Source organism: Triticum aestivum, chromosome 6A (assembly GCF_018294505.1).
Source record: "Triticum aestivum cultivar Chinese Spring chromosome 6A, IWGSC CS RefSeq v2.1, whole genome shotgun sequence".
NCBI lineage: Eukaryota > Viridiplantae > Streptophyta > Magnoliopsida > Poales > Poaceae > Triticum > Triticum aestivum.
Window position 1 is genome coordinate 30,179,201 of NC_057809.1, and position 72,089 is coordinate 30,251,289.

The 72,089-nt window shown below is 43.8% G+C and overlaps 2 protein-coding genes across 3 annotated transcripts; both read right to left on the bottom strand.

The window, feature by feature from the left end:
- Positions 1–44,631: 44,631 nt before the first annotated feature.
- LOC123131813 (death-inducer obliterator 1) lies at positions 44,632–51,187 on the bottom strand. 2 transcript variants are annotated; one of them, XM_044551495.1, is made up of 5 exons: positions 50,886–51,187; positions 48,098–50,255; positions 46,923–47,043; positions 46,083–46,142; positions 44,632–45,997 (listed from the first exon to the last, which is right to left on the bottom strand). In XM_044551495.1, exons 2-5 carry the CDS (start codon positions 50,233–50,235, stop codon positions 44,981–44,983), a joined length of 3,336 nt encoding a protein of 1,111 aa, XP_044407430.1. In that variant the 5' UTR covers positions 50,236–50,255; positions 50,886–51,187; the 3' UTR covers positions 44,632–44,980. The 2 variants fall into 2 exon arrangements, with proteins under 2 accessions (XP_044407430.1, XP_044407431.1); XM_044551496.1 differs by having other exon boundaries at positions 48,098–50,245; positions 50,886–51,186.
- Positions 51,188–64,964: 13,777 nt separating this feature from the next.
- LOC123130129 (uncharacterized) lies at positions 64,965–65,657 on the bottom strand. Its single transcript, XM_044550076.1, has one exon. The coding sequence runs from the start codon at positions 65,578–65,580 to the stop codon at positions 65,077–65,079; it is 504 nt and encodes a 167-aa protein (XP_044406011.1). The 5' UTR covers positions 65,581–65,657; the 3' UTR covers positions 64,965–65,076.
- Between the last annotated feature and the right edge of the window lie 6,432 nt (positions 65,658–72,089).

Below are 72,089 nucleotides of genomic sequence, written 5' to 3' on the forward strand. Positions count from 1 at the left end.
TGAGTTTAGCATCAGAGAATCACAGCTTCGAACACTATACCCCTCTTAATAGTATGATGGTCCTATGACTCAATGAAAGGAAAGAAGAAGAACAAAAAGAATGCTAGGTCTTCACTTCGTCTTCGACTTCTTTCGGCTGCAGTCACTTCCTTCGGGTGCCACCGAACCAGTTGCTTTACGTCAGCAATTTTTAGGGGTCACTCTTCACAGGATAACCTTTGTGGATAATGCTCGCTGTAACGCAGTTCATAACCTTAGAAGTTTATGTCAAACTCATCATGACTTCAGGACCTGTTACTCTGTGTGCACTAGCAAACACATTAGTCCCTTACTATTTATGTTAACAATCTTCAAAACATAAGGAGGCAAATTGTTGCACCAACAATGTTACTGTACATAACACATCCCAAGGCAAAATGAGTATACATCTTAATAAATAATGGCTTGCATGATACCACATATATGTTACTCCTCACTATGAAGGTAGTAACATATGCATGTTACTAGTCAAAGTTACTCCCCACTATGACTAGCCTTATGTGTAGAGCCGGTCTGCATTCGAATGGACGCGATTGATGTGTCTCGAGAACTATTTCTACACTACAATGCAATGATCTGGATCGTCTGGCCACTTGAAGAGCCACTCGGGACAGCTGAGCCTGGTCAGAGTGACCTTTAGGGCGTGAAGGGTCGTGCTGGTCCATGCTGAGTGTATTTTACACTCATTTTCACCATTGTTTAAACTGGCTCTGATACTATTACTAATGACTAATAAAAATCAAGGGCATACAAATCCCTTTATTTATTTTGTTTCACACGGGAATGGGCCATTTAAGGGAAGGAATCAAAGTATATACGAAAATATGAAGTCTAACGATTAAGCCCAAGTAGTTGGAGGCGTAGAGACACATCCAGAGGAAAATACGGCATCTGATACAAGTGCACCCGCTCATACAAGTGCTCATACCACCTGACGTCGCCTTCGTGACATCATCATAACTCAACTTTATAAAAGTCTCGAGGCCCCATTCCCAACATAACATCGCACAAATCATTGAGACAAGCAAGACCAGAAACTCTAAGCCGTCACACCACCATCTATCCCCATAGCCACCGTCATTCCCATCTCCATCTAGGATATTGTTATAGGACATGTAGTTCTCTCCCTAGTGTTGTGGAACTTGCGATGCTGATCTGGTATATCGTGATATGACAACTTTTGCAACTTGTGTTGTTACCATTGATGGTTTTTCTGCCAGCCATCATTACTATGTTGATCACTGCCCATTGCAATTGCGACCAGATCTGCCACCCTCACACCATCTCCATCACGCTTTGTGCTTCTAGTTGCGGTTGTTCCCCCGATTTGAGTTAGAGCGATCATTCTGAATTGCGGACTCGGCACTCGCCTTACCCCAGTCCTGGGGCGTCTACGCATCACGACGAGTGTTCTCCTCTCCGATGGCATATTTATTGGCAATTTTCAAGCAGAGGAGCGGCAGCGTGTGGCCAAAGATGGTGAAAATTAAACGAATAGGGGCTCGGCGATGACAATGTGGCTTTGGAATCGGAACGGGCAGTGGATATGGATTATAACAGGCCGCATAAACAGCAATACTGACCGGCGGGAAAAGCGTGAGTTTTGAATGTAGAACACCAACGGGCCAATTCTAGAAGCCAGATAATGATGACCAACAGTCCATTTTTGCTATCAAAACACACCATCATTGTTTGGGCCGGTCAATGCTAAACCTCTAGCCGAGCCCTTAGGACCATACCACTAATGCCTCCAAACTAGTCGATCGATGATAAGGCTCGTCACAGACAAGTGGTCTTGTCCGAGCCAGTAACCACAAGTGATCGAGACATTTGAAACTCCAAACAAAATTTGAAAAGGCTAATTTTTTTGGATCTGTAAACAATTTTTGGAAACAAGGACAATCCTTTAAACTCTAAACAAAAACTAGAAACCACGAACATTTTAACACATTTTTCTAACATTTCTTTGAAAAAAGGAACATTTTCTGAAATTCTGAACATTTTTATGTAATCACGATTTTTATTAAAATTTGTGAACATTTAGAGCAAAACAAAAATAAATGAACAATTCTTCAAATTCTAAACAATGTTTTAACACTTTTTGAAATTGCGTGATTTTTTTGAAAACAGGAACAATTTCTTGAAAATGTGAACGGTTTTTAAAATTTCGAAGATTTTTTTTAAAGTGAACAATTTTTTAATTTAAAAACAAAATTTAAACAGGGGAACATTTTTCGAAGTTGTGAACAAAAATTTAAAACCACAAACATTTTTTGAAATGCAGACATTTTTAAAAAATTTGAACAAATTTTAAAAACAAGAATATTTTTTGAACCACCATGTGCTGCCCAAACAAGTCAGCTTTGGGAGATTTCGCCGACACTTCTTTGTCTCGCTTACAGAGATAGAGGTACGCATCGCCTTGGGAGCGTGCTAAGCGGGCCAGCCCAGTAGGATTAGTTCGCCAATTTCATTCATTTTATATTTTCTTCATTTTTTATATTTTCGGACCTTCTAAATATATATATTTCAGAAAATAATTTATTTATTGAAAATTTATAAAAATGTTCACTATAAATATGAAATGTTAACGCAATGCAAAAAAATTGTTGGTATATTTTTTTTAAAGTTGGTAGCATTGATAAAACTCTTTGTGATATTACAAATTGTTCATGCCTTTCATAACAGTGTATGTGACATTTAAAAAAATATAGAATGTAAAACAAATTCTCTACAATTCAAAACAACGTTTCATAACTTCAAAATATGTACATTACATTTTAAAAACATCACAGGTTTCAATGTTTTGTTTGAGCATTATTAAAAAAAGTTTATACAATGTAAAATAAGTTCACAGTAATTTGGAAACATGTTTTGTATCATTACCATACTGTTTCAATATGCATTGGAAAAATGTTTTTTATTCAACGGAGGTAAAAGATTTGCCTCGTCCATTAATTAAGAATAGAATAGAGTTTTGTTACAAATACCACCCCTTTTACAACAAACTATTACTACCCGAAAAATATTATCCCTAGCCTTTTCGCACCCGCGGTGACCCACAGCCGCGCCTCTATCTTGATGATGATGATGAGTAAGATTGGTGGTGGTGCACTCTTTTGCCTAATGACCCGAGCATTTCGCTCATATTTAACATGTATTTGAAAAATATGTAAAAGCATGTATTTTAAAAATGTTCAGCATGTATAAAAAAATGTATTAGAAATATACCAAAAATATACAATGTGTATGAAAAAATAGACATCAGGAAATATATTTCAAAAAATGCTATACATGTATTTGAAAAATGTTGAACGTGTATACAAAAATGTACGGTGCATGAAATCATAGACATGTGTTAGAAAATGAAAAATAGAAAGAAAGAAATCGAAGAAAGCCGGTGAAAACCAAAGAAAGAAAAAAAGAAAAATAAATATAAATAAAAAGTAAAAAAACAGAGAAAACCACAAAACGGATGCAAACATTAAAAGAATCAATAAGAATACCATAGGGAGAATAAAAGTCGTGCGGCAGCTACAGTACTGGGTCCACCCAGTAGTGTCGCACCAAAGGCGGGCTGAAGTTACATCTCACTATAAGTGAGATATAGCTCCCGCGGATTTAGTGTGCTTGGTCTCGAAATGTTCACTCGTGCCTTGCTATTGCGTTGGCTTTGGTACGAGTTGAAAGAGCCCGTCAAAATTTGGATGGGTTTGAGGAATCCATGCGATAAGATGGACTCTCTACGCTTCTACTACTATCATCATTGGCAATGGTACCCATGCCTCACGCCATATTTTGGGACTCCCTTTGCTCAACTAGAAGAGGCTAAAGGACATCATTCCTCTCATCTACACAGCTTCCTCGTGTAAAAATCGGAAAGTTAAAGTATTGGCGGACAATGCTTGGGTTCGCAAAATCAACCTTGATGAGGTCACTTCCATGGAGCACCTACAGGATTTATTACACTTTGATCATGCATTGAGGGCACACACCATCTCAAGGATGTTGAAGATGACTTAATATGGAAGGGCTCGCCAAGTGGACAATACTCATCAGCCTTAACATATAATGCGCAATTTATTCTATCAACAAGCATAACATTGGCCCACATCGTCATTCAACTCCACCGCCACCCTTGCCTCCTCACTCAAAAAATCTCGGGCCGGACTCAAAAAATGGGCACGTTCACGTATCCCTACTCCTCTTCACGAATCTCGTTGCAAAGCTGCAATCGCCGCTTTAGATCATGCTGAAGAATCTAAGCCTCTCCCCAACCAGAACTCCTCACTCACAAGATTATCGTCTCCCTCCTTAAATGCACAATCCAAGAAAAAATGGCTTACTGGAGATGGCATGCTAAAGTGTCACGGGCCATCCATGGCGAAGAGAACACATAATTCTTTCACATGTCTGCCTCTCAACGGTTTAGGAAAAACAAAATCTTTACACTCACACGCGACGGCAATGACTTCACCTCTCACCAACACAAAGCTGAGATTCTAAAGGATTTCTTCGTTTCCCTCATCGGTTCTCCAGCCACTACGACCTAGGCTTTTGATCTGAACGCTATATATCCACAGCATGTGAACGGCCTCCACGTCCTTGATGAACAATTCTCCGAAGAGGAAATCAAGCTTTCCTTCTTTCAAATGAACCCCCAAGCCAGTCCTGGGCCAGACGGCTTCGGACCCTCCTTCTATAGATCCTACTGGTCCATAATCAAACATGTAGTTCTACCTTTTTTTCTCAATTTCACCAAGGTGTGGCAGATACAGAACGTCTAAACCGTGCTCACATCGTCCTCCTTCCAAATAAAGACACGCCAACCTCACTCGACGCCTTCAGACCAATCTCTCTATAGAACTGCCCAGTCAAAGCTATTGCTAAAGTCCTCACGTCTCGTCTCAAACCGCTCATTCCTATGTTAGTTCATGGTAATCAGACGGGGTTCATCTCCGGCAGGAATATTGCTGAAAACTACGTTTTTGCAGCCGACCTCATTAGCTCTTGCCACACTCGCAAATGACCAACCATGGTTTTTAATCTTGACTTCAGAAAAGCCTTCGACTCCCTAGCTTGGCCTGCTCTCGACAGGATCCTGGTTGTTCGTGGTTTCTCTTAACTCGTCCGCAACTGGATCCAAAATATTCTTCACACGGGCAAGTCTGACATTCTCCTGAATGGTGTCCCAGGCAACTGGATACAATGCAAGAATGGCCTGTGGCAAGGTGACCCGGCCTCCCCCTACCTTTTTCTCATCGTCGCCAACCTGCTCCAAGAGCTCATCTTCCAAAACGCAGAGCCTGCTCTCCACCACCCCATCTTCTCCCACCTACCTCCCACCATTCTCCAATACGCGGATGACACGCTTATCATTGCATCCGCCACTCCTGCCACCGGCGCAGCCCTCAAAGTAATCCTAAACAATTGCGCGCAAGCTACGGGCCTCACCGTCAACTTCTCCAAAACCACTCTAGCCACTCTCCACACAGATGATACCATGGCTACTGCCACTACTCTCGCCATGGGTTGCTCCCGTGCTCCCGTTTGACCTCGGCCTACCCCTTGCCCCAACCGAACCTCCTACCAATGCCTTCGCTCCGTTGATAGAATGATCTCACAAATTATTGATGGGTTGGCGTGCGAAACTGCTTGACAAAGGTGATCGTCTCATTCTCATCTCCGTTGTTTTAGACTCACTCCTTACCTACTTCATGTCAGTTTTTCGCATTCCAAAGAAAACCCTTAAAATCATCGACTTTGTGAGAAGGGTTTTTTCTGGGCGAGGGACGATGCTTGCTCAGGAGCTCAATGCCTTATTGCGTGGAAAAATGTCTGCTTACCCAAAAAAAATCAGTGGTTTAGGGCTAAAAACCTGCATATGCAAAATAATTGCCTATTCATGAAATTTGCAGCCAAAGCCCTCTCCTCTGCACAGTCACCTTGGCTAGAATGACTAGACCTTCAACACCCCAATGCTCTAGTCACCTCGGCTCCTCAAACCTCATTTCTATGCCGCACAATAGCTCAGCAAATCCCTACCCTACACACAATCTCCTTTGTGTTAACAAATAGTGGGTCGCATACATATTTCTAGCTTGACACCTGGTTGACCCCAAAACCCCTAGCTGCCACCTTTCCCCAACCTAGAGCTGGTTAAAGTGGCTAATATTTTACGTTTCGGTATCGAGGCTAACCTCCGTGATCGTCTCTCTCTTACAGCAGAACAAGAGCTTGTCTCGCTCTTGGCTATTTTGCAGGACTTCGTGCCCTCGGCGGAGGAAGATCAAAAGTTCCTACACATAGGCATGACTTCTCCATCAAGCATGCGTACGGCGCCCTCATGGCTAGACCATACATGGATCTCATTGCCCCTCTCAAATGGGGCACCAAGGCTCCTCGCAAGCTAAAAATCTTTGCTTGGCTACTCTTCAAGGACCGCATCAATACTAGGGTTAACCTTGCCAACAAGCATATAATCTCCTCTGATATATGCCCCCGGTGTGCTAGGTCACCCGAGAACTCCATGCATCTCTTCAACACATGTCCACTTGCCAACAGGATATAGAAATGAATAGGGATCTTGCCACGGACCGACGACATCACTGAGCTCTGGGACACCCCCTGCCTCATCAGCTCCCCAAAAAAGCATGGTCCTTCGTCCTCATGGCACTACTATGGAAGGTTTGGGAAGCACGTAATGATATGTTGTTTAGGAGTGTTGATCAATGTTCTATAATAACCCTCAGGAACCTTATCTCTGACTTAGACCTTTGGTCACACCGTCTCTTGGTGACAAGTGACAAGGAGGACGTCTTCTCGTGGCGTTCCTACCTCTCTGCACGTTGCACCGTGCCTATGTAATTGTTTAATTGCTGCTTCGGCAGCCTTTTGAGTAATATATTCGGGTGGGGGAGCTCCCCCCTGATTCTCAAAGAAACAAAAATAACATTGTGATGTTTCATCTGGGGTGCTTGGGCCCAACCAAAGGCAAAAGAATTGCTTGGTCTTGCAATCTAGTACAGTATTTGGATGCGCGACTGGCTTGTTTGGCGTGGTTGGCAAAATTGTGGCATTTATCCACTTTCAAAACAAGTTCAAGAATGCGGGGCTCATCTATTCTTCAAATATTGTTTCACAATCCGGAAACATGCCCGATGGAAAAAAACAGACAGATGAGGCTGGCACTCGATCGCCTCCCTCCCGCACTCGGCCACGGGAATCTCGCTCCCGCCTAGGGTTGCTCCAGCGAACCCGCCGCCGTCGGGCCTCTACTCCTCGACGCCCCCCGCTCCAGCGGCTTGGCCGGCGGGTAAGCCTGCATCTCCCACCCCAGCTGCCTCCGGCGCTTTCCCTCCCTCCCTCGGTGTCCAGCAGCAGCTCCTGGTCCGGTCCGTCCAGGGCTCCACTCTGGTGGACGGCGCCCACTCCGGCCGACGTGCTACTCCGGAAAGGACCGCCGCCCCCCCTCCCCTCCTCCCTGGCCGTGAGCCCGAGCATCAGCTAGGAGCTCCTCTGATTTTTCTTTTGCAAAATTTTCATGTAGATTTGCTATGAGTTGTTGCTGATGTATGTTGTTTTCATCTTGATAGTACGATGGTCCTATGACTCAATGAAAGGAAACAAGAAGAACGAAAAGAATGCTAGGTCTTCACTTCATCTTCGACTTCTTTCGGCTGCAGTCACTTCCTTCGGGTGCCACCGAACCAGTTGCTTTACGTCAGCAATTTTTAGGGGTCACTCTTCACAGCATAACCTTTGTGGATAATGCTCACTGTAACGCAGTTCATAACCTTAGAAGTTTATGTCAAACTCATCATGACTTCAGGACCTGTTACTCTGTGTGCACTAGCAAACACATTAGTCCCTTACTATTTATGTTAACAATCTTCAAAACATAAGGAGGCAAATTGTTGCACCAACAATGTTACTGTACATAACACATCCCAAGGCAAAATGAGTATACATCTTAATAAATAATGGCTTGCATGATACCACATATATGTTACTCCTCACTGTGAAGGTAGTAACATATGCATGTTACTAGTCAAAGTTACTCCCCACTATGACTAGCCTTATGTGTAGAGCTGGTCTGCATTCGAATGGACATGATTGATGTGTCTCGAGAACTATTTCTACACTACAATGCAATGATCTGGATCCGTCTGGCCACTTGAAGAGCCACTCGGGACAGCTGAGCCTGGTCAGAGTGACCTTTAGGGCGTGAAGGGTCGTGCTGGTCCATGATGAGTGTATTTTACACTCATTTTCACCATTGTTTAAACTGGCTCTGATACTATTACTAATGACTAATAAAAATCAAGGGCTTACAAATCCCTTTATTTATTTTGTTTCACACGGGAATGGGCCATTTAAGGGAAGGAATCAAAGTATATACGAAAATATTAAGTCTGACGATTAAGCTCAAGTAGTTGGAGGCGTAGAGACACATCCAGAGGAAAATACGGCGTCTGATACAAGTGCACCCGCTCATACAAATGCTCATACCACCTGACGTCGCCTTCGTGACGTCATCATAAGTCAACTTTATAAAAGTCTCAAGGCCCCATTCCCAACATAACATCGCACGAATCATTGAGACAAGCAAGACCAGAAACTCTAAGCCGTCACACCACCATCCATCCCCATAGCCACCGTCATTCCCATCTCCATCTAGGATATTATTATAGGACATGTAGTTCTCTCCCTAGTGTTGTGGAACTTGCGATGCTGATCTAGTATATTGTGATATGACAACTTTTGCGACTTGTGTTGTTACCATTGATGGTTTTTCTGCCAACCATCATTACTATGTTGATCACTGCGCATTGCAATTGCGACCAGATCTGCCACCCTCACACCATCTCCATCACGCTTTGTGCTTCTAGTTGCGGTTGTTCCCCCGATTTGAGTTAGAGCGATCATTCTGAATTGCGGACTCGGCACTCGCCTTACCCTAGTCCTGGGGCGTCTACGCATCACGACGAGTGTTCTCCTCTCCGATGGCATATTTATTGGCAATTTTCAAGGAGAGGAGCGGCAGCGTGTGGCCAAAGATGGTGAAAATTAAACGAATAGGGGCTCGGCGACGACAATGTGGCTTTGGAATCGGAACGGGCAGTGGATATGGATTATAACAGGCCGCATAAATAGCAATACTGACCGGCGGGAAAAGCGTGAGTTTTGAATGTAGAACACCAACGGGCCAATTCTAGAAGCCAGATAATGATGACCAACAGTCCATTTTTGCTATCAAAACACGCCATCATTGTTTGGGCCGGTCAATGCTAAACCTCTAGCCGAGCCCTCAGGACCATACCACTAATGCCTCCAAACTAGTCGATCGATGATAAGGCTCGTCACAGACAAGTGGTCTTGTCCGAGCCAGTAACCACAAGTGATCGAGACATTTGAAACTCCAAACAAAATTTGAAAAGGCTAATTTTTTTGGATCTCTAAACAATTTTTGGAAACAAGGACAATCCTTTAAACTCTAAACAAAAACTAGAAACCACGAACATTTTAACACATTTTTCTAACATTTCTTTGAAAAAAGAAACATTTTCTGAAATTCTGAACATTTTTATGTAATCGCGATTTTTATTAAAATTTGTGAACATTTAGAGCAAAACAAAAATAAATGAACAATTCTTCAAATTCTAAACAATGTTTTAACACTTTTTGAAATTGCGTGATTTTTTTGAAAACAGGAACAATTTCTTGAAAATGTGAACGGTTTCTAAAATTTCGAAGATTTTTTTTAAGTGAAAATTTTTTTAATTTAAAAACAAAATTTAAAAGGGGAACATTTTTCGAAGTTGTGAACAAAAATTTAAAACCACAAACATTTTTTGAAATGCAGACATTTTTAAAAAAATTGAACAAATTTTGAAAACAATAATATTTTTTGAACCACCATGTGCTGCCCAAACAAGTCAGCTTTGGGAGATTTCGCCGACACTTCTTTGTCTCGCTTACAGAGATAGAAGTACGCGTCGCCTTGGGAGCGTGCTAAGCGGGCCAGCCCAGTAGGATTAGTTCGCCAATTTCATTCATTTTATATTTTTTTCATTTTTTATATTTTCGGACCTTCTAAATATATATATTTCAGAAACTAATTTATTTATTAAAAATTTATAAAAATGTTCACTATAAATATGAAATGTTAACGCAATGCAAAAAAATTGTTGGTATATTTTTTTTTAAAGTTGGTAGCATTGATAAAACTCTTTGTGACATTACAAATTGTTCATGCGTTTCATAACAGTGTATGTGACATTTAAAAAAATATAGAATGTAAAACAAATTCCCTACAATTCAAAACAACGTTTCATAACTTCAAAATTTGTACATTACATTTTAAAAACATCACAGGTTTCAATGTTTTGTTTGAGCATTATTAAAAAAAGTTTATACAATGTAAAATAAGTTCACAGTAATTTGGAAACATGTTTTGTATCATTACCATACTGTTTCAATATGCATTGAAAAATGTTTTTTATTCAACGGAGGTAAAAGATTTGCCTCGTCCATTAATTAAAAAGAGAATAGAGTTTTGTTACAAATACCACCCCTTTTACAACAAACTATTACTACCCGAAAAATATTATCCCTAGCCTTTTCGCACCCGCTGTGACCCACAGCCGCGCCTCTATCTTGATGATGATGTTGAGTAAGATTGGTGGTGGTGCACTCTTTTGCCTAATGACCCGAGCATTTCGCTCATATTTAACATGTATTTGAAAAATATGTAAAAGCATGTATTTTAAAAATGTTCAGCATGTATAAAAAAATGTTTTAGAAATATACCAAAAATATACAATGTGTATGAAAAAATAGACATCAGGAAATATATTTCAAAAAATGCTATACAAGTATTTGAAAAATGTTGAACGTGTATACAAAAATGTACGGTGCATGAAATCATAGACATGTGTTAGAAAATGAAAAATAGAAAGAAAGAAATCGAAGAAAGCCGGTGAAAACCAAAGAAAGAAAAAAAGAAAAATAAATATAAATAAAAAGTAAACAAACAGAGAAAACCACAAAACGGATGCAAACACTAAAGGAATCAATAGGAATACCATAGGGAGAATAAAAGTCGTGCGGCAGCTACAGTACTGGGTCCACCCAGTAGTGTGGCACCAAGGGCGGGCTGAAGTTACGTCTCACTATAAGTGAGATATAGCTCCTGCGGATTTAGTGTGCTTGGTCTCGAAATGTTCACTCGTGCCTTGCTATTGCGTTGGCTTTGGTACGAGTTGAAAGAGCCCGTCAAAATTTGGATGGGTTTGAGGAATCCATGTGATAAGATGGACTCTCTACGCTTCTACTACTATCATCATTGGCAATGGTACCCATGCCTCATGCCACATTTTGGGACTCCCTTTGCTCAACTAGAAGAGGCTAAAGGACATCACTCCTCTCATCTACACAGCTTCCTCGTGTAAAAATCAGAAAGTTAAAGTATTGGCGGACAATGCTTGGGTTCGCAAAATCAGCCTTGATGAGGTCACTTCCATGGAGCACCTACGGGATTTATTACACTTTGATCATGCATTGAGGGCACACACCATCTCAAGGATGTTGAAGATGACTTAATATAGAAGGGCTCGCCAAGTGGACAATACTCATCGGCCTTAACATATAATGCGCAATTTATTCTATCAACAAGCATAACACTGGCCCACATCGTCATTCAACTCCACCGCCACCCTTGCCTCCTCACTCAAAAAATCTCAGGCCGGACTCAAAAAATGAGCACGTTCACGTATCCCTACTCCTCTTCACGAATCTCGTTGCAAAGCTGCAATCGCAGCTTTAGATCATGCTGAAGAATCTAAGCCTCTCCCCAACCAGAACTCCTCACTCACAAGATTATCGTCTCCCTCCTTAAATGCACAATCCAAGAAAAAATGTCTTACTGGAGATGGCGTGCTAAAGTGTCACGGGCCATCCATGGCAAAGAGAACACATAATTCTTTCACATGTCTGCCTCTCAACGGTTTAGGAAAAACAAAATCTTTACACTCACACGCGACGGCAATGACTTCACCTCTCACCAACACAAAGCTGAGATTCTAAAGGATTTCTTCGTTTCCCTCATTGGTTCTCCAGCCACTACGACCTGGGCTTTTGATCTGAACGCTATATATCCACAGCATGTGAACGGCCTCCACGTCCTTGATGAACAATTCTCCGAAGAGGAAATCAAGCTTGCCTTCTTTCAAATGAACCCCCAAGCCAGTCCTGGGCGAGACGGCTTCGGACCCTCCTTCTATAGATCCTACTGGTCCATAATCAAACATGTAGTTCTACCTTTTTTTCTCAATTTCACCAAGGTGTGGCAGATACAGAACGTCTAAACCGTGCTCACATCGTCCTCCTTCCAAATAAAGACACGCCAACCTCACTCGACGCCTTCAGACCAATCTCTCTATAGAACTGCCCAGTCAAAGCTATTGCTAAAGTCCTCACGTCTCGTCTCAAACCGCTCATTCCTATGTTAGTTCATGGTAATCAGACGGGGTTCATCTCCGGCAGGAATATTGCCGAAAACTACGTTTTTGCAGCCGACCTCATTAGCTCTTGCCACACTCGCAAATGACCAACCATGGTTTTTAAGCTTGACTTCAGAAAAGCCTTCGACTCCGTAGCTTGGCCTGCTCTCGACAGGATCCTGGCTGTTCGTGGTTTCTCTTAAATCGTCCGCAACTGGATCCAAAATATTCTTCACACGGGCAAGTCTGACATTCTCCTGAATGGTGTCCCAGGCAACTGGATACAATGCAAGAATGGCCTGCGACAAGGTGACCGGGCCTCCCCCTACCTTTTTCTCATCGTCGCCAACCTGCTCCAATAGCTCATCTTCCAAAACGCAGAGCCTGCTCTCCACCACCCCATCTTCTCCCACCTTCCTCCCACCATTCTCCAATACGCGGATGACACGCTTATCATTGCATCCGCCACTCCTGCCGCCGGCGCAGCCCTCAAAGTAATCCTAAACAATTGTGCGCAAGCTACGGGCCTCACCGTCAACTTCTCCAGAACCACTCTAGCCACCCTCCACACAGATGATACCATGGCTACTGCCACTACTCTCGCCATGGGTTGCTCCCGTGCTCCCTTCCCTCAAACGTACCTCGGCCTACCCCTTGCCCCAACCGAACCTCCTACCAATGCCTTCGCTCCGTTGATAGAATGATCTCGCAAATTATTGACGGGTTGGCGTGCTAAACTGCTTGACAAAGGTGATCGTCTCATTCTCGTCTCCGTTGTTTTAGACTCACTCCTTACCTACTTCATGTCAGTTTTTCGCATTCCAAAGAAAACCCTTAAAATCATCGACTCTGTGAGAAGGGTTTTTTTTTGGGCGAGGGACGATGCTTTCTTAGGAGCTCAATGCCTTATTGCGTGGAAAAATGTCTGCTTACCCAAAAAATTCAGTGGTTTAGGGCTAAAAAACCTGCATATGCAAAATAATTGCCTACTCATGAAATTTGCAGCCAAAGCCCTCTCCTCTGCACAGTCACCTTGGCTAGAATGACTAGACCTTCAACACCCCAATGCTCTAGTCACCTCGGCTCCTCAAACCTCGTTTCTATGCCGCACAATAGCTCAGCAAATCCCTACCCTACACACAATCTCCTTTGTGTTAACAAACAGTGGATCGCATACATATTTCTAGCTTCACACCTGGTTGACCCCAAAACCCCTAGCTACCACCTTTCCCCAACCTAGAGTTGGTTAAAGTGGATAATATTTTACGTTTCGGTATCGAGGCTAACCTCCATGATCGTCTCTCTCTTATAGCAGAACAAGAGCTTGTCTCGCTCTTGGCTATTTTGCAGGACTTTGTGCCCTCGGCGGAGGAAGATCAAAAGTTCCTACACATAGGCATGACTTCTCCACCAAGCATGCGTACGGCGCCCTCATGGCTAGACCATACATGGATCTCATTGCCCCTCTCATATGGGGCACCAAGGCTCCTCGCAAGCTAAAAATCTTTGCTTGGCTACTCTTCAAGGACCGCCTCAATACTAGGGTTAACCTTGCCAACAAGCATATAATCTCCTCTGATATATGCCCCCGATGTGCTAGGTCACCCGAGAACTCCATGCATCTCTTCAACACATGTCCACTTGCCAACATGATATAGATACGAATAGGGATCTTGCCACGGACCGACGGCATCACTGAGCTCTGGGACACCCCCTACCTCATCACCTCCCCAAAAAAGCATGGTCCTTCGTCCTCATGGCACTACTATGGAAGGTTTGGGAAGCACGTAATGATATGTTGTTTAGGAGTGTTTATCAATGTTCTGTAATAACCCTCAGGAACCTTATCTCTGACTTAGACCTTTGGTCACACCGTCTCTTGGTGACAAGTGACAAGGAGGACGTCTTCTCGTGGCGTTCCTACCTCTCTGCACGTTGCACCGTGCCTATGTAATTGTTTAATTGCTGCTTCGGCAGCCTTTTGAGTAATATATTCGTGTGGGGGAGCTCCCCCCTGATTCTCAAAGAAACAAGAATAACATTGTGATGTTTCATCTGGGGTGCTTGGGCCCCACCAAAGGCAAAAAAAATGCTTGGTCTTGCAATCTAGTACAGTATTTGGATGCGCGACTGGCTTGTTTGGCGTGGTTGGCAAAATTGTGGCATTTATCCACTTTCAAAACAAGTTCAAGAATGCGGGGCTCATCTATTCTTCAAATATTGTTTCACAATCCGGAAACATGCCCGATGGAAAAAAAACAGACAGATGAGGCTGGCACTCGATCGCCTCCCTCCCGCACTCGGCCACGGGAATCTCGCTCCTGCCTAGGGTTCCTCCAGCGAACCCGCCGCCGTCGGGCCTCTGCTCCTCGACGCCCCCCGCTCCGGCGGCTTGGCCGGCGGGTAAGCCTGCATCTCCCACCCCAGCTACCTCCGGCGCTTTCCCTCCCTCCCCCGGTGTCCAGCAGCAGCTCCTGGTCCGGTCCGTCCAGGACTCCACTCTGGTGGATGGCGCCCACTCCGGCCGACGTGCTACTCCGGGAAGGACCCCCGCTCCCCCTCCCCTCCTCCCTGGCCGTGAGCCCGAGCATCAGCTAGGAGCTCCTCTGATTTTGCTTTTGCAAAATTTTCATGTAGATTTGCTATGAGTTGTTGCTGATGTATGTTGTTTTCATCTTGATTTGCTACGAGGTGTTGCTCATATATGGCAGAACTAATTTTGATATGAATGTGCTGATTGTGCCAAGTATAAGTACAAGATTGTTGCCCTCTAGTTGATATCATTGTATTTGCATAGAAAGCAATATCTAGTTGTTGTTTGTACTACATATTGATTCTTCTAAAAAAATTATTGACATGATGAATAAGAGATGAAAGCACTTGCATATTGTAGTGTCTGGAAGTCCAATTTACGTTCATATGGATATCAAAATGAAAAAAAATGATATCATTTAGTCCAAACAACAATATAGTTCAAGGGCATTACAGACTTTTCCCTGACCATACGGCAGATAAGCTCACAAAACAAACATGGAGAAGAACTGGCTAGCTTATTATCTGGAGCTTATTTCCGTAGGAGCTTATTTCCACAGCATAGCTCAAAAGAACTGACCCTAATATGGGATGTGTGTAAGTGGAGTAAATTGCATAAAACCACCACTTTGAGGGCTAGGTTTGCGAAAAACACTAGGATACAGATTCGCTGCAGAAAGAACCACGTCTAGCGTAATTATTTTGCAAAAACCACTGATGGGCGGATTTGGCTTGGTTAAGCGCGTTTATGACAGATGGGGTCCTTTTTTGCCTACATGGCGTAACATTTCATGCCGGGTCAATTTTAATATAATTTTACAAACTAGTCCATAGATTTTACAGAGACACCCCTAAATCAAAAAGGGAAAAGCAATCAGCCCACGTTCATCCTTGCAACTGGTTGGTGAGGTCAACGCAGCCAGCGTCGGGTGCCTCCTCGCGCAGCAGGACAAATCCGGGGGGCGGTGTTGGAAATATGCCCTAGAGGCAATAATAAATTAGTTGTTATTATTATATTTCATTGTTCATGATAATCGTTTATTATCCATGCTAGAATTATATTGATAGGAAACTCAGATACATGTGTGGATACATAACAACACCATGTCCCTAGTAAGCCTCTAGTTGACTAGCTCGTTGATCAATAGATGGTTACAGTTTCCTGACCATGGACATCGGATGTCCTTGATAACGGGATCACATCATTAGGAGAATGATGTGATGGACAAGACCTAATCCTAAGCCTAGCACAAGATCGTGTAGTTCGTATGCTAAAGCTTTTCTAATGTCAAGTATCATTTCCTTAGACCATGAGATTGTGCAACTCCCGGATACCGTAGGAGTGCTTCGGGTGTGCCAAACGTCACAACGTAACTGGGTGTCTATAAAGGTACACTATAGGTATCTCCGAAAGTGTCTGTTGGGTTGGAGCGAATCGAGACTGGGATTTGCCACTCTGTGTAAAGGGAGAGGTATCTCTGGGCCCACTCGGTAGGACATCAACATAATGTGCACAATGTGACCAAGGAGTTGATCACGGGATGATGTGTTACGGAACGAGTAAAGAGACTTGTCGGTAACGAGATTGAACAAGGTATCGGGATACCGACGATCGAATCTCGGGCAAGTACAATACTGCTGGACAAAGGGAATTGTATACGGGATTGATTAAATCCTTGACATCGTGGTTCATCCGATGAGATCATCGTGGAGCATGTGGGAGCCAACTGTTGGGGAACGTAGTAATTTCAAAAAATTCCTATGCACACGCAAGATCATGGTGATGCATAGCAATGAGGGGGAGAGTTTGATCTATGTACCCTTGTAGATCGCAACGGAAGCGTTGACACAACATAGAGTAAGTAGTCGTACGTCTTCTTCCCGATCCGACCGATCCAAGCACCGTTACTCCGGCACCTCCGAGTTCTTAGCACACGTTCAGCTCGATGACGATCCCCGGGCTCCGATCCAGCAAAGCTTCAGGGAGGAGTTCCGTCAGCACGACGGCGTGGTGACGATCTTGATGTACTACCGACACAGGGCTTCGCCTAAGCACTACAACGGTATGATCGAGGTGGAATTTGGTGGCAGGGGGCACCGCACACGGCTAAGGAACGATCTCAACGATCAACTTGTGTGTCTAGAGGTGCCCCCTGCCCCCGTATATAAAGGATCCAAGGGGGAGGGGCTGGCCGGCCAAGGGGCGAGGCGCAGGAGAGTCCTACTCCCACTGGGAGTAGGATTCCGCCTCCAATCCGAGTCCAACTAGGATTCCTCGGAGGGGAAAAGAGGAGGAGGTGGCTGGCCACCCTTTCCTAGTCCTAATAGGACTAGGGGAAGGGGGAGGCGCGCAGCCCATCTAGGGCAGCCCCTTCTCTTTTCCACTAAGGCCCATTATGGCCCATTTAGCTCCCGGGGGGTTCCGGTAACCCTCCCGGTATTCCGGTAAAATCCCGATTTCACCCGGAACACTTCCGATGTCCAAACATAGGCTTCCAATATATCAATCTTTATGTCTCGACCATTTCGAGACTCCTCGTCATGTCCGTGATCACATCCGGGACTCCGAACTACCTTCGGTACATCAAAATGCATAAACTCATAATAACTGTCATCGTAATGTTAAGCGTGCGGACCCTACGGTTCGAGAACAATGTAGACATGACCGAGACACGTCTCCGGTCAATAACCAATAGCGGGACCTGGATGCCCATATTGGCTCCTACATATTCTACGAAGATCTTTATCGGTCAGACCGCATAACAACATACGTTGTTCCCTTTGTCATCGGTATGTTACTTGCCCGAGATTCGATCGTCGGTATCCAATACCTAGTTCAATCTCGTTACTGGCAAGTCTCTTTACTCGTTCCGTAATACATCATCTCACAACTAACATCTTAGTTATAATGCTTGCAAGGCTTATGTGAAGTGTATTATCGAGAGGGCCCAGAGATACCTCTTCGACAATCGGAGTGACAAACCCTAATCTCGAAATACGCCAACCCAACATCTACCATTGGAGACACCTATAGTACTCCTTTATAATCACCCAGTTACGTTGTGACGTTTGGTTGTACCCAAAGTGTTCCTCCGGCAAACGGGAGTTGCATAATCTCATAGTCATAGGAACATGTATAAGTCACGAAGAAAGCAATAGCAACATACTAAACGATCGGGTGCTAAGCTAATGAAATGGGTCATGTCAAGCAGATCATTCAACTAATGATGTGACCTCGTTAATCAAATAACAACACATTGTTCATGGTTAGGAAACTTAACCATCTTTGATTAACGAGCTAGTCAAGTAGAGGCATACTAGTGACACTCTGTTTGTCTATGTATTCACACATGTATTATGTTTCCGGTTAATACAATTCTAGCATGAATAATAAACATTTATCATGATATAAGGAAATAAATAATAACTTTATTATTGCCTCTAGGGCATATTTCCTTCAGTCTCCCACTTGCACTAGAGTCAATAATCTAGATTACACAGTAATGATTTTAACACCCATGGAGCCTTGGTGCTGATCATGTTTTGCTCGTGGAAGAGGCTTAGTTAACGGGTCTGCAACATTCAGATCCGTATGTATCTTGCAAATCTCTATGTCTCCCACCTGGACTAGATCCCGGATGGAGTTGAAGCGTCTCTTGATGTGTTTGGTCCTTTTGTGAAATCTGGATTCCTTTGCCAAAGCAATTGCACCAGTATTGTCACAAAAGATTTTCATTGGACCCGATGCACTAGGTATGACACCTAGATCGGATATGAACTCCTTCATCCAGACTCCTTCGTTCACTGCTTCCGAAGCAGCTATGTACTCCGCTTCACATGTAGATCCCGCTACGACGCTTTGTTTAGAACTACACCAACTGACAGCTCCACCGTTTAAAGTAAACACGTATCCGGTTTGCGATTTAGAATCATCCGGATCAGTGTCAAAGCTTGCATCAACGTAACCTCTTACGGTGAGCTCTTTGTCACCTCCATATACGAGAAACATATCCTTAGTCCTTTTCAGGTATTTCAGGATGTTCTTGACCGCTGTCCAGTGATCCACTCCTGGATTACTTTGGTACCTCCATGCTAAACTTATAGCAAGGCACACATCAGGTCTGGTACACAGCATTGAATACATGATAGAGCCTATGGCTGAAGTATAGGGAACATCTTTCATTTTCTCTCTATCTTCTGCAGTGGTCGGGCATTGAGTCTGACTCAAATTCACACCTTGTAACACAGGCAAGAACCCTTTCTTTGCTTGATCCATTTTGAACTTCTTCAAAATCTTGTCAAGGTATGTGCTTTGTGAAAGTCCAATTAAGCGTCTTGATCTATCTCTATAGATCTTAATGCCCAATATGTAAGCAGCTTCACCGAGGTCTTTCATTGAAAAACTCTTATTCAAGTATCCCTTTATGCTATCCAGAAATTCTATATCATTTCCAATCAGCAATATGTCATCCACATATAATATCAGAAATGCTACAGAGCTCCCACTCACTTTCTTGTAAATACAGGCTTCTCCAAAAGTCTGTATAAAGCCAAATGCTTTGATCACACTATCAAAGCGTTTATTCTAACTCCGTGATGCTTGCACCAGTCCATAAATGGATCGCTGGAGTTTGCACACTTTGTTAGCTCCCTTTGGATCGACAAAACCTTCCGGTTGCATCATATACAACTCTTCTTCCAGAAATCCATTCAGGAATGCAGTTTTGACATCCATCTGCCAAATTTCATAATCATAAAATGCGGCAATTGCTAACATGACTCTGACAGACTTAAGCATCGCTACGGGTGAGAATGTCTCATCGTAGTCAACCCCTTGAACTTGTCGAAAACCTTTTGCAACAAGTCGAGCTTTATAGACAGTAACATTATCGTCAGCGTCAGTCTTTTTCTTGAAGATCCATTTATTCTCAATTGCTTGCCGATCATCGGGCAAGTCAACCAAAGTCCATACTTTGTTCTCATACATGGATCCCATCTCAGATTTCATGGCCTCAAGCCACTTTGTGGAATCTGGGCTCACCATCGCTTCTTCATAGTTCGTAGGTTCATCATGATCTAGTAGCATGATTTCCAGAACAGGATTACTGTACCACTCTGGCGCGGATCTTGCTCTGGTTGATCTACGAGGTTCAGTAGTATCTTGTTCTGAAGTTTCATGATCATTATCATCAACTTCCTCACTTATTGGTGTAGGTGTCGCAGAAACAGTTTTCTGTGATGTACTACTTTCTAATAAGGGAGCGGGTACAGTTACCTCGTCAAGTTCTACTTTCCTCCCACTCACTTCTTTCGAGAGAAACTCCTTCTCAAGAAAGTTTCCGAATTTAGCAACAAAAGTCTTGCCTTCGGATCTGTGATAGAAGGTGTATCCAATAGTTTCCTTTGGATATCCTATGAAGACACATTTCTCCAATTTGGGTTCGAGCTTATCAGGTTGAAGCTTTTTCACATAAGCATCGCAACCCCAAACTTTAAGAAACGACAACTTTGGTTTCTTGCCAAACCACAGTTCATAAGGCGTCGTCTCAACGGATTTTGATGGTGCCCTATTTAACGTGAATGCGGCCGTCTCTAAAGCGTATCCCTAAAACGATAGCGGTAAATCAGTAAGAGACATCATAGATCGCACCATATCTAGTAAAGTACGATTACGACGTTCGGACACACCATTACGCTGTGGTGTTCCGGGTGGCGTGAGTTGCGAAACTATTCCACAATTTTTCAAATGTATACCAAACTCGTAACTCAAATGTTCTCCTCCACGATCAAATCGTAGAAACTTTATTTTCTTGTTACGATGATTTTCAATTTCACTCTGAAATTCCTTGAACTTTTCAAATGTTTCAGACTTGTGTTTCATCAAGTAGATATACCCATATCTGCTTAAATCATCTATGAAGGTGAGAAAATAACGATATCCGCCACGAGCCTCAATATTCATCGGACCACATACATCGGTATGTATGATTTCCAATAAATCTGTTGCTCTCTCCATAGTACCGGAGAACGGTGTTTTAGTCATCTTGCCCATGAGGCACGGTTCGCAAGTACCAAGTGATTCATAATCAAGTGGTTCCAAAAGTCCATCAGTATGGAGTTTCTTCATGCGCTTTATACCGATATGACCTAAACGGCAGTGCCACAAATAAGTTGCACTATCATTATCAACTCTACATCTTTTGGCTTCTACATTATGAATATGTGTATCACTACTATCGAGATTTAACAAGAATAGACCACTCTTCAAGGGTGCATGACCATAAAAGATATTACTCATATAAATAGAACAACCATTATTCTCCGATTTAAATGAATAACCGTCTCGCATTAAACAAGATCCAGATATAATGTTCATGCTCAACGCTGGCACCAAATAACAATTATTTAGGTCTAATATTAATCCCGAAGGTAGATGTAGAGGTAGCGTGCCGACCGCGATCACATCGACTTTGGAACCGTTTCCCACGCGCATCGTCACCTCGTCCTTAGCTAATCTTCGCTTAATCCGTAGTCCCTGTTTCGAGTTGCAAATATTAGCAACAGAACCAGTATCAAATACCCAGGTGCTACTGCGTGCATTAGTAAGGTTCACATCAATAACATGTATATCACATATACCTTTGTTCACCTTGCCATCCTTCTTATCCGCCAAATACTTGGGGCAGTTCCGCTTCCAGTGACCAGTCTGCTTGCAGTAGAAGCACTCAGTTTCAGGCTTAGGTCCAGACTTGGGTTTCTTCTCCTGAGCAGCAACTTGCTTGCCGTTCTTCTTGAAGTTCCCCTTCTTCTTCCCTTTGCCCTTTTTCTTGAAACTAGTGGTTTTGTTAACCATCAACACTTGATGATCCTTCTTGATTTCTACCTCCGCAGCTTTCAGCATTGCGAAGAGCTCGGGAATAGTCTTGTTCATCCCTTGCATATTATAGTTCATCACGAATTTCTTGTAGCTTGGTGGCAGTGATTGGAGAATTCTGTCAATGATGCAATCATCTGGAAGATTAACTCCCATCTGAATCAAGTGATTGTTATACCCAGACATTTTGAGTATATGCTCACTGACAGAACTGTTCTCCTCCATCTTGCAGCTATAGAACTTATTGGAGACTTCATATCTCTCAATCCGGGCATTTGCTTGAAATATTAATTTCAACTCCTGGAACATCTCATATGCTCCATGACGTTCAAAACGTCGTTGAAGTCCCGATTCTAAGCCGTAAAGCATGGCACACTGAACTATCGAGTAGTCATCAGCTTTGCTCTGCCAGACGTTCATAACATCTGGTGTTGCTCCAGCAGCAGGCCTGGCACCCAGCGGTGCTTCCAGGACGTAATTCTTCTGTGCAGCAATGAGGATAATCCTCAAGTTACGGACCCAGTCCGTGTAATTGCTACCATCATCTTTCAACTTTGCTTTCTCAAGGAACGCATTAAAATTCAACGGAACAACAGCACGAGCCATCTATCTACAATCAACATAAACAAGCAAGGTACTATCAGGTACTAAGTTCATGATAAATTTAAGTTCAATTAATCATATTACTTAAGAACTCCCACTTAGATAGACATCCCTCTAATCCTCTAAGTGATCACATGATCCAAATCAACTAAACCATGTCTGATCATCACGTGAGATGGAGTAGTTTCATCGGTGAACATCATTATGTTGATCATATCTACTATATGATTCACGCTCGACCTTTCGGTCTCCGTGTTCCGAGGCCATATCTGTATATGCTTGGCTCGTCAAGTATAACCTGAGTATTCCGCGTGTGCAACTATTTTGCACCCGTTGTATTTGAACGTAGAGCCTATCACACCCGATCATCACGTGGTGTCTCAGCACGAAGAACTTTCGCAACGGTGCATACTCAGGGAGAACACTTCTTGATAATTTAGTGAGAGATCATCTTATAATGCTACCGTCAATCAAAGCAAGATAAGATGCATAAAAGATAAACATCACATGCAATCAATATAAGTGATATGATATGGCCATCATCATCTTGTGCTTGTGATCTCCATCTCCGAAGCACCGTCATGATCACCATCGTCACCGACGCGACACCTTGATCTCCATCGTAGCATCGTTGTCGTCTCGCCAATCTTATGCTTCCACGACTATCACTACCGCTTAGCAATAAAGTAAAGCATTACATCGCGATTGCATTGCATACAATAAAGCGACAACCATATGGCTCCTGCCAGTTGCCGATAACTTGGTTACAAAACATGATCATCTCATACAATAAAATCAGCAGCATGCCTTAACCATATCACATCACAACATGCCCTGCAAAAACAAGTTAGACGTCCTCTACTTTGTTGTTGCAAGTTTTACGTGGCTGCTATGGGCTTAAGAAAGAACTCATCTCACCTACGCATCAAAACCACAACGATAGTTTGTCAAATAGACTCCGTTTTAACCTTCTCAAGGACCTGGCGTAGCCACACTCGGTTCAACTAAAGTTGGAGAGACAGTCGCCCGCAAGCCATCTATGTGCAAAGCACGTCGAGGGAACCGGTCTCGCGTAAGCGTACGCGTAAGGTTGGTCCGAGTCGTCTCGTCCAACAATACCGCCGAGCCAAAGTATGACATGCTGGTAGGCAGTATGACTTGTATCGCCCACAACTCACTTGTGTTCTACTCGTGCAAATAACATCAAACCATAAAACCTAGGCTCGGATGCCACTGTTGGGGAACGTAGTAATTTCAAAAAAATTCCTACGCACACGCAAGATCATGGTGATGCATAGCAACGAGGGGGGGAGTTTTATCTACGTACCCTTGTAGATCGCAACGGAAGCGTTGACACAACGTAGAGGAAGTAGTCGTACGTCTTCTTCCCGATCCGACCGATCCAAGCACCATTACTCCGGCACCTCCGAGTTCTTAGCACATGTTCAGCTCGATGACGATCCCCGGGCTCCGATCCAGCAAAGCTTCGGGGAGGAGTTCCGTCAGCACGATGGCGTGGTGACGATCTTGATGTACTACCGACGCAGGGCTTCGCCTAAGCACTACAACGGTATGATCGAGGTGGAATTTGGTGGCAGGGGGCACCGCACACGGCTAAGGAACGATCTCAAGGATCAACTTGTGTGTCTAGAGGTGCCCCCTGCCCCCGTATATAAAGGATCCAAGGGGGAGGGGCTAGCCGCCAAGGGGGGAGGCGCAGGAGAGTCCTACTCCCACTGGGAGTAGGATTCCCCCTCCAATCCTAGTCCAACTAGGATTCCTCGGAGGGGAAAAGAGGAGGAGGTGGCCGGCCACCCTTTCCTAGTCCTAATAGGACTAGGGGAAGGGGGAGGCGCGCAGCCCATCTAGGGCAGCCCCTTCTCTTTTCCACTAAGGCCCATTATGGCCCATTTAGCTCCCGGGGGGTTCCGGTAACCCTCCCGGTATTCCGGTAAAATCCCGATTTCACCCGGAACACTTCCGATGTCCAAACATAGGCTTCCAATATATCAATCTTTATGTCTCGACCATTTCGAGACTCCTCGTCATGTCCGTGATCACATCCGGGACTCCGAACTACCTTCGGTACATCAAAATGCATAAACTCATAATAACTGTCATCGTAACGTTAAGCGTGCGGACCCTACGGTTCGAGAACAATGTAGACATGACCAAGACACGTCTCCGGTCAATAACCAATAGCGGGACCTGGATGCCCATATTGGCTCCTACATATTCTATGAAGATCTTTATCAGTCAGACCGCATAACAACATACGTTGTTCCCTTTGTCATCGGTATGTTACTTGCCCGAGATTCGATCGTCGGTATCCAATACCTAGTTCAATCTCGTTACTGGCAAGTCTCTTTACTCGTTCCGTAATACATCATCTCACAACTAACATCTTAGTTATAATGCTTGCAAGGCTTATGTGATGTGCATTACCGAGAGGGCCCAGAGATACCTCTCCGACAATCGGAGTGACAAACCCTAATCTTGAAATACGCCAACCCAACATCTACCATTGGAGACACCTGTAGTACTCCTTTATAATCACCCAGTTACGTTGTGACGTTTGGTTGTACCCAAAGTGTTCCTCCGGCAAACGGGAGTTGCATAATCTCATAGTCATAGGAACATGTATAAGTCATGAAGAAAGCAATAGCAACATACTAAACGATCGGGGTGCTAAGCTAATGAAATGGGTCATGTCAATCAGATCATTCAACTAATGATGTGACCTCGTTAATCAAATAACAACACATTGTTCATGGTTAGGAAACTTAACCATCTTTGATTAACGAGCTAGTCAAGTAGAGGCATACTAGTGACACTCTGTTTGTCTATGTATTCACACATGTATTATGTTTCCGGTTAATACAATTCTAGCATGAATAATAAACATTTATCATGATATAAGGAAATAAATAATAACTTTATTATTGCCTCTAGGGCATATTTCCTTCACCAACATGGGTATCCAGATCCCGCTGTTGGTTATTGACCGGAGAGTTGTCTCGGCCATGTCTGCATGACTCCCGAACCCGTAGGGTCTACACACTTAAGGTTCGATGACGCTAGGGTTATAGGGAAAGTATGTACGCGGTTACGAATGTTGTTCGGAGTCCCGGATGAGATCCCGGACGTCACGAGGAGTTACGGAATGGTCCGGAGGTAAATATTAATATATATATATATATATATATGAAGTATGGTTTTGGCCACCGGAAGTGTTCCGGGCATCACCGGTAGTGTACCGGGACCACCGGAGGGGTCCGGGGGTCCACCGGGAGGGGCCGCCAGCCCCGGAGGCCTACATGGGCCAATAGTGGGAAGGGACCAGCCCCAAGGTGGCTGGGGCGCCTCCCACCAAGGCCCAAGGCGCCTCCTAGAGGGGAAGGGGGCAAACCCTAGGGAAGATGGGCCTTAAGGCCCACCCTAGGTGCGCCTCCTCTCTCTCCCCCCTTGGCCGCAACCCTAGATGGGTTTTGGGGCTGCCGCCACCCCTAGGGAGGGAACCCTAGATGGGAGCGCAGCCCCTCCCCTTCCCCTATATATATACTTGAGGTATTGGGGGCTGCAACACACACGAGATCATCTCCCTCTTGGCGCAGCCCTACCTCTCTCCCTCCTCGTCTCTCATAGTGCTTGGCGAAGCCCTGCTGGAGTTCCACGCTCCTCCACCACCACCACGCCGTTGTGCTACTGCTGGACGGAGTCTTCCCCAACCTCTCCTTCTCCCCTTGCTGGATCAAGGTGTAGGAGACGTCACCGGGTTGCACGTGTGTTGAACGCGGAGGCGCCGTGGTTCAGCGCTTAGATCGAAATCAACCGCGATCTGAATCGCTACGAGTACAACTCCTTCATTCGCATTCTTGCAACGCTTCCGCTTAGCGATCGACAAGGGTATGTAGATGCACTCTCCTTCCCCTTGTTGCTAGATTACTCCATAGATTGATCTTGGTGATGCGTAGAAAATTTTAAATTTCTGCTACTCTTGATAACCCACGAGTATAGGGGATCGCAACAGTTTTCGAGGGTAGAGTATTCAACCCAAATTTGTTGATTCGACACAAGGGGAGCCAAAGAATATTCTCAAGTCTTAGCAGCTGAGTTGTCAATTCAACCACACCTGGAAACTTAGTACCTGCAGCAAAGTGTTTAGTAGCAAAGTAATATGATAGTGGTGATAACGGTAACAAAGTACAGACAGCAAAAGTAATGTTTTTGGTATTTTTGTAGTGATTGTAACAGTTGCAATGGAAAAGTAAATAAGCGTGAACCAGTATATGGAAAACCCGTAGGCACCGGATCAATGATGGATAATTATGCCGGATGTGGTTCATCATGTAACAGTCATAACATAGGGTGACACAGAACTAGCTCCAGTTCATCAATATAATGTAGGCATGTATTCCGTAAATAGTCATACGTGCTTATGGAAAAGAACTTGCATGACATCTTTTGTCCTACCCTCCCGTGGCAGCGGGGTCCTATTGGAAACTAAGGGATATTAAGGCCTCCTTTTAATAGAGAACCAGAACAAAGCATTAACACATAGTGAATACATGAACTCCTCAAACTATGGTCATCACCGGGAGTGGTCCCGATTATTGTCACTTCGGGGTTGCCGGATCATAACACATAGTAGGTGACGATAGACTTGCAAGATAGGATCTAGAACTCACATATATTCATGAAAACATAATAGGTTCAGATCTGAAATCATGGCACTCGGGCCCTAGTGACAAGCATTAAGCATAGCAAAGTCATAGCAACATCAATCTCAGAACATAGTGATACTAGGGATCAAACCCTAACAAAACTAACTCGATTACATGATAAATCTCATCCAACCCATCACCGTCCAGCAATCCTACGATGCAATTACTCACGCACGGCGGTGAGCATCATGAAATTGGTGATGGAGGATGGTTGATGATGACGACGGCGACGAATCCCCCTCTCCGGAGCCCCGAACGGACTCCAGATCAGCCCTCCCGAGAAAGATTAGGGCTTGGCGGCGGCTCCGTATCGTAAAACACGATGAAACTTTCTCTCTGATTTTTTCTCCTCGAAAGCCAATATATGGAGTTGGAGTTGGCGTCGGAGGGCCACCAGGGGGCCCACGAGGTAGGGGGCGCGCCCCCCACCCTCGTGGACAGAGGGTGGGCCCCCTGGTCTTCATCTTTGGCGAGGATTTTTTATTATTTATTCTAAGATATTCCGTGGAGTTTCAGGTCATTCCGAGAACTTCTGTTTTCTGCACATAAAACAACACCATGGCAATTCTGCTGAAAACAGCGTCAGTCCGGGTTAGTTCCATTCAAATCATACAAGTTAGAGTCCAAAATAAGGGCAAAAGTGTTTGGAAAAGTAGATACGACGGAGACATATCAACTCCCCCAAGCTTAAACCCTTGCTTGTCCTCAAGCAATTCAGTTGACAAACTGAAAGAGAAAAAGAAAAACTTTTACAAACTCTGTTTGCTCTTGTTGTTGTAAACATGAAAAGCCAGCATTCAAGTTTCAGCAATTATTATGAACTAACCATACTCACAATAACACGTAGGTCTCGCAATTACTCATATCAATAGCATAATCAGCTAGCGAGCCATAATAAGAAAACTTGGATGACAACACTTTCTCAAAATAATCATAACATGATATAACAAAATGGTATCTCGCTAGCCCTTTCTGAGACCGCAAAACATAAATGCAGAGCACCTTTAAAGATCAAGGACTGACTAAACATTGTAATTCATGGTAAAAGAGATCCAGTCAAGTCATACCCAATATAAACCAATCATAATGAATGCAAACGACAGTGTGCTCTCCAGCGGGTGCTTTTTAATAAGAAGGGTGATGACTCAACATAAAAGTAAATAGATAGGCCCTTCGCAGAGGGAAGTAGGGATTTGTAGAGGTGCCAGAGCTCGATTTTTGAAATAGAGATAAATAATATTTTGAGTGGCATACTTTCACTGTCAACGTAACAACTATGAGATGGCTGTATCTTCCATACTACATGCATTATAGGCAGTTCCCAAACAGAATGGTAAAGGTTTATACTCCCCCTCCTCCACAAGCATCAATCCATGGCTTGCTCGAAACAACGAGTGCCTCCAACATTCAACGGGTCCCGGGGGAGTTTTGTTTAATTATTTTGATTTGCTTTGATCTTTTTGGATCATGGGACTGGGCATCCCGGTTATCGGCCCTTTCCCATGAATGAGGAGCGGAGTCCACTCCTCTTGAGAATAACCCACCTAGCATGGAAGATATAGGCAGCCATAGTTGCACATGAGCTGCTCGAGCATACAAAACAGAATTTTATTGGAAGGTTTGGAGTTTGGCACATACAAATTTACTTGGAACGGCAGGTAGATACCGCATATAGGAAGGTATAGTGGACTCATATGGAACAACTTTGGGGTTTAAGGAGTTTGGATGCACAAGCAGTATTCCCGCTTAGTACAGGTGAAGGCCAGCAAAAGACTGGGAAGCGACCAACTGAGAGAGCGACAACAGTCGTAAACATGCATTAAAATTAATTCACACCGAATATAAGCATGAGTAGGATATAATCCACCATGAACATAAATATCATGAAGGCTATGTTAATTTGATTCAACTACATGCGTGAACAAGTGCCAAGTCGAGTCACTCAATTCATTTAAAGGAGGATACCATCCTATCATACCACATCATAATCATCTCAATAGCATGTTGGCACACAAGGTTAACCATTATAACTCATAGCTAATCAAGCATGGCACAAGCAACTATAATCTCTAAATGTCATTGCAAATATGTTTACTTCATAATAGCTGAATCAGGAACGATGAATCATCATATTTACAAAAACAAGAGAGGTCGAGTTCATACCAGCTTTTCTCATCCCAATGAGTCCATCATATATCATCATTATTGCCTCACTTGCACGACCGAACGGTGTGTATAATAATAGCAGTGCACGTGCATTGGACTAAGCTGAAATCTGCAAGCATTCAACTCAAGAGAGAAGACAAGTAATATGGGCTCTAAGTTAAATAAACAATCATGCATATAAGAGCCACTAAGCATTTTCAATATAGTCTTCTCGACCCCCAAAGAAAGGAAAAGAAAAATAAAAACTATTTACATGGGAAAGCTCCCAGCAAGCAAAAGAAGGACGGGAAATATTTTTGGGTTTTCTTTTTAATTCTACTACAAGCATGGAAAGTAGACTAACACTAATTTTTTTTGTTTTTCTTAAGGTTTATTAAACACACAAGAGGAAAGCAGTAAAAAGGAAAATAAACTAGCATGGATATTAAAGTGAAAGAGTATGAGCACCGACATCTAGCAATGAGTGTGAACATGAATGTAATGTCGGTGGGAAATACGTACTCCCCCAAGCTTAGGCTTTTGGCCTAAGTTGGTCTATTCCCAGGGATAACCTGGCTGATATCAGTAGGTGAAGCTGGGGTCGTACTGCGATGAAGAATAGTCGGGATCATAATGTGATGAAGAGGACTCTGACTACCACTGGCTGGCAACCGCCTCAGGATCCCAAGAATAAACAAACATTCGTGGGGGCTCCGGTTCCGAGGCTGGTGCAGGATTCCGATAGGCTTGAACAGCCGCCCACGGAACAATGTAAGTACTCTTATAATCTAAATAAGCACGGGGCAGCGCTGTTTCTTCTTTCTTTTGTTTCTCCTTAGAACTTCGGCTCGACGAGCCCCTCAAAAGTCTCTTCATTATTTCTGAAACAATCTGAAAATTTTAGTAACTTCAAACAAAGTGAACCAACTTCAATAAGATTGATAGCAACTACTCATACAAGTGCCTAGAGCATATATCAAGCATTAGAACTACTTGGAACCATATATATTTGACATGCAAGCTCAAGAACATGGTCATCTATGCAGCACAAATTTGCAATGAATAAAGCACTAGCACAAAAACTAATTGGACCAATGGAGGAGTCACATACCAAGGAACAATCTCCCCAAGCAGTTTTGCGAGAGGTGCTTTGAGCAAGGAGATCGAAAATCGCAGCAAAAGTTGCTGGAACACGAGCTTGAGTTGGTTTTTCGGGTTTGTGCGAGACAGAGGAAGAAGATGGGTGCAGGAATAAGTGGAGGAGGGCCACCGTGGGTCCACGAGGCAGGGGGCGCGCCCAGGGGGTAGGGCGCGCCCTCCACCCTCGTGACCAGGTGGCAGCTCCCCCCGCGGTAATTTTTTCACTAAAAATCCTTAAACATTCCTGAAAAAAAATCATATTAAATTGGCATGGCATTCTGAGGACTTTTATTTTTGGGATATTTTTATATTGCACGGATAAGTCAGTAAACAAACAGAAAAATACTATTTTACTTTATTTCTACTAAAGAACAGAAAATATAAAGAGGGTACAGAAGGTTGTGCTTCTAGTTTCATCCATCTCATGCTCATAAAAAAGAATCCACTAACAAGGTTGATCAAGTCTTGTTAACAAACTCATTCCGATAATCATGGAACCGGAGAAATTTCGAATAACACTATGTTACCTCAACGGGGATATGGACATCCCCAACAATAAGTATATCATATTTCTTTTTGACAGTAGGAAGAGGAAATTCAAAACCTCCAAATATAATCGATGGAATTTTTCCAATAGAGTTGACACTATAAACTTGAGGTTGTTTCCTCGGAAAGTGCACCGTATGCTCATTACCATTAACATGAAAAGTGACATTGCCTTTGTTGCAATCAATAACAGCCCTTGCAGCATTAAGGAAAGGTCTTCCAAGAATAATAGACATACTATCATCCTCGGGAATATCAAGAATAACAAAGTCCGTTAAAATAGTAACGTTTGCAACCACAACAGGTACATCCTCACAAATACTGACAGGTATAGCAGTTGATTTATCAGCCATTTGCAAAGATATTTCAGTAGGTGTCAACTTATTCAAGTCAAGTCTACGATATAAAGAGAGAGGCATAACACTAACACCAGCTCCAAGATCACATAAAGCAGTTTTAACATAATTTCTTTTAATGGAGCATGGTATAGTAGGTACTCCTGGATCTCCAAGTTTCTTTGGTATTCCACCCTTAAAAGTGTAATTAGCAAGCATGGTGGAAATTTCAGCCTCCGGTATCTTTCTTTTATTAGTAATGATATCCTTCATATACTTAGCATAAGGATTTGTTTTGAGCACATCAGTCAATCGCATACGCAAAAAGATAGGTCTAATCATTTCAGCAAAGCGTTCAAAATCCTCATCATTCTTTTTCTTGGATGGTTTCGAAGGAAAAGGCATGGGTTTCTGAACCCATGGTTCTCTTTCTTTACCATGTTTCATAGCAAAGAAGTCTCTTTTATCATAACATTGATTCTTTGATTGTGGGTTATCAAGATCAACAGCAGGTTCAACTTCTACATCGTTATCATTACTAGGTTGAGCATCATCATTAACATTTTCACTAGGTTCATGTTCATTACCAGATTGTGTTTCAGCATCAGACATAGAGATATCATTTGGATTATCAGGTGGTTCAGCAATAGGTTCACTAGAAGTTTGCACAGTTCTATCATTTTTCTTTTTCTTCCTTTTAGAAGAACTAGGTGCATCAATATTATTTCTTTGAGAATCTTGCTCGATTCTCTTAGGGTGGCCTTTAGGATACAAAGGTTTCTGAGTCATTCTACCAGTTCTAGTAGCCACTCTAACAGCATAATCATTTTTCTTACTATTCATTTCATCAAGCATTTCTTTCTGAGCTTTAAGTACTTGTTCTACTTGAGTGGTAACCATAGAAGCATGTTTGCTAACAAGTTTAAGTTCACCTCTAATATTATCCATATAATCACTCAAGCGTTTAATCATAAAGGTATTCTGCTTTAATTGTCTACCAAAATAAGCATTAAAGTCATCTTGCTTAAACATAAAGTCATCAAACTCATCCAAGCACTGACTAGCAATTTTAGTAGGAGGGACTTCAACTTTATCATATCTATAGAGAGAATTTACCTTTACTACCTGTGTCGGGATATCGGGAGGTTCTTCAGTAAATAAGTAATTGAGATCATATACTTCTTCAACAGGCGGTAAATTAAGACCATGTATTTCTTCAATAGGAGGTAAATTCTTAACATCTTCAGCTTTAATACCTTTTTCTTTCATAGATTTCTATGCCTCTTGCATATCTTCGGGACTGAGAAATAGAACACCTCTCTTCTTCGGAGTTGGTTTAGGAATATGCTCAGTAATTGGCTCAGGAGCTGGCTCAGGAGTTGGCTCGGGAGGTGGCTCAGGAGGTGCCCAATTATTTTCATTTGCCAACATATTATTCAATAAAATTTCAGTGTCATCCGGTGTTCTTTCCCTGAAAAGAGAACCAGCACAACTATCCAGGTAATCTCTGGAAGCATCAGTTAGTCCATTATAAAAGATATCAAATATTTTAGGTTTCTTAAGAGGATGATCAGGCAAAGCATTAAGTAACTTGAGAAGCCTCCCCCAAGCTTATGGGAGACTCTCTTCTTCAATTTGCACAAAATTGTATATTTCCCTCAAAGCAGCTTGTTTCTTATGAGCGGAGAAATATTTAGCAGAGAAGTAATAAATCATATCCTGGGGACTTTGCACACAGGCAGGATCAAGAAAATTAAACCATTTCTTAGCATCACACTTTAATGAGAACGGAAATATTTTGAGTATATAAAAGTGGCGCGATCTCAGGTTATTAGTAAATAGGGCAGCTATTTCATCTAACTTACGAAGATGTGCCACAACAGTTTCAGATTCATAGCCATAAAAAGGATCAGATTCAACCAAAGTAATTATATCTGGATCAACAGTAATATCATAATAATCCTGATCAGGAACACAGATAGGTGAAGTAGCAAAAGCAGGGTCGGGTCTCATCCTACCTCTAAAATATTCCTTACTCCACTTAATTAGTAACCTCTTACGTTCAGGTTTATCCGAACAAGAAAGAATAGCTTCATAAGATTCATTATTAAAAAGATAACCCTCAGGAATAACAGGCATAGGTTCATCATCACTAACATCATCGTGTTCAGGTTCACTAATTTCTCTTTCTCTAGACTTAGAAATTTGCTCATCTAGAAATTCACCAAGTGGCACAGTAGTATCAAGCATAGAAGTAGTTTCATCATAAGTATCATGCATAGCAGAAGTGGCATCATCAATAACATGCGACATATCAGAATTCATAGCAGTAGTAGGTTTAGGTGTCGCTAGCTTACTCATAACAGAAGGTGAATCAAGTGCAGAGCTAGATGGCAGTTCCTTACATCCCCTCGTAGTTGAGGGATAAATTTTTGTCTTAGCGTCTTTCAAGTTCTTCATAGTGTCCAGCAGATATAAATCCCAAGTGACTCAAAGAATAGAGCTATGCTCCCCGGCAACGGCGCCAGAAAAAGGTCTTGATAACCCACAAGTATAGGGGATCGCAACCGTTTTCGAGGGTAGAGTATTCAACCCAAATTTGTTGATTCGACACAAGGGGAGCCAAAGAATATTCTCAAGTATTAGCAGCTGAGTTGTCAATTCAACCACACCTGGAAACTTAGTATCTGCAGCAAAGTGTTTAGTAGCAAAGTAATATGATAGTGGTGATAACAGTAACAACGTAAAGACAGCAAAAGTAATGTTTTTGGTATTTTTGTAGTGATTGTAACAGTAGCAACGGAAAAGTAAATAAGCGTGAACCAGTATATGGAAAACTCGTAGGCACCGGATCAATGATGGATAATTATGCCGGATGTGGTTCATCATGTAACAGTCATAACATAGGGTGACACAGAACTAGCTCCAGTTCATCAATATAATGTAGGCATGTATTCCGTAAATAGTCATACGTGCTTATGGAAAAGAACTTGCATGACATCTTTTGTCCTACCCTCCCGTGGCAGCGGGGTCCTATTGGAAACTAAGGGATATTAAGGCCTCCTTTTAATAGAGAACCGGAACAAAGCATTAACACATAGTGAATACATGAACTCCTCAAACTATGGTCATCACCGAGAGTGGTCCCGATTATTGTCACTTCGGGCTTGCCGGATCATAACACATAGTAGGTGACCATACACTTGCAAGATAGGATCTAGAACTCACATATATTCATGAAAACATAATAGGTTCAAATCTGAAATCATGGCACTCGGGCCCTAGTGACAAGCATTAAGCATAGCAAAGTCATAGCAACATCAATCTCAGAACATAGTGGATACTAGGGATCAAACCCTAACAAAACTAGCTCGATTACATGATAAATCTCATCCAACCCATCACCGTCTAGCAAGCCTACGATGCAATTACTCACGCACGGCGGTGAGCATCATGAAATTGGTGATGGAGGATGGTTGATGATGACGACTGCGACGAATCCCCCTCTCCGGAGCCCCGAACGGACTCCAGATCAGCCCTCCCGAGAGAGATTAGGGCTTGGCGGCGGCTCCATATCATAAAATGCGATGAAACTTTCTCTCTGATTTTTTCTCCTTGAAAGCCAATATATGGAGTTGGAGTTGGCGTCGGAGGGCCACCAAGGGGCCCACGAGGTAGGGGGCGCGCCCAGGGGGGAGGGCGCGCCCCCCACCCTCGTGGACAGGGTGTGGGCCCCCTGGTCTTCATCTTTGGCGAGGATTTTTTATTATTTATTCTAAGATATTCCGTGGAGTTTCAGGTCATTCCGACAACTTTTGTTTTCTGCACATAAAACAACACCATGGCAATTCTGCTGAAAACAGCGTCAGTCCGGGTTAGTTCCATTCAAATCATATAAGTTAGAGTCCAAAACAAGAGCAAAAGTGTTTGGAAAAGTAGATACGACGGAGACATATCAGCTACGATCCCCAACAGTGGCATCATGAGCTAGGTCTATGCGTAGTTTCTATGCACGAGTAGAACACAAAGCAGTTGTGGGCGTCGATATTGTCAATTTACTTGCCGTTACTAGTCTTATCTTGATTCGACGGCATCGTGGGATGAAGCGGCCCGGACCGACCTTACACGTACGCTTACGTGAGACTGGTTCCACCGACTGACATGCACTAGTTGCATAAGGTGGCTAGCGGGTGTCTGTCTCTCCCACTTTAGTCGGATCGGATTCGATGAAAAGGGTCCTTATGAAGGGTAAATAGAAATTGGCATATCACGTTGTGGTTTTCGCGTAGGTAAGAAACGTTCTTGCTAGAAACCTATAGCAGCCACGTAAAAACTTGCAACAACAATTAGAGGACGTCTAACTTGTTTTTGCAGCATATGCCTTGTGATGTGATATGGCCAAAAGGATGTGATGAATGATATATGTGATGTATGAGATTGACCATGTTCTTGTAATAGGAATCATGACTTGCATGTCGATGAGTATGACAACCGGCAGGAGCCATAGGAGTTGTCTTAATTTATTTATGACCTGCGTGTCAACATAAACGTCATGTAATTACTTTACTTTATTGGTAAAGCGTTAGCCATAGTAGTAGAAGTAATAGATGACGAGACAACTTCAAGAAGACACGATGATGGAGATCATGATGATGGAGATCATGGTGTCATGCCGGTGACAATGATGATCATGGAGCCCCGAAGATGGAGATCAAAAGGAGCAAAATGATATTGGCCATATCATGTCACTATTTGATTGCATGTGATGTTTATCATGTTCTAAATCTTATTTGCTTAGAACGACGGTAGCTTAAATAAGATGATCCCTCACTAAAATTTCAAGAAAAGTGTTCCCCCTAACTGTGCACCGTTGCGAAGGTTCGTTGTTTCGAAGCACCACGTGATGATCGGGTTTGATAGATTCTAACATTCGAATACAACGGGTGTTGACGAGCCTAGCATATACAGACATGGCCTCGGAACACATGCGAAACACTTAGGTTGACTTGACGAGCCTAGCATGTACAGACATGGCCTCGGAACACGGAAGACCGAAAGGTCGAGCATGAGTCGTATAGAAGATACGATCAACATGAAGATGTTCACCGATGTTGACTAGTCCGTCTCACGTGATGATCGGACACGGCCTAGTTGACTCGGATCATGTTTCACTTAGATGACTAGAGGGATGTCTATCTGAGTGGGAGTTCATTAAATAATTTGATTAGATGAACTTAATTATCATGAGTATAGTCTAAATTGTCTTTGCAAATATGTTGTAGATAAATAGCTCACGTTGTAGCTCCCTGTTTCAATACGTTCCTAGAGAAAGATTAAGTTGAAAGATATTGTAAGCAATGATGCGGACTAGGTCCGTAGTCCGAGGAGTGTCCTCACTGCTACACAGAAGGCTTACGCCTTTGATGCACCGCTCGATGTGCAAACCCCTACAACGTCGTTTGTGGATATTGTGAACACCTGACAGACACATCCTCATGACTACTTGATAGTTTAGTGCACCATACTTTACGGCTTAGAATCGGGATTCCAATGACGTTTTGAACGCCATAGAACATATGAGATGTTCCAAGAGCTGAAATTGGGATTTCAGGCTCATGCCCGTGTTGAGAGGTGTGAGACCTCTAACAAGTTCTTTTGCCAACAAGATGGAGGAGAATAGCTCAGCTAGTGAGCATGTGCTCAGAATGTCTGGGTGCTACAATCACTTAAATCAAGTGGGAGTTAAACTTCCAGATAAGATAGTGATTGATAGAGTTCTCTAGCCACTATCACTAAGCTACTAGATCTTCGTGATTAACTATGACATGCAAGGGATGGAATTGATCCCGGAGCTGTTCGCAGTGCTTAAGACCGCAAAAGGTAGAAATCAAGAAGGAGCATCAAGTGTTGATGGTTTAACAAGACCACTGGTTTCAAGAAGGGCAAGGGCTAGAAGGGAAACTTCATGGATGGCAAACCAGTTGCCGCTCCAGTGAAGGAACCCAAGGTTGAACCCAAACCCGAGACTAAGTGCTTCTATTGTAAGGGGAACGGTCACTGGTAGCGGAATTACCCCAAATGCATGGTAGATAAGAAGGCTGGCAACTTCAACAAAGTATATACGTGTTATTAATGTGTACCTCACTAGTACTCCTGGTAGCACCTCGGTATTGGATACCGGTTCAGTTGCTATTATTGGTGACTTGAAGCAAAAGCTACGGACTAAACGGAGACTGGCTAAGGGCGAGGTGACGATGTGTGTTGGAAGTGTTTCCAAAGTTGATGAGATCACCATCACACGCTCCATCTGCCTTCGGGATTAGTATTGAACCTAGATAAATGTTATCAGGTGTCTACGTTGAGCATGAATATGATTAGATCATGTTCATTGCAACACGGTTATTCATTTAAGTTAGAGAATAATGGTTATTCTATTTACATGAATAATACCTTCCATGGTCATGCACCCTATGTGAATGGTTCAGTGAATCTCGGTCGTAGTAATACACATGTTCACGCCAAAAGATGTAGATAGTACCACTTTCTTGTGGCACTGCCACTTAGGTCATATTGGCGTAAGATGCATGAAGAAACTCCATATCGATGGATGTTTGGAGTCACTTGATTTTGAATAGCTTGACACATGCGAGCCATGCCTCATGGGCAGGATGACTAAGACCCCGTTTTCAGGTACAATGAAACGGGTAAGTGACTTGTTGGAAATCATACATACTGATGCGTGTGATCCAATGAGAATTGAAGCGTGCGGTGGATATCGCTATTTTCTCATCCTCACTGACGATTTGAGTAGATATAGGTATATTTACTTAATGAAGCACAACTCTGAAACGTTTGAAAAGTTCAAGCGATTTCAGGGTGAAGTTAAGAATCATCATAACAAGAAGATCAAATTCCTACAATCTGATCGATGAGAATTTCTAAGTTATAAGTTTGGCAAACACTTAAGACATTGTGGAATTGTTTCACAGTTGAAGCCACCTGGAACACCACAGGGTAATGGTGTGTCCGGACGTCGTAATCGAACCTTATGAAATATGGTGCGATCTATGATGTCTCTTACCGATCTACCGCTATTATTTTGAGGTTATGCATTAGAGACAGTTGCATTCACTTTAGATAGGACACCATATAAGTCTGTTGAGACGACGCCGTATGAACATTGGTTTGGCAAGAAACCAAAGTTGTCGTTTCTTAATGTTTGGGGATGCGATGCTTAAGGCTTCAGCTGGAGAAGCTCGAACCCAAAGCGGACAAACACATCTTCATAGGATACCCAAAGGTGATAGGTGGGTATACCTTCTATCTCAGATCCGAGGGCAAATTGTTTGTCGCTAAGAACGGGTCCTTTCTTGAGAAGGAGTTTCTCTCGAAAGAATTGAGTGGGAGGAAGATAGAACTTGATGAGGTTGTCAAACCTTTACTTCAACCAGAGAGTGATGCGACACAGAAAGATGTTTTCTGTGGCGCCTACATATGTTGAAAAGGACGTTAATGATAGTGATCATGAAGCTTCGGATCAAGTTGCTATCGAACCTCATAGGTCGACAAGGATATGTACTACTCCTAAGTGGTACGGTAATCCTGTCTTAAATATCATGTTGTTAGACAACAATGAACCTACGAGCTATGGAGAAGCGATGGTGGGCCCGTATTCCGACAAATGGTTAGAAGCCATGAAATCCGAGATAGGATCCATGTATCAGAACAAAGTATGGACTTTGGTGGACTTGCCCGACGATCGGCAAGCCATTGAGATAAATGGATCTTTAAGAAGAAGACGGACGTGGGCGGTAATGTTACCGTCTATGAAGCTTGACTTGTGGGAAAGAGTCTTTTCACAAGTTCAAGGAGTTGACTACGATGAGAATTTCTCACCCGTAGCGATGCTTAAGTCCGTCGGAATCATGTTAGCATTAGCTGTATTTTTCGATTATGAAATCTGACAAATGGATATCAAAAACAAGTTTTCTTACCAGTTTTCGTAAGAAAGAGTTGTATGTGATACAATCAAAGTTTCGTCGATCCTAAGGATGCTAAAAGGTATGCTGGCTCCAACGATCCTTCTATGGACTAGAGCAAGCATCTCGGAGTCAGAATATATGCTTTGATAGAGTGATCGAAGCTTTTAGGTTTATACAATGTTTGCAAGAAACTTGTATTTACAAGAAAGTGAGTGGGAGCACTACAACATTTCTAATAAGTATATGCGGATGACATATTGTAGATCTGAAGTAATGTAGAATTTTTGGAAAGCATAAACGGTTGTTTGAAGAGTGTTTTTCAAAGGAAGACCTGGATAAAGCTGCTTACAAATTGGGCATCAAGATCTATAGAGATAGATCAAGACGCCTGATGATACTTTCAAAGAACGCACACCTTGACATGTTTTTGAAGGAGTTCAAAATAGATCAGTCAAAGAAGGGGTTCTTACCTGAGTTGTAAGGTGTGAAGTTGAGTAAGACTCAAAGCTTGACCACGGCAGAAGAAAGAGGAAGGACGAAGGTCGTCCCCTATGTTTTTGTCATAGGCTCTATACGGTATGCCATGCTGAGTACCGCACCTGATGTGTACCTTGCCACATGTCTGGCAAGAGGGTACAAAGGTGATCTAGGAGTGGATCACCAGATAGCAGTCAAAATTATCCTTGGAGGAATAAGGAAATGTTTCTCGGTTATGGATGCGATGAAGAGTTCGACATAAAGAGTTACATCGATGCAAGCTTAACACCTATCCGGATAGCTCTGAGTAGAGATACCGGATACGTATAATGGAGCAATAATTTGGAATAGCTCCAAGTGGAACGTGGTAGCAGCATCTACGATATAAAGTTTTGCGAAATACATAGGGATCTGAATATGGCAGGACCCGTTGACTACAACCTCTCTCACAAGCATAACATGATCAAACCCAGAACTCATTGAGTGTTAATCACATAGTGATGTGAACTAGATTATTCAGTCTAGTAAACTCTTTGGATGTTGGTCACATGGCGATGTGACCTGTGAGTGTTAATCACATGGCGATGTGAACTAGATTATTGACTCTAGTGCAAGTGGGAGACTGTTGGAAATATGCCCTAGAGGCAATAATAAATTAGTTATTATTATTATATTTCATTGTTCATGATAATCGTTTATTATCCATGCTAGAATTGTATTGATAGGAAACTCAGATACATGTGTGGATACATAACAACACCATGTCCCTAGTAAGCCTCTAGTTGACTAGCTCGTTGATCAATAGATGGTTACAGTTTCCTGACCATGGACATTGGATGTCGTTAATAACGGGATCACGTCATTAGGAGAATGATGTGATGGACAAGACCCAATCCTAAGCCTAGCACAAGATCGTGTAGTTCGTATGCTAAAGCTTTTCTAATGTCAAGTATCATTTCCTTAGACCATGAGATTGTGCAACTCCCGGATACCGTAGGAGTGCTTTGGGTGTGCCAAACGTCACAGCGTAACTGGGTGGCTATAAAGGTACACTACAGGTATCTCCGAAAGTGTCTGTTGGGTTGGCACGAATCGAGACTAGGATTTGTCACTCCATGTAAACAGAGAGGTATCTCTGGGCCCACTCGATAGGACATCATCATAATGTGCACAATGTGACCAAGGAGTTGATCACGGGATGATGTGTTACAGAACGAGTAAAGAGACTTGCCGGTAACGAGATTGAACAAGGTATCGGGATACCGACGATCGAATCTCGGGCAAGTACAATACCGCTGGACAAAGGGAATTGTATACGGGATTGATTAAATCCTTGACATCGTGGTTCGTACGATGAGATCATCGTGGAGCATGTGGGAGCCAACATGGGTATCCAGATCCCGATGTTGGTTATTGACCGGAGACTTGTCTCGGCCATGTCTGCATGACTCCCGAACCCGTAGGGTCTACACACTTAAGGTTCGATGACGCTAGGGTTATAGGAAAAGTATGTACGCGGTTACCGAATGTTGTTCGGAGTCCCGGATGAGATCCCGGACGTCACGAGGAGTTCCGGAATGGTCCGGAGGTAATGATTAATATATAGGAAGTATGGTTTTGGCCACCGGAAGTGTTCCGGGCATCACCGGTAGTGTACCGGGACCACCGGAGGGGTCCGGGGGTCCACCAGGAGGGGCCACCAGCCCCGGAGGCCCACATGGGCCAATAGTGGGAAGGGACCAGCCCCTAGGTGAGCTGGGGCGCCTCCCACCAAGGCCCAAGGCGCCTCCTAGAGGGGAAGGGGGCAAACCCTAGGGCAGATGGGCCTTAAGGCCCACCCTAGGTGCGCCTCCTCTCTCTCCCCCCTTGGCCACAACCCTAGATGGGTTTTGGGGCTGCCGCCACCCCTAGGGAGGGAACCCTAGATGGGGGCGCAGCCCCTCCCCTTCCCCTATATATATACTTGAGGTATTGGGGGCTGCAACACACACGAGATCATCTCCCTCTTGGCGCAGCCCTACCTCTCTCCCTCCTCGTCTCTCGTAGTGCTTGGCGAAGCCCTGCTGGAGTTCCGCGCTCCTCCACCACCACCACGCCGTCGTGCTGCTGCTGGACGGAGTCTTCCCCAACCTCTCCTTCTCCCCTTGCTGGATCAAGGCGTAGGAGACGTCACCGGGCTGCACGTGTGTTGAACGCGGAGGCGCCGTGGTTCGGCACTTAGATCGGAATCAACCGCGATCTGAATCGCTATGAGTACGACTCCTTCATCCGCGTTCTTGCAACGCTTCTACAAGGGTATGTAGATGCACTCTCCTTCCCCTTGTTGCTAGATTACTCCATAGATTGATATTGGTGATGTGTAGAAAATTTTAAATTTCTGCTACGATCCCCAATAGGCGGCACCCCTCGCCGGATCCGGTAGCCGGCGTTGGGCGTCTCCTCGCGCGGGGTCGCGGCGCAGCATCCCTCGCCGGGTCCGGCAGCTCGCACTGGGCGTCTCCTCGCGCGGGAGCCCAAATCGGGGCCGCAATGCGGCATCCCTCGCCGGATCCGGACGAGGTGGCGGTGCTGGGGGCCAAATCGGGGCGACAGTGCGGCATCCCTCGCCGGAGGTGGCGGCGCCTGGAGCACGTGCACGCACCGACGTCGACGGCTCGCGTGGTGGTGAGCGACCGCGTGTGGTGCATCGAGGGCACCACCACCATGGTGGAGTGGAGCGGGGAGCACCGGGGCTGGCGCAGCGTGCGGAGTCGAGCGGCGGCTGCGGCAGGCGCATGGTGGCGACCGACGCCATCGAGTTCGAGGAACGCCGCGGCGGGCACGCGTTGTGGGTGTTCGACTTCAAGTCCAGGAAATGGACCGTGATGCGCCCTCCTCAGCAGCTCACCGGCTTCATCTTCTCCGACGAGCTACCACTTGCGGCAGCGTGCGGGATCCTCTCCTCAGACGGCTGCGGGAGCGAGGAGATGGGGGGAAGGGCCTGGGCGGTATGGGGAAAGGATGTTGGGGGTGTTCTTGCTTTGACCCATCTAGCGCTCTTTCTGAGAAAACGTTACGCCACGTCAGCGAAAAGCGGGCCCCATCTGTCATAAACACACTTAACTGAGCCGAATCCGCCAATCAGTGGTTTTTGCAAAACAATTACGCTAGACGTGGTGCTTTCTGCAGCGAATCTGTATCCTAGTGTTTTTCGCAAACCTAGCCCTTAAAGTGGTGGTTTTATGCAATTTACTCGTGTAAGTGTAACAAAACTATATGCTCCTCTCTTACTTAATGGATGAGGCAAAGCTTATGACTCCGTTTCAAAAAAAAAATACCCATCTTATCAACAAATCTAACATAACTAGTTAATTATTCTTTGTGAATCGGATATAGGGAGAATACGTGGAGCGCCTAGGAAAAAGTTTCAATGAATATATGTAGACTAAAACCGAATGAAAATAGCATGCAAGAAAAAAATAATTTTAAAAATATATCGTCTATTCCCTCCATTCCGAATTATCTGTCGCAGGTATGGATGTATTTAGATATATGTTAGTTCTAGATACATCCATTTCTGCGACGAGTAATTTGGAACGGGGGGAGTAGTTGATAAGTAAATAGAGTGTGGCTCCAATTTTGGTACAAATAAAAAGGAATGAGCTTAACTTTCTAACTGGAACGATTCTCTGCCCTAACTTATAATGTTAAAAACAGATGAGTGGATGCAGGAAATGGTTGGGTTTTCGTACGAGCAAACTTTTTTTAGAAATCTTAATTATGGATTTAATCAGGCTGTTATGGGTTGAATGTGTAAAAGAAGTAGTATACTGATAAGAAGAAATGTCGAGCTCCATGGTCCTCGTATTTTTTTTTTGAAGTTTCAAAAAATTCTAGAAAACAAATCACATTGTAATACAGATGTATACTGCACGTGTGCGAATTTTCATGAGAAAATGCATCGACGCACGAGGTACACAAAAATAAAAATAAAATGTGATTTTGAAAACAGTGAACATTATGTGTACTGTTCACTGTTAAAACCAACAATTTTCACTTTCCTGTATAGCTCGCGTGCCAATATTTTTTTTCTCGTGAAAATTTACACACTTGTAGTACATCCATATGTCAATGTGGAACTGTTTTCCAGAATCTGATGGAATTTTGAAACGTGTCTTTTTGAATGTTTCAAAAAAGGGCTCCATGGAGCTTGACCACCGCGCTCGTAGTCCAAAGTAGCGATGGTGCTGCAAAAATAAATAAATGCTCTCTTCTCTTTTGTAGTTACAGACATAATCTAATTAGGTAGAAAATGAGCTGAAAAAAGATCCGTGAAGTAGATCCCCCCTTTTTTTCAAGGTTTGCATTGAAAATGCAACGCCCTGTTCTGAACATATTGCTCTACGCACCATCATTCGATAATTAACTGGCGAGCCCAGACGTTCGTGTTCACTTTCCAATAAAAGGTTTGTCGTAGAACATATAAGTAATATATTACTTTGCAGATAAAAGGTGCTTATAAGCTTACTGGAAAAAACAGGGGAATATTTTGCAGCCTTTTCAAAAGATGAGGAATAGTCCCGACAGCCCACCATGCACGGGCGGAAGGAACAACGGCAAAACATGAGGGGCGGACAGCTCCCATCCACCAACCCACGTCGTACGGAACATCAATTGCACAAAAATAGAAGTGCATCTCCCATGGGCTGTTGCCTTAACCATCATGGCTATAATTTGAATGGAAGACCAGAGTTATAATTCACTAATATTATTGATCCGAGTGCATCAAAATAACACTTGTTAAGAGTTTCAAACCGTTTACAACTTATTTTCTGTGTCCAAACATTATTGCCAAATTTTTCACGGCGCCACAGCCCCGACGAACAGAATGTCTTGCCCAGGGAGAGCAAAGGTTCAGAACGACAGTTCCTATGATGTTTATTACGAATACAACCCACACAGGCATCTAGAGTTACATGCTCGGGTACAAGAGGGGTGTACACATACTTACACGAATCTGTAAGCTAAAACAGGGAAAAGAAACCAACACTAGAACTGACGCTGGCAGCTACAAAGAAAGCTAAATTTTACATCTTCGTTTCTATCTCGGTCCCCAGGGGGCGCCACCTAGGTTCCCAGCTTGGGCGCTGCTACCATTAGGCATTATCACACCACCATACTGGGGCGCTGGAACAGCAGAGCCGGCGGCGGCCGACCCACCCTGCTGCGCCGTCGCCGGCCACCAGGCACTAGGCTGCTGCTGCTGCCATGGTTGCGAAGGCTGAAGCTGCTGCTGGACCAAAGGGAGCTGCTGCTGGCTACTAAGGCTGTACTGCATTGCAACCTGGGGAAGGAGAGGCTGCATTGCATTTGGGTTGTACTGCTGGTACGCATGGTGGATCTGCTGCATGGGCGGTAGTGGTGGTGGTGGTGGGAGTGGTTGCTGCGGGGTGGGTGTGAATTGTGGCGGCTGCCTACTTTGCTGGATGGGGTTCCACTCTGGTATATCATCGTCGTCGTCGTCAGCCCAAGGACGCGATTCAACAGATGATCTTTTACCATACTTCTGAACCAATTCCCTCATTTGCTCGACTGGGCGAGCAGAGGTCGGTGCTACATGCCGTTGGCCCTTGAAGGCATGCGTCGTTACATTAGCAGCGGGGTTAACAAAATTAAATTCAGGAAGATCGTCTTCATCCCTGCGCGCAACAACGCCAGGCCCAAAGCCCGGGGGCACATCGTCATCAGTTACATCCTCCTCTTGGTGCTGGTGGTGCTGCTGGTTGGGAAAACCTGGTGGCACGCCGTGAGAGTTCTGGGGCGCGGAGGGCCTATGGGCCGAAGTAGAACCGGTAACCTGGGGTTTCCTTGGGGCTGACTGCCTCTTGGAACCATCATGCCTCTGATGGGAGGACACCCTAGGAACGCTGGGTCTCCGCCAGACGACGATTCCAATTATCGACGTTTCTGCCACAGCGAGACCACCCAAGTGCTCCTTTGGCAGGTGCTGGGAGAGAATCTCCACAGTTTTCCCTTGAGGAGGACACAGGTACAGCTCCAGTCCATCTGCAGGCTCAGCTAGTCCCACTCTCTCATCTGCAATATATGAATCAATTGTCTGCAAAAGAACGAGCCAATTTAGTGAAAACAATCATCAAAACTCTGGTAAGCTCATGATGGGTGATCTGACTTAGAAAAGGAACCTGCGAGAGTTGTTGGCGGCCACTCTCCGACGAACACTCCTTCCAGCACAGCTCAGTTACCTATAAAAGTAGCAGTACAGGCACTTAAAACAGATGGAACAGATTCTCGATGGCGGAACAGAGAATTAAATGCAGCACAGGACACATAATTTAACTATGTGCATGTAGACATAAGCAGTACAAGTGGGAATACAATCCTAGAAGGAATACAACACTATTATTTGCAGTTCTTGCGCTATCTAGTGAAATAATTCAATTGGGCAGTACCAATCTAATTGCATAATGGTAACAATTACAAGTACATATACTGTTCTGATTCAAAATATATGCACCAGCTAGCTTGAGAAGTACGCACATTATCAAGTACAGATATAGATTTCTTAAGCACCTGCTAGGAAAATTTTCTGGCGACTAGCATAAAAGTACCAACACACCTGCACATGTCCCTGCCTCTAAACAACAGTGGATCTAGATATTATGAAAATCTCAAAAAACATGACAGATGCCATTGTACTAGTATTGCTTTTTGAAATATTGCCAGTTTAGGACCCACCCATTCAAGGTAGAAACTTCAGAGGAATTCTATAAAAATCTGGAGGCTATTTTCCTCCAAAATTCTGAGCTCTGGACACAAGAGGGATCGAAACATCTATTTTCATCACTGATTTCATTTTTCTTTTACCAGATGGACATATGCCATTGACCTCTAATGAGCGTGTGATTATAACATGGAGAGTTATCTACCATCCACGGAAAGTAGCCAGCATAAATGTGTAAAACCATAATCATTCCAGTAAGAACATCATCTAGAAACAAATTATGCATTCAAAACAGAATTACCATTATAGCGCGGCTCCTAGATTTGGGAAGTTGTTCGAGAAAATCTTGAAAAGCACTAAGTTTAACTCTCCCCTTGATTTCAATTAAGCTACTCCATTCTTTCCCAGATGGCTTTTCACCACTGTACAAGAGAAATTTTAAGATATGTCAGAACCAATACAAATATGAAGTACAGAATAAGGTCACACGTAGCCAAAAAGCAGTCCATATTCATTAGTTTAGGAGCTAACGCTCACATTTATCTTCTCATTCATGCAGATCATGCGCAATAATTTAACTTCCACATATGAGACGGTGAGAGACTAAGCAACTGGTGCCCCCCTTAATTGTACTAGCAAGTAGCATGTGCTTCGCACGTTAAACATTTTCTTTCACAATTGTTTGCCACTTAGCATAACTACGTAAATTAGAAACATGCAATCAAAAAATTACCCGAGTATAATAATTTGACATAGCATATTTGCATGTAGTGTTTTCATTTGTTCTTTTTCACCAGCCTTATTTTTTTTCTTACTCCTTTGAGAACTCCGAACATCTTTTAATCAGGAATCGCAGCATTCTTGGTACACAGGAATTCGTTGGTACAGGCCCAAATTAACTGCACATAAGCATAACTATTTGCAAGATGAATATAAGCCCAATGCCCAATAATACACTCTCACTTACAAAAGAAGCATTTCATTCTTCAGTTAGAATCTCTAATACCGTATGGTTGGGGGGAAAGGGCAACAGCAAGTGAACATTCGAGAGAATGATTCAGAAGCCAGCTGAAGACCACTACGGTCCGATAAAACAAAGACAAAGAGTGACTAGATTTACTCCAGTTTTGAGTGTTTCATTTCTAACATCAACGGCTTGTGGCGGAAAAAAGTGTAGATGGTGAGGTAAATCCTTTTTTGGAAACTCATGAACTACATAGTGGTATAGAAGCTGTCCCATTTCAGTAACATATAGTATTACCTAATTGAGTGGGTTTCCACCCGTGCCATTAGAAAACTGAAGGCACATAGCATAACACAGTGGCATCAAACAAGTTCAAGAATGCAACATACAGAATGATAACTAAAGGAAAATTAAAAGGCGTTTTAAGATGATGAAAATGAAGAGGGAATGTGATTAGATAAACAGGACAAGCTAAGTTGGTAACAACCAAACAATTCTCCATCGAAACAAACCTTTTGAAAATGGCAACAACATTCGTGAGTGACGATAGAGTAAGCTGAATCGCACCCTCCCATATACTCTCACGAATCATAGGAACAGCAGTTGTCTTATGGTTCACAGTTGAAACAGGATTCGACATATTAGCACTAGCAGCAGCAGGTTCTTTAGATTCGACTTTCTCTGGGGAGGATTTGATTTTCTCTCCATCGCGTGGCACATCAGGAACCAACTCTGAACCAACCTTCTGCTTGGGTGATTCTGACTTCTGTTTGGGTGATTCTGACTTGGACTCCGATTTACCCTGTAAAGCCGGCACATCTGATTCAGATCTGGCCTTCTTTTGTGCAGACTGCTTATCTTCTGTCTCAGGAAGTTTCTCAGAATCTAAGGTGGAGCTAGGTTCATCAGAATCACTGAGATCTTTTTGCGGGGTCCCAACTGATAAATTTTCAAAAGGTGGTTCAGAATCTAACCCCAGCATGAATTCATCTAGCGAAGGAATTGGTGGAAGATTCTCTGCGTCTTTCAAGTCATCCACCATAAGTTCATCAATAAGATCTGCTTTCTCATTTTCAATATATTCAACATTGCCTGATGAATCATTGTCACCTGTCCCACCATCCTCATCTTGTGACATGCCATCAGAACCCTTGTCCTTAACTTCTACACCAGTTTTATCATCCGTACTTGTTTCATCATTGGTTTTTGTTTCACTTTCAACAGCTTTTGATGGAACATGAGATAGAACATTACCCCCAAGCTCAACCTCCACTGAAATACCATCAGTTTCTTCTATTTCAACTTGGAACTCTCCTTTGTGTGTTTTCCTCACTAAACGCCTGACATCAACTTCAGTGTTAGGAAGGACAACCATTTTTTCATGTTCTTCGGCTTTAGCCAACCGCCACTCTGAGAGCTCTTTGGAAGCAAGTTCCTCCGCAGTCATTGAACAAAGGCGATCGGGTGCAAGTTCTCCAGATATGACCCTCGACCTTAACTCAGGGTTGCCTTTATCTTTTAGATTAAACAGAAGAGATCTGCCTCGCTCCTTGTACTTCTTGTTCACTCCACCAAACAGTTTAAAGAGTTCCTCTTCAATTCTAAATGCCAAGCTTTCAGCCTTCTGGATCATACTACCCTTATCTGTTGCTGCCTCATCTGTAGACTTTATTCTTTTTGATTCAGACTCTGTCAAATTGCCTGTAACCCCAGGCTCAATATCAGAAGCCCTGTCCCTCTTCAAATTAGGTTGTGTCACAGGTTCAGCCATCCCAGCAGGAAAATCAGAAACCCAACAAAGGCCATGACCTTGCAAGAGTTCATCTGTGACAACCATACTTTGGTCTAATACTTCATCTTCTGAAGGAAGGTGCTTTAGTTGTTGTTGTGTGTCACTGTCATCATTTGTGCTTGTGATCATGTCTGATGCTATGCCACAGCCTAACTTCTCATCTCCCTCGCATTTCTTAGCAACATCAGCATTGTCTGCCTCTGAATTTGTTGTACTCGCATCCTTGGATGTGGTCATCACTGTATCCTGCACTTCATCTCCCTCCACCTTCTTCTGGTCTGCTGACCCATCAGACTGCAGGTTCTGAGCAGATTGTTTCTTATCCTGCTGGTCAGAATCCATGACGAGTGCAGCAGAAAGTGACTCCCTGAACTTTGATCTCACGGATTCAAACTGCTGAGGCTGAGCCTTTGATGGTAGCTCTTTCTGTGCAGGACGCTTGGCAGATAATGCAGATTTCATCATCTGGACCTTTGGAGAAGCAACACTTTTCTTTCCGGCAACAGATGGCGACAGCTGTGATCCAGTCACTGCTGGCAAAGATGTTTGAATATTCAGCACCTGCTGGGGCGGCCTCAGTGATACTCTGCTTACAGATTGCACCCCCAAAGGATGTGAAGTCTCTGGCCTGGAAACACCAACTTGGGCAGCTTGTTGACTCATAGGGACAATATAATATGAACTGACAGGTACCGAAGCTCCCGTAGAGAACATTGGCTGTGCACCCCAGCCAGCAGATAGGGGTGGATAGAACGCAGCGGGATATCCAGACTGAGCAGGTTGGATATTTGAAGAGGGGAGTGCTTGAGATCCCATGCTAGCTGACATGGGTTCCTGGCCCTGCTTTGATAACTCCATCGTGCAGCCTCTTTTCAAAGCTCCAGGACATAAGAATGAGAATAATCAGTTGATGAAGCTTAAAAGAGTAAAAGCATGAATGATGAAATGAAACAAAACTTCCGCACTAATTCACAACTCCGGTGTGGCCCATGCTGTGTTGATGCGATCAATTGCACAAGCCCCGCGCTAGCATATAGAACCAATCGAATGCACAGGACCTAAGTTCTACAGTATGTTAAACCAAATTTGTGTTAAAACATGATGTTCCAACTGCTCTCTGTGTAGTTTGTAAAGATGAAAAACAGGACACTCGTATATCTGTCATGAGATGCACACTTGCGCATTCAATTCTAACTGCTCATCTTATAAGGAAAACTGAAGCCTCTTGTCTACAAACTAGAAGCCCATGCGAAAGCACTCCAACAGCTTTCCTACATCGAAATCACAGCATACATATGTACATAGAGCCCCAACCAAAATCACATAGTACTCCACACTAGCAAGGGACACTATCGCCGTAGCGCGTGCTTCAATCAACCAAACTAAGCCAAACCCAATACAGCCGACGAGTTCCCACAGCTAGTACGTACTACCAAATCACGGTAGGGTTCAGCGGCAGATGTAAGAAAAAAAATAGTTTAGGTTTAGGGTCTACCGTCTATGCATACCTTGGGATTTGGGCGGGGTGGGGAGGAGGGGATCCGTCTACGACGCGGCACCACAGCTCGCCGCCGCGGCCGCTCTTAGCCCTCGCCCCTCGACTTCGTCGCAGGCCGCGCCGCTCGATTCACGCCACCGTGCCGCCGCGACCGGCCGGAGGAGGAGGGAGGGGGGTCTGCGGCGTGACCGGCCGGAGCAGGACGAGGGCCGGTGGAGGGAGGTGGGGTTGGGATCGCTGGCTTGGTGCGCCGCCGCCGCCTGCGGTTCGGAGGGGGGACGGAGAGGGGGGGGATAGGAGTGGAGGGAGGAGGGGATGGGGGTAGATGGGTGGGTTACGGCGACTCGTGTCACCTGAGGCGCCTCTGCTCTGCCTCTGCCCAGCCCGACCTCGGCTGCTGGTTGGGTCCGGCCACGTCATCTCAACCAACCAGACATTAACTCGGATTTTCAGATCGTAGTGTTGCAGATCGGGCTCATTTGATTCGCAGCAAATTGATAAGATTTTTTCTATTTTACCCGAAGAGGAATTCATATGATTTTTAGAGGAGCTTAGGGGATATGTTCCCCTCCGTTTTTATTCACTCGCATGTTAGATTTGACTGAAGTCATAATACTTGATAAAGTTTGGCTGAATTTTATATAAAGCAGTATGGACATTTACAATAATATAAATCTATATCATGTGAAAGTGCATTCAATAATGAGTGTGATGGCGTTGATTTGCTATTTGTATATGTTTTTTTTGTAAAACAACTGTAAATGGTTTGTGGATGTGGGATCATCAATTTTGCAATGTACTGTGTTTTGGGGGTAAATTTTTCTTCCACTCAAATATCTTGTTATAGTTTCATTTGTTTTTCTGTGACGTCAAACACTCTTGATGCAAATTTATGTAGTTTTCGAGTCAGGTAGGATTTTTTACACGGATATCATGTATTTCCTCTATAGACTAATATAAAAACCGCTTAAATCACATTCAATAGGATATGACACTTTAATCTTGTGGGGTTTTTTTCTATTCATGACTTCCGAGGACCATGTGAATCAAAGAAGTCCTTAGATTTTATTGCTTCGCCTCGGCTGCTGGTTGGTAATTTCCTTCCTTTAGCCATTTAGAGTTTGATATATAAATTAGGCTTAAATATTTTCATGAATTGTGCTTGTCAACCGGTCATATGCACTTACAAGACATTAAGCACCTGCAGAAGTTGTTTCTGCGCCTCTCTTGATCAAGTTTTCGGCACAAATATGCAAGAGCTGCACAATGATGTGGGTGTGCATCAACACAACGGGTACTTTATTACTTACATTGCCCATCGGTTGGAGCGCCTTCTTTGAGCCGGGAAACATGCACCGCCAAATGAATGTGAGATGATGCTAATTGTTGGAATTTATATGAGACTTTACCCACCTACTAGAGAAACAAGTATGGGCCAAAGAATTTAAATCCAAACTCCTACTATAATCGATGTGCGTAATATTGTGATAAAAGAAGATCAATTCAGAGTTTTTAATAATACAAATCGAAACAAGTTCAAGCGTCCAGACCTTTGTTTTGCATTTTGATCATATTTTGGTATGTCTTTGTTTCTCTTGATCCATGGAACTCCAATTTTACTTTGCATGCAAGGGTCATTAGCCGGATAAGACACGTCAAAAAGAACATGGAATATGTTGTCTTCCTAGCTTGTCATGAGCCAAAGCAAGACTACTACTATTGCTCCCTCTAGTTCTCTAAAGTGTATAGACCGCTTTAGATAATCTAAGTGGTCTCCAGAACACGCATTGCTAACTTATGTTATTATGCACTATGGAGATAGTATCATAGATCAATATCATATGGATGATGCTAGTGCATGGTACTCTTCACTACGAGCAACCTAATCATCTACTTCATCATATGTTTTGGTGCAGACACTTAATATGAGGTAATGCATGGGTCGATCTAGACCTAAGTCAACATCTCACTATGATCAATTATGGATCAACTCCCGAAATCATATACTATGGGCCCCGTAACCGACATAAGGATACCCCTTGAGATGTCATTAGGTTCCCAGAAAAGCTCGAGCATGACAATCCAACTATCTCAAGGCTCAATGAGGTTGTTTAGCTCAATATGTGTGCTATAACCATGCAATTTTTCTTAGTTGGTCGACCATCCAAACATCTCTGGCTCTATACAATGTATACCTGTTCTTACACTAGTGAGCATTGTTTTTCATGTATAAAACTCTTTCTCGAACTAGCTAGGCTAGAGCTTTCCTCTTTTTTCTTGGCGCGACATCATTCTTATAATGAGCTTTGTTTGAGCCAAAGTAGATGATTTTTTTCTCTAGGGGAGACACAGTTGTTCACATAGTTTATTTCAATGGGGATGACAGAGTTCATGGTAAGTTTGATAAGGTGTGATCTTGTTTCTTTTGGCAGAAGAAATGAGGTAAACATAATATATCACATGGTTAAGTTGTTGACCATTTGCTCTCCCAATGAGGTGGGAGCTAGGTATATATTATGAACTGGTGTCTTATGGCCAGGCGGGTCTATAAGTTGCTCCAAGGTCAGGGAGGGCTTTGGATCCGTATCTTTACAAACAAGTGTGTTTCTCATGATAGATCAAAAAAAGTTCATTCGACTTAAAAATCCCAATTTGCCAAGGCTATTGGCAAGATTTGGCATCTGTTGCATCTTGGCACACGATTTTGAGGTCCATGAAGGGCGTACATGATTTCATGACTAGGTTCCCTTGGCTCTTTACAATTATAAAGGGGACCGATGCTAAAGTTGCTCATGCTTGGGTTGGGGCAGATGGTCCCCCATTTTAAGCGATCATTGGATCCATTGGAATTTGCAGGAAGGGACGGATTGGTGGGAGCCTTGGTAGGTAAGAGCATCTCCGACGGTCAGGTTACAGATAGTTGGAAACTTGAAACTTGAGGCCATTTCTCCTTGAGCTCCTTATACATAGAGATTTCCAATAATTTTGGAGTTTGCGACACCCTGGATGTCTAGAAAGCGCGTACCCCGGCTAAAATCAAGATTTCCCAATGGCAGGTTGATAAAAACCACATCCCTAGTGGGGATCGGGTCATTAAGTGTTGGGGAACGTAGTAATTTTAAAAAAATTCCTACGCACACGCAAGATCATGGTGATGCATAGCAACGAGAGGGGAGAGTGTTGTCTACGTACCAACGCAGACTGACTGCGGAAGCGATCACACAACGTAGAGGAAGTAGTCGTACGTCTTCCCGATCCGACCGATCCAAGCACCGTTACTCCGGCACCTCCGAGTTTTTAGCACACGTACAGCTCGATGACGATCCCGGGGCTCCGATCCAGCAAAGCTTTGGGGAGGAGTTCCGCCAGCACGACGGCGTGGTGACGATCTTGATGTTCTACTGTCGCAGGGCTTCGCCTAAGCACCGCTACAATACGACCGAGGTGGACTATGGTGGCAGGGGGCACCGCACACGACTAAGGAACGATCGCGTGGATCAACTTGTGTGTCTATGGGGTGCCCCTTGCCTCAGTATATAAAGGATGGAGGAGGAGGAGGCCGGCCAAGGCCATTGGTGCGACCAGGATGGGAGTCCTACTAGGACTCCAAGTCCTAGTAGGAGTCCATCAAGAGGGGAGGAAGGGAGAAGGAAGTGGAGGAGTAGGAAAGGTGGCCGGCCCCCTTTTTCCTAGTCCAATTCGGACTAGAGGGGAGGGGGGCGCAGCAGGCCTTTTCTCCTCTTCCCACTAAAGCCCATCAAGGCCCAATACTTCTCCCAGCGAATTCCCGTAACTCTCCGGTACTCCGAAAAATACCCGAATCACTCGGAACCTTTCCGAAGTCCGAATATAGTCGTCCAATATATCGATCTTTACGTCTCGACCATTTCGAGACTCCTCGTCATGTCCCCGATCTCATCCGGGACTCCGAACTCCTTCGGTACATCAAAACTCATAAACTCATAATATAACTGTCATCGAAACCTTAAGCGTGCGGACCCTACGGTTCGAGAACAATGTAGACATGACCGAGACACGTCTCCGGTCAATAACCAATAGCGGGACCTGGATGCCCATATTGGCTCCTACATATTCTACGAAGATCTTTATCGGTCAGACCGCATAACAACATACGTTGTTCCCTTTGTCATCGGTATGTTACTTGCCCGAGATTCGATCGTCGGTATCCAATACCTAGTTCAATCTCGTTACCGGCAAGTCTCTTTACTCGTTCTGTAATACATCATCTCACAACTAACTCATTAGTTGCAATGCTTGCAAGGCTTATGTGATGTGCATTATCGAGAGGGCCCAGAGATACCTCTCCGACAATCGGAGTGACAAATCCTAATCTCGAAATACGCCAACCCAACATGTACCTTTGGAGACACCTGTAATGCTCCTTTATAATCACCCAGTTACGTTGTGACGTTTGGTAGCACCCAAAGTGTTCCTCCGGCAAACGGGAGTTGCATAATCTCATAGTCATAGGAACATGTATAAGTCATGAAGAAAAGCAATAGCAACATACTAAACGATCGGGTGCTAAGCTAATGGAATGGGTCATGTCAATCAGATCATTCTACTAATGATGTGACCTCGTTAATCAAATAACAACTCCTTGTTCATGGTTAGGAAACATAACCATCTTTGATTAACGAGCTAGTCAAGTAGAGGCATACTAGTGACACTCTGTTGGTCTATGTATTCACACATGTATTATGTTTCCGGTTAATACAATTCTAGCATGAATAATAAACATTTATCATGATATGAGGAAATAAATAATAACTTTATTATTGCCTCTAGGGCATATTTCCTTCAGTCTCCCACTTGCACTAGAGTCAATAATCTAGTTCACATCGCCATATGATTTAACAGCAATAGTTCACATCACCATGTGATTAACACCCATAGTTCACATCGTCATGTGACCAACACTCAAAGGGTTTACTAGAGTCAGTAATCCAGTTTACATCTCTATGTGATTAACACCCCAAGAGTACTAAGGTGTGATCATGTTTTGCTTGTGAGATAATTTTAGTCAACGGGTCTGTCATATTCAGATCCATAAGTATTTTGCAAAATTCTTTGTCTATAATGCTCTGCAAGGAGCTACTCTAGCTAATTGCTCCCACTTTCAATATGTATCCAGATTGAGACTTTAGATTCATCTGGATCAGTGTCAAAAACTTGCATCGACGTAACCCTTTACGACGAACCTTTTTGTCACGTCCATAATCGAGAAACATATCCTTTATTTCACTAAGGATAATTCTGACCGATGTCCAGTGATCTACTCCTAGATCACTATTGTACTCCCTTGCTAAATCAGTGCAGGGTATACAATAGATCTGGTATACAGCATGACATACTTTATAAAACCTATGGCCAAGGCATAGGGAATGACTTTCATTCTCTTTCTATCTTCTGCCGTGGTCGGGCTTTGAGTCTTACTCAACCTCACACCTTATAATACAGGCAAGAAACTTTTTCTTTGACTGTTCCGTTTTGAACTACTTCAAAAATCTTGTCAAGGTATGTACTTATTGAAAAACCTTATCAAGCATCTTGATCTATCTCTATAGATCTTGATGCTCAATATGTAAGCAGCTTCATCGAAGTCTTTCTTTGAAAAACTCCTTTCAAACACCCCTTTATGCTTTACAGAATAATTCTACATTATTTCCGATCAACAATATGTCATTCACATATACTTATCAGAAATGTTGTAGTGCTCCCACTTACTTTCTTGTAAATACAGGCTTCACCGCAAGTCTGTATAAAACTATATGCTTTGATCAACTTATCGAAGCATGTATTCCAACTCTGAGATGCTTGTACCAGTCCATAGATGAATCGCTGGAGCTTGCAAATTTTGTTAGCACCTTTAGGATTGACAAAACCTACTGGTTGCATCATATACAACTCTTCTTTAAGAAATCCATTAAGGAATGTAGTTCTGTTTATCCATTTGCCAGATTTCATAAAATGCGGCAAATGCTAACATGATTCGGACAGACTTAAGCATAGATACGAGTGAGAGAATCTCATCGTAGTCAACACCTTGAACTTGTCGAAAACCTTTTGCGACAATTCTGGCTTTGTAGATAGTAACACTACTATCAACGTCCGTCTTCCTCTTGAAGATCCATTTATTTTTATGGCTTGCCGATCATCGGGCAAGTCAACCAAAGTCCATACTTTGTTCTCATACATGGATCATATCTCAGATTTCATGGCTTCAAGCCACTTTGCGGAATCTGGGCTCACCATCGCTTCTTCATAGTTCGTAGGATTATCATGATCTAGTAGCATGACTTCCAGAACTGGATTACCGTACCACTCTGGTGCGGATCTCATTCTGGTTGATCTACGTGGTTCAGTAGTATCTTGTCCTGAAGCTTCATGATCATCATCATTAGCTTCCTCACTGATTGGTATAGGTGTCGCAGAAACAGTTTTCTGTGATGTACTAATTTCCAATAAGGGAGCAGGTACAGTTACCTCGTCAAGTTCTACTTTCCTCCACTCACTTCTTTCGAGAGAAACTCCTTCTCCAGAAAGTTTCCGAATTTAGCAACAAAAGTCTTGCCTTCGGATCTGTAATAGAAGGTGTATCCAATAGTTTCCTTTGGATATCCTATGAAGATGCATTTCTCCGATTTGAGTTTTGAGCTTATCAGGATGAAACTTTTTCATATAAGCATCGCAACCCCAAACTTTAAGAAACGACAACTTTGGTTTCTTGCCAAACCATAGTTCATAAGGTGTCGTCTCGACGGATATAGGTGGTGCCCCTTTTTAACGTGAATGCAGCTGTCTCTAATGCATGACCCCAAAAACAATATTGGTAAATCGGTAAGAGACATCATAGATTGCACTATATCCAATAAAGTACGGTTATGACGTTCGGACACACCATTATGATATGGTGTTCCAGGTGGCGTGAGTAGTGAAACTATTTCACATTGAAGACCAAACTCGTAACTCAAATATTTGTCTCCGCGATCTGATCGTAGAAACTTTATGTTCTTGTCACGATGTTTTTCACTTCACTCTGAAATTCTTTGAACTTTTCAAATCTTTCAGACTTATGTTTCATCAAGTAGATATACTCATATCTGCTCAAATCATTTGTGAAGATCAGAAAATAATGATACCTGTCGCGAGCCTCAATATTCATCGGACCACATACATCAGTATGTATGATTTCCAACAAATCTGTTGCTCGCTCCAATGTTCCGAAGAACAGAGTCTTAGTCATCTTGCCCATGAGGCATGGTTCGCAAGCATCAACTGATTCATAATCAAGTGATTCCAAAAACCCATCAGCATGGAGTTTCTTCATGTGCTTTATACCAATATGACCTAAACAGCAGTGCCACAAATAAGTTGCACTATCATTATTAACTTTGCATCTTTTGGTTTCAATATTATGAATATGTGTATCACTAAGATCGAGATCCAATGAACTATTTTCATTGGGTGTGTAACCATATAAGGTTTTATTCATATAAACAGAACAACAATTTATTCTCTTACTTTAATGAATAACCATATTGCAATAAACATGATCAAATCATATTCATGCTCAACGCAAAAACCAAATAACACTTATTTAGGTTCAACACTAATCCCGAAAGTATAGGGAGTGTGCGATGATGATCATATCAATCTTGGAACCACTTCCAACACACATCGTCACTTCACCCTTAACTAGTCTCTGTTTATTCTGCAACTCCCGTTTCGAGTTACTAAACTTAGCAACTGAACTAGTATCAAATACTAAGGGTTTGCTATAAACACTAGTAAAGTACACATCAATAACATGTATATCAAATATACTTATGTTCACTTTGCCATCCTTCTTATCCGCCAATCACTTGGGGTAGTTCCGCTTCCAGTGATCAGTCCCTTTGCAGTAGAAGCACTTAGTCTCAGGCTTAGGATCAGACTTGGGCTTCTTCACTTGAGCAGCAACTTGCTTGCCGTTCTTCTTGAAGTTCCCCTTCTTCCCTTTGCCCTTTTCTTGAAACTAGTGGCCTTGTCAACCATCAACACTTGATGTTTTTCTTGATTTCTACCTTCGTTGATTTCAGCATCACGAAGAGCTTGGGAGTTGTTTCTGTTATCCCTTGCATATTATAGTTCATCACGAAGTTCTACTAACTTGGTGATGGTGACTAGAGAATTCTGTCAATCACTATCTTATCTGGAAGATTAACTCCCACTTGATTCAAGCGATTGTAGTACCCGGACGATCTGAGCACATGCTCACTAGTTGAGCGATTCTCCTCCATCTTTTAGCTATAGAACTTGCTGGAGACTTCATGTCTCTCAACTCGGGTATTTTCTTGAAATATTAACTTCAACTCCTGGAACATCTCATATGGTCCATGACGTTCAAAACGTCTTTGAAGTCCCGATTCTAAGCCGTTAAGCATGGTGCACTAAACTATCAAGTAGTCATCATATTGAGCTAGCCAAACGTTCATAACGTCTGCATCTGCTCCTGCAATAGGTCTGTCACCTAGCGGTGCATCAAGGACATAATTCTTCTGTGCAGCAATGAGGATAAACCTCAGATCACGGATCTAATCCGCATCATTGCTACTAACATCTTTCAACACAATTTTCTCTAGGAACATATCAAAATAAACACAGGGAAGCAACAACGCGAGCTATTGATCTACAACATGATTTGCAAAATACTACCAGGACTAAGTTCATGATAAATTTAAGTTCAGTTAATCAAATTACTTAGGAACTCCCACTTAGATAGACATCCCTCTAATCCTCTAAGTGATCACGTGATCCAAATCAACTAAACCATAACCGATCATCACGTGAGATGGAGTAGTTTTCAATGGTGAACATCGTCATGTTGATCATATCTACTATATGATTCACGCTCGACCTTTCGGTCTCTGTGTTCCGAGGCCATATCTGCATATGCTAGGCTCGTCAAGTTTAACCTGAGTATTCTGCGTGTGCAAAACTGGCTTGCACCCGTTGTAGATGGACGTAGAGCTTATCACACCCGATCATCACGTGGTGTCTGGGCACGACGAACTTTGGCAACGGTGCATACTCAGGGAGAACACTTCTTGATAATTTAGTGAGAGATCATCTTATAATGCTACCGTCAATCAAAGCAAGATAAGATGCATAAAAGGATAAACATCACATGCAATCAATATAAGTGATATGATATGGCCATCATCATCTTGTGCTTGTGATCTCCATCTCCGAAGCACCGTCATGATCACCATCGTCACCGGCGCGACACCTTGATCTCCATCGTAGCATCGTTGTCGTCTCGCCAATCTTATGCTTCCACGACTATTACTACCGTTTAGTAATCTAGTAAAGCATTACATCGCGATTGCATTGCATACAATAAAGCGACAACTATATGGCTCCTGCCAGTTGCCGATAACTTAGTTACAAAACATGATCATCTCATACAATAAAATCAGCATCATGCCTTGACCATATCACATCACAACATACCCTGCAAAAACAAGTTAGACGTCCTCTACTTTGTTGTTGCAAGTTTTACGTGGCTGCTACGGGCTTAAGTAAGAACTCATCTCACCTACGCATCAAAACCACAACGATAGTTCGTCAAATAGACTCCGTTTTAACCTTCTCAAGGACCGGGCGTAGTCACACTTGGTTCAACTAAAGTTGGAGAGACAGTCTTCCGCAAGTCATCTATGTGCAAAGCACGTCGAGGGAACCGGTCTCGCGTAAGAGTACGCGTAAGGTTGGTCCGGATCGTCTCAACCAACAATACCGCCGAACCAAAGTATGACATGCTGGTAGGCAGTATGACTTGTATCGCCCACAACTCACTTGTGTTCTACTCGTGCATATAACATCAAACCATAAAACCTAGGCTCGGATGCCACTGTTGGGGAACGTAGTAATTTCAAAAAATTTCCTACGCACACGCAAGATCATGGTGATGCATAGCAACGAGAGGGGAGAGTGTTGTCTACGTACCAACGCAGACCGACTGCGGAAGCGATCACACAACGTAGAGGAAGTAGTCGTACGTCTTCCCGATCCGACCGATCCAAGCACCGTTACTCCGGCACCTCCGAGTTTTTAGCACACGTACAGCTCGATGACGATCCCCGGGCTCCGATCCAGCAAAGCTTTGGGGAGGAGTTCCGCCAGCACGACGGCGTGGTGACGATCTTGATGTTCTACTGTCGCAGGGCTTCGCCTAAGCACCGCTACAATACGACCGAGGTGGACTATGGTGGCAGGGGGCACCGCACACGGCTAAGGAACGATCGCGTGGATCAACTTGTGTGTCTATGGGGTGCCCCTTGCCTCAGTATATAAAGGATGGAGGAGGAGGAGGCCGGCCAAGGCCATTGGTGCGGCCAGGATGGGAGTCCTACTAGGACTCCAAGTCCTAGTAGGAGTCCATCAAGAGGGGAGGAAGGGAGAAGGAAGTGGAGGAGTAGGAAAGGTGGCCGGCCCCCTTTTTCCTAGTCCAATTCGGACTAGAGGGGAGGGGGGGCGCAGCAGGCCTTTTCTCCTCTTCCCACTAAAGCCCATCAAGGCCCAATACTTCTCCCAGCGAATTCCCGTAACTCTCCGGTACTCCGAAAAATACCCGAATCACTCGGAACCTTTCCGAAGTCCGAATATAGTCGTCCAATATATCGATCTTTACGTCTCGACCATTTCGAGACTCCTCGTCATGTCCCCGATCTCATCCGGGACTCCGAACTCCTTCGGTACATCAAAACTCATAAACTCATAATATAACTGTCATCGAAACCTTAAGCGTGCGGACCCTACGGTCCGAGAACAATGTAGACATGACCGAGACACGTCTCCGGTCAATAACCAATAGCGGGACCTGGATGCCCATATTGGCTCCTACATATTCTACGAAGATCTTTATCGGTCAGACCGCATAACAACATACGTTGTTCCCTTTGTCATCGGTATGTTACTTGCCCGAGATTCGATCGTCGGTATCCAATACCTAGTTCAATCTCGTTACCGGCAAGTCTCTTTACTCGTTCTGTAATACATCATCTCACAACTAACTCATTAGTTGCAATGCTTGCAAGGCTTATGTGATGTGCATTATCGAGAGGGCCCAGAGATACCTCTCCGACAATCGGAGTGACAAATCCTAATCTCGAAATACGCCAACCCAACATGTACCTTTGGAGACACCTGTAATGCTCCTTTATAATCACCCAGTTACGTTGTGACGTTTGGTAGCACCCAAAGTGTTCCTCCGGCAAACGGGAGTTGCATAATCTCATAGTCATAGGAACATGTATAAGTCATGAAGAAAAGCAATAGCAACATACTAAACGATCGGGTGCTAAGCTAATGGAATGGGTCATGTCAATCAGATCATTCTACTAATGATGTGACCTCGTTAATCAAATAACAACTCCTTGTTCATGGTTAGAAAACATAACCATCTTTGATTAACGAGCTAGTCAAGTAGAGGCATACTAGTGACACTCTGTTGGTCTATGTATTCACACATGTATTATGTTTCCGGTTAATACAATTCTAGCATGAATAATAAACATTTATTATGATATGAGGAAATAAATAATAACTTTATTATTGCCTCTAGGGCATATTTCCTTCATTAAGTGCCATGGACTTGGCAATGGCAAGTGTGTGTGTGGTGTAGATGGGATGAAACCTGCGACCATAATTTCTTTCAATGTGTAGTGGCTCACTTTCTTTGGAGTGTTGTTCACGAACCGACCATGGCGTCCTGGAATTCACCAGCTTTGCCGATTCCACTCTTTGGTTGCAGGAACTCAAGGCAACGACTGCAAATTAGCTTGGGAAGCGATTACTGCTCTTTTGCTTGGTCCTTCTAGACAATTAGGAGCAAGCCGCTCATTGAGGGGATTGAATTCAACGATCCAGCTGACATCATATACAAAAATGATTTATCTTTATAGCTATCGATGTCATTGAGGAGACATTGGGATTACCGCAGCTTGACCGGTTTCTCACCAGCATGCATACATGGGCGGCAGCCTTGCGGAGTGCGACACGTCAAGATGACATCGACTAGGCTAGCCTTGAGGATGAGATCCTTCTACGTGGGTTTTGCTACTTAGCCCCTTGTAATGTTCCAGAACAGGTGCGCTTGTATTGGGCCCAAGTGGCCTTGTCCCGAACCTTTAACCTTTACTTTCCTTGTCTATATGCGTTGCGTTGCATGTGTTTGGGTCTTGTATTCGAACCTTTACCTCAAACCTAAGGCATAATTCTAAGGTCCAGTTCTTTCGCCCGATTCTCCTAGAATTGGCCCTTTCCACAGCTTTTCTCAGAATCTCCCCACTCCTTTTCTTTCACTTTAATTTCATGATACAATGATGATGTTTACGATAGCTACGCATGGCTCTTGCTCTAACTTCCCTTGGTTCAACCCTAGCTATGTCCGCTCCTATTAAATTCCAAATTATGGTTGCAATTTCATCGAAGCTAGGTAACTCTTTGTCAGTGATTTCTTACTTAAGTAGGTATAGTCAAATGCATAAACCCTTTTCAAGAAAAGAAATTCGAGGAGTGTGGGTTAAAGGTTTGGGAGGAGGATGATTCTTGGCCCAAAAGAACTGGCCCTAAGGTCAGGCGACAAGGACGCAGTTGATAGAAGATAAACTAGGGGTTACAATGCATCACACTCGTATTCATCTACGGTGGGGTAATATATAACAGAGTACATGAGAGAGAGGGAGAGAGATACACACGCACGTAAACAGACTAACAATCGATCTTAGATCGATTGGAAGATAGAGTGCGGCTAACAGCCTTGCATGCGCCATGCAAGGGCGGTGGATGGGTAGAGCGTACGACCAGCTCTGACCGGTAACACCAAGTCCAACAGTAGACCAAAGCATAGTCTAACAGCCCCCCGCAGTGTCAACGTGGGCTTGCCAGACGTTGAGACTGGATCGGAATTCAGCAAAGAGCGTGGTCGGCAACCCTTTGGTGAAAATGTCAGCATACTGCGAAGAAGTGGGAACATGCAGGACCCGAACCTCGCCAAGCAAAACCTTGTCACGCATAAAGTGAATGTCGATCTCGATATGCTTCGTACGACGGTGCCGCACATGGTTATCAGACATGTAGACAACAGACACATTGTCACAATAGACAACAGTGGATCTGGACACGGGCTGGTGAAGCTCCTGCAGAAGTTGCCGCAGCCATGAAGTTTCGGCAACAGCATGAGCGACGGCGCTGACTTCTCACCCTCCGGCGTCTCCCACATCGCCCTCGCCGTCCAGCAGCGCCCACCTGCCCCTGCCTCCTCCTCCGGCGAGCAAGCCCGGCCTCCTGTGCTCGAACAGGGCGGCCCCAAGCCTGGTACTCCTTCGCCAAACCAGGGGAACAACAAGCAGCGCCGCTACACCAACAACGACGGCTAACAGTAGTTGTTCTGATCCCGATTTCAAGTGAGCTCGGGTGAACAGTAATATTGCTTTTTGAGAAAACAATCAAAAAATTATGACTTTTTTGTGTGTGAAACATGGACAAAAGTTTTGATAACTTGAAATTTTTCATCACCAGATGACATTCGTGGAAAATGTGGTTAATTCGTCGACAGGAACGCCTCCTCTTAGGGCTCATTCGGTTTAGAGGATTTCATAATGTAGGAATTAGAATTAGTATAGGAATTTTATAGGATGGCACTTGCCATCCTAAGGATTTGACTCGCCTCGTTCCTACGCGTAAAATGAGCTTTGAGTGGATGTGTAATTTTCTCCAAAAATAGAGGAAATGAATAGTATTCCTACGATATTTCTGTACACATTTCTTACAAACCGAATGCATCTATAGGAAATTTTCATCTGGAATCCTTGTTCCTATGTGTTTCCTATGAAAATCCTCCAAACCAAATAGGCCCTTACTGAATGCGCATCGCCGGAAATTCAGAAATAAATGCGAGCACCAGGATTTGAACCCTGGTTGGTTCGCGATAACCTTCTTTCTTGAAAAGAAAAATTAAGACGAGAACACCTTTTTTATCGTGACCGAAGACGAGAACAACTGACACGGTGAAACTGAGCAATTACGATCGCACACAGAACATGCTTAGAATGCTTGGGCAACCCGATTTCAGGATACAATCTGAACCAGCAACACGCACTAGAGTCTCACACGATTCACAACATCAGCCATTCTCAGCCAAAGCACTGCTCCGACGGCAACGGGCCCGGGAGCGACCCCTGCTGGAAGAACTGCAGCCCGAACACGGCGGCGATGGCGACGACGGTGAGGTACGCGACGCCCTCGGCGGCGCCGAGGAGGCCGTAGGGCCCGGCCGGGAGTCCCGACCCGGTGCGCACCTTGGTGGTGAGCGACCAGCCGACGATGCCCGCCACCACGAGGTAGCTGACGCCCTCCGCCGCGCCCAGCGAGCCGCCGGGGCCCGGGGGCAGGCCGCAGCCCGTCGCCTTGAGCGTGTAGAGGGACCACGCCACCGTCGCGCACGACGCGAGCCCCGCCGCTCCGGCGGCCAGCTCCACGGTGCTGTTGCCGCCGCCGCTGCTCTCGGCCATGCACGTGACTGGCTGCCGGCGACGGAGAAGGGTGGAGCTGCCGCGGCGGGCGCGGTTGAGAGTTGTGGTCGGGGAAGCGGCCGCCGCGGTTGCTGGCATGATGGGCCTGAGGGCTAACGACGCCATAGCTGCCTCGGATTTCTGCTGGACGAGGAGAGCTGGTAGACCGGTAGAGAAGTGATTGGGTTATCCACTTTATCCTCTCCTCACATGGTAGCTTGCCTTGGCCGATGGTTTAAGACAAGCCAAGTTCTTTGGCCATTACTAGGAAATATGCGGGTTGGAACAGAAGAAAACAATCAGATTACACAGGTATATGATAAAGATAAAAAAAATGTCTGAACATATGCTAGAATGAGATAAGGATTTTTAAAATGTGATTTAACAAACTACGTCTGAATCATCTCACAATGAGATAAGGACCTTTTAGAAAGTAATTTCAAAAGCCAAAGATGTGATGGTCCAACCACGATTTCACCTAACGTCGCGATGTTTACCATGTCCAATAAAACTGTGGTATTAGAATAAATATAGATGTCCGCCGCCAAAAGAAAATAAACATAGATGTGTATTGAGGCAAGTTAGACATTTAGTCATTTTCATATAGCTTACAAGAACAAACACATAGGAAGATGTGTCAATTTTTTGGGGCTCCATGATGAACAGTACTTGGAAACTATTTTTTTAGGAAACGTGCAATGTACTAAATAAAATCATAAAACAACGTCTATAGATCCAAAAAAGAACTCTATGTAAGCGGGTTAATTTTGTTTGTTATTTACAGATCTGTTTGAATTTTGGAACATTTTCTTAATTTCCAAAATATGTTTTGAATACATGATCAAATCATGAGTACTTTTTATTTCGTGAGCATTTTTTTTGAAATCATGATTTTTATTATAATATGCAAAGAGTTTTTTTAAATACCAGACATATTAAAAATTTCCAATTTTTTTTATTTTTCAAATAAAATGCAAAACTCGCACCTTTCTGAAATTTGTAATTTTTGTAAATCCCAAGTTAATTTAAAGAAGGAAAAAACAGAAACGAAAATAAGAAAAGGAAAAAACAATGAAAAAAGGGGCGTCACGTCCAAGAAAAATAATAATGAAAAAAGGGGCGTCATGCCCCACATGGTGGGCCGGCCCATGAACAAGTGTGGGGTGGAGGAGGCGCGCTTGCTGTTAAGAGAGGAAAATGATGAGGTAAAAGGGCAGAACATGGGATCGAATCCGGGTCTCCCTCGCGAGAGCTTTAGCCACTGCGGTACCTGTGTGCCTCAAAATACATCAGGGTATGACCATATAAGAACCGTTTTCGACAACGACGACTTTGAAAAAAAATTGAATCATTTTCTTTACTTATGGATGGCATGGTGGGTAATTTACAACAATTTTGGGGTAATTTCAATAACGGATGACCAGAAGCAGGCCATGCTTTATTATTAGGGAAATATTTGTATTTTATAAAATAAAATATTCATGTGTTGCCCAAATGTTGTTCCTAGAATAGTGTGATAGAATATATACATAAATAATTTCGAAAAGAACGTTCAATGTATGAAAATTAAATAATTAAATGTTTCAAGGAAAATGTTTATGCATATACAATGAAAATAGTGTTCATGTACATATCATAAATAAAATGCTAGGAGAAAAAAATATTCATGCATATCAAAAGAAATGTTTATATATATTTAATAAAAAAAATGTGTACTTGGGATAGAGAAATAAAAAGAGCAATGTTCATGCAATTTCAAAAATGAAAATAATCAATAAAAATTGAAACAACAAAGAGGTTAAAAGAAACAAAAATAACAGTTAAAGGCTACAAAAAGTAGAAATATGATACAGACAAATAAATATTGAAAAAAGAGGAATGGCAATAAAATAAGGTAAAAGAACAAAACATAGCAAAAAAAGTGAGGCAAAACAAAATAAAAAAATCAAAGGAAAAAAAGGAGAAAAACTAAATATGCCAGGTCCATTAAGACTAGGAGGAATGCGGAAATAAGACTTTTAGAGGGGTGGCACTGTGGCAATTCTTTGTCAAAACCTTCGGCCTCAGAACCCAAGCCCACACCTCGTCGCCCACTACTTACGCAACCGGGCTTGGGCACGCATATGCATCATTACATTCCTAGGCCCATCACTCATTGTCGTTCCCACCACAAAGCTACTCTGGAGGTTCCGGTTGTCCATAGGCCTATTCGGCTACTGGCCTAACCCCGTCTAACCCTCACCTCCCTGAGCCCCCTGGCGACTAGGGTTTAACTACTCCGGCGGCACCCTGCCGTCGTCGAGTTTTATCTACCAGCATGGGGTCCGATCCGCGTCTTCCTCCTAGCACTTTCCCTCGGGTTGATCAAGGGGACGGCTGGCCCACCCGCCCGGCCTGGGGGCTTAGCCGCCATGGATTAGAAGTTGGTGTCAGATCTCATCTGGTTTTCTGGTTCTGTTTTGACTTGGAAGCCTTTGCTACGAGTTCCAGTATGGCGGATGGTGATGAGTCGTCCAAGTCGAAGGGTGTGGAGAAGGATGCAGATAAGAATTTGGCGGGCTCCGAGACGGAGCGCCGCCAGTCATCATGAATATCATTAGCTGGAACTGTCGTGGGATTGGCAACGACGCGACGGTTCGAGAGCTTCGCACGTTAGTGCAACGGTTTGCCCCCTCCGTGCTATGTCTGCAAGAAACACAAGTAGGAGGGTTACGGGCTAGAAACCTAGCTTTTTCTTTCGGTTTTAGTAGATGTTACACTGTTGGTAGTAATGGTAGAAGTGGAGGTCTGGCTATCTACTGGAACGATGATTTATTGCTTGAATTGATTCATTACTCCCAATACCACATTGATATGATTGTGAAGAAGAATGGAGAGGAACCATGGAGACTCACCAACATCTATGGTGAAGCGACAGTTAGTGAGAGACATAAAACATGGGACCTGCTGAGATTTTTAAGAAGTGAATCTAAATTACCTTGGGTCTGCATCGGTGATTATAATGAAGTGCTATCTCCAGAGGAACACTTTGGAGTGGGAGAGAGGTGTGCGAGGCAGATGACAGGCTTTAAAGAAGCAGTGGATGTAGCTGGCCTATGTGATCTAGGGTTCGTTGGACCGATCTGGACGTTTGAAACTAAGGTACGAGGAGGTACTTTCACTAGAGTCAGGCTGGACAGGGCGCTCGCATTGCCGTCGTGGATGGCCCGCTTCCCGACAGCGACGGTGAGACACTTGACGGCCGCGCGATCAGATCACAACCCCATCATGCTACAGCTTGAAGAATGGATGGCTAGGCAGGGAAGCGCATGGACGTTCCGCTACGAACTGATGTGGGAGACGCATCCCGCTTTTCATGATTTTATGCAGCAGTCCTGGGGTTCAGTGGCACGTTCTGGTTCCATGCATGCATTGGGAGAAAAGCTCAATACAATATCACGCAAGCTACTGGGCTGGGATGGTGATGTGTTCGGCCACGTGAAGAAAGAAATCAAGAATCTACAAGGGCGCCTGGAATGTTTACAAGCTGCGCCGGATAGAATAGATCCATCGGTAGAAGAAGAGGAGATAGTTGACAAGTTAACTGAATGGTATAGCAGGGAGGAGATCATGCAGCCTCAGCGTTCGCGTATACAGTGGTTGTCGGCCGGAGATAAGAATACGAAATTTTTTCAGCAACAGGCGACACAGAGGCAAAAAAGGAATAAAATCGAGCGTCTAGTTTTGCCTGACGGCTCTGCATGTGGGGATTTGGAACAGCTGAAGGCACATGCGGTCGATTTCTACAAGACTCTATATACTTCTGAAGGAACAACGGGGATGGATAGAGTTCTGTCTTGTGTGCCTGTCAAAGTGACAGCACCGATGAATGACCGCCTTGAGTCACCGTACACAGCCGCTGAGGTCAAGACGGCACTTTTTCAAATGTATCCGACCAAGGCACCGGGACCAGATGGGTTCCCGGCCCACTTCTTTCAACGTCATTGGGATGTCTGTGGTGAAGAGGTAACACATGCAGTTCTTAACATCCTGAATGGTGTGGAGGAGATTGGAGAGGTAAACCAAACTCTGCTTGTCTTAATCCCAAAGGTCTTGGGGGCATCCTTTCTATATCAATTTAGACCGATTAGCTTGTGCAATGCTGTTCTCAAAATTGTGTCTAAAGTACAAGCTAATAGATTGAAGGAAATCTTGCCAGAAATTATTTCAGAGGAACAATCAGCATTCGTACTAGGCAGATTGATTACAGATAATATTTTGACTGCTTATGAGTGCTTGCACTTCATGAAAAAGACGAGAGGTAGGACTTCCCAGTATTGTGCTTTGAAACTTGATATGATAAAAGCATATGACAGGGTCGAGTGGAGCTATTTGAAATCTATCATGTTGAAGTTGGGTTTCAGTGAGCAATGGGTGATGTCTGTAATGAGGATCGTCACATCTGTATCTTTCTCTGTACTTTTTAATGGGGAGCGGACGGAGACGTTTAAGCCCTCCAGGGGAATCCGCCAGGGTGACCCCATGTCACCGTATTTGTTTTTGCTAGCAGCTGAAGGTCTGTCTTGCCTGTTAAGGAGCAGGGGGAATTCGGAAAACTTATCGGGCATCGTAGTGGCGCCCACAGCACCCCCGGTCAATCATCTCTTATTTGCAGACGACAGCTTGCTTTTTGCAAAGGCTAGTACGGCAGGAGCAACAGAGATCAGAGAAGTTCTAGATGTTTATTGTCAGGCATCAGGCCAACGGGTTAATTTGGCAAAGAGCTCAATTCACTTCAGTAAGGGGTGCCCGAATAACATAAGGGAGGCTATGAAAATAACACTTGAGGTACCAACAGAGGCTCTCAATGATCGCTACCTGGGCTTACCATCTGAAGTAGGAAGGAATACAAATGGCACTTTCAAATACTTGAGGGAAAGGGTATGGAACAAGATACAGGGATGGATCGAACAACTCCTGTCAGCAGGGGGGAAAGATGTACTTATAAAATCCGTGGCCCAGGCGATCCCCACATATTCAATGGCTGTTTTTAAATTACCAAGAGGTTTGTGCGAAAAACTAAACAGTATGATCAGGAGCTTCTGGTGGGGCAGCAAGCAGGGCAAACGGAAACCTCACTGGGTGTCATGGGATACTCTCACGATGCCGAAATATATGGGCGGCTTAGGGTTTCGAGATTTTGAGTTGTTCAATTTGGCTTTGTTGGCTCGGCAAGTCTGGAGAATCTTAATTACACCGGAATCATTAAGTGCGAGAATTCTTAAGTCTGTGTACTTCCCGGAAACAGACATTTTGCAAGCCAACCTCGGATCTTCGCCCTCCCAAATCTGGAGGGCACTGGTGGAGGGCCGAGACATTCTCAAGTTGGGCCTCATCAGGAGGATTGGAAACGGGAACTCCACATATGTATGGCGACAGAATTGGATCCCGCGTACAGAACGCTTGACTCCAGTTGCGGCAATTTCGACTTCCCCACCAGAGCTCGTGTCTGAGTTAATGGATGCAACGTCGGGATGGTGGGACAGGACGGAGCTCGCGAGGCACTTCCTTCCCATGGACATTGAAGCAATACTACGCATTCCCATCAGTTCGGTTCAGCAGGAGGATTTTTGGGCATGGCATCATGAGAAAACGGGAGTATTTTCGGTAAGATCATGTTACCGTATGTTGGTTACAACAAAAAAAGTGCGAGAGGATCGGTTAGAAGGTAGGCCAAGTTCAAGCTCGAGCCGCTCAGAGAAGGCTTGGACAACCTTATGGAAAATCAAAGTTCCGTCAAAAATACGTGTGTTTGTGTGGCGGCTAGCCCAGCGATCCATGCCGTCAGGAGCAGTGCTGCACCACCGGAAGATGGCTACTTCAGCAAGGTGTGAACTATGTGGTGCAGAGAACGACACATGGCGACACTCATTACTCGACTGCACCATGGCAAGATGCGTGTGGGCACTCGTCGATGACTCACTTACAGAGCATATGAGCATGACAACATGCCCAGAAGCGAAGGAATGGCTATTTCACATGCTTGAAACGCTACCACATGCAGAATTTACAAAGCTCATCATTACTTTATGGGCAATATGGAGCGCAAGGCGGAAAGCAATCCACGAATCGATCTTCCAGAGCCCAGAGGCAATTCATGGTTTCATCATGAGATATCTAGCAGACCTGGACATCATCGCAGACGCTTCACAGAAGCAAGGTACAACTATGCCACGGTCAGTGCAGGTGCCAAAGTGGATCCCACCAATGGAAGGTTTTGTCAAAATTAATGTAGATGGAGGAATAGCCAAGAACAGTTGCAAGGGTGCGGCGGCCGCTGTGTGCCGAGACGCCCAAGGAGTTTACCTTGGCTCGTCCGCACGCATCATTGACAGTTGTGATGACCCTGGAATGCTTGAAGCAATGGCATGTTTGGAGGCCCTATCCCTTGCAGCAGATCTGAACCTCCGAAGGCTTATTATTGCTTGCGACGCGGAAGCGGTAGTTAAACAGATTAATGGAAGAAGTAAAGCTATCTACAGCCCGATTCTACATGAGATCAATATCCGTTGTCAGGAGTTCGAAGAGGTCCGGATTATCCATGAATGCAGAATGTCCAATATGGAGGCTCACAATTTTGTGAAAAGCGTTGTATC

Excerpts from the sequence above, each read along its gene's own strand:
- LOC123131813 (XM_044551495.1), bottom strand. The coding sequence starts at position 50,235 with ATGGAGTTATCAAAGCAGGGCCAGGAACCCATGTCAGCTAGCATGGGA. Across the intron at positions 47,044-48,097 it reads GTTGTTGCCATTTTCAAAAG|TGGTGAAAAGCCATCTGGGA; the intron begins GTTTGTTTCGAT and ends TCTCTTGTACAG. Across the intron at positions 45,998-46,082 it reads GCCGCCAACAACTCTCGCAG|ACAATTGATTCATATATTGC; the intron begins GTTCCTTTTCTA and ends GTTCTTTTGCAG.
- LOC123130129 (XM_044550076.1), bottom strand. The coding sequence starts at position 65,580 with ATGGCGTCGTTAGCCCTCAGGCCCATCATGCCAGCAACCGCGGCGGCC.